General features: G+C 38.8%; 3 protein-coding genes, 1 long non-coding RNA gene and 1 pseudogene across 4 annotated transcripts in view; 2 read left to right on the top strand and 3 right to left on the bottom strand.

The window, feature by feature from the left end:
• The first annotated feature begins 18,559 nt into the window (after positions 1–18,559).
• On the top strand, positions 18,560–24,903 carry LOC120113162 (peptide methionine sulfoxide reductase-like). The gene is made up of 2 exons (XM_039133978.3): positions 18,560–18,901; positions 24,539–24,903. Exons 1-2 carry the CDS (start codon positions 18,581–18,583, stop codon positions 24,791–24,793), a joined length of 576 nt encoding a protein of 191 aa, XP_038989906.3. The 5' UTR covers positions 18,560–18,580; the 3' UTR covers positions 24,794–24,903.
• Positions 24,904–25,579: 676 nt separating this feature from the next.
• LOC103718187 (vignain-like) lies at positions 25,580–28,678 on the bottom strand. The gene is made up of 4 exons (XM_008806891.5): positions 27,453–28,678; positions 26,600–26,835; positions 26,156–26,296; positions 25,580–25,976 (listed from the first exon to the last, which is right to left on the bottom strand). Exons 1-4 carry the CDS (start codon positions 27,901–27,903, stop codon positions 25,725–25,727), a joined length of 1,080 nt encoding a protein of 359 aa, XP_008805113.4. The 5' UTR covers positions 27,904–28,678; the 3' UTR covers positions 25,580–25,724.
• A 303-nt stretch (positions 28,679–28,981) lies between these two features.
• On the top strand, positions 28,982–34,511 carry LOC149767800 (uncharacterized). The gene is made up of 3 exons (XR_016400278.1): positions 28,982–29,163; positions 30,534–30,568; positions 34,405–34,511. It is a non-coding gene; the product is annotated as an uncharacterized LOC149767800 (long non-coding RNA).
• A 4,711-nt stretch (positions 34,512–39,222) lies between these two features.
• On the bottom strand, positions 39,223–50,015 carry LOC103718186 (uncharacterized; annotated as a pseudogene).
• Positions 50,016–63,072: 13,057 nt separating this feature from the next.
• LOC120107146 (Transducin/WD40 repeat-like superfamily protein) overlaps positions 63,073–72,089 on the bottom strand; it is a 16,196-nt gene continuing 7,179 nt past the window's right edge. Inside the window, exons 3-5 of the mRNA XM_039120323.3 lie at positions 65,624–65,805; positions 65,328–65,523; positions 63,073–64,206 (exon numbers count right to left, since the gene is read on the bottom strand). Coding sequence (XP_038976251.3) covers positions 63,184–64,206; positions 65,328–65,523; positions 65,624–65,805 — 1,401 coding nt within the window. The 3' untranslated portion in view covers positions 63,073–63,183. The remainder of the gene's footprint in view (positions 64,207–65,327; positions 65,524–65,623; positions 65,806–72,089) is intronic.

Here is a 72,089-nt window from a genome sequence, read left to right as displayed (position 1 = left end):
TAGTCTTAATAACAACAGACCAATCTTTATCCTTCGAGTCTTGCACGAAGAACACTTGTTGAGCTTGAGATGAAAAAATAAATGGGTCATCTTTCAATAACACACCAGTATGTATCAACCTTGAAAAATTTACTAGTATGAAGCCATTTATATCTTGCTTCAAACCTCTAGATGAGTTTATATCCACCCAATCACATCGAAATAATACTACCTTAAAATTTCCGTAATAATCTAACTCATAAACATCTGTTAGGGCACCATAATAAATTTTTCCGTCCGCCTCAACCCTAACTCCACTATTTTGGGTTTTTCTAAATTTTTCACATTTTTTTGTATGAAATTTAAAACCATTTATAATGAACCCATCATATCTATTGACAATATTGTTCGGTCCTCGAGCAAGGACTATTAATTCATTGGAACAATATCTCTCCATCATAGTCGGTACCTAAAAAAATTTAAGTCAGATAATAATTAATTTTTCAAAGTTCTGATCGTAGAATATAATAAAAGACCTAATAGGATTCAACGTCTAACCTGTTTTAATAACCATTCAGGAAATAACTCAACCAACCATCTTTGCTCAATCCTTGGGGTAGGATGAATGTTATTGTTGGCGCTTCGCTGAGCCACTAAAAAATCTCTGCACGAGAAATAATTTATTTGTTTTGAATATTATATCTGATATGACAGTAAATTGTGATTTCTTATAACCATACTGACCTGCGATACTCGGATATTAAGTCACTGTGAAGTAAGACATAACGATGTGCCTGTGCCAATAATTTGTGATGAACTACCGTACTTTCAGGTTTTCCCACAAATCTTCCACCAGATGAGAACTTGTACTCCTCTGCATTATGTATAATATCGTAATTCCTTTGTGGTCGATTAAAAGCAGTTTCAACTCCTTCAAGGTATCTCGAGCAAAATGTCAAATACTCATCAGCAATATATTCCTCCGCAATCGATCCTTCGGGATAGGCTCGATTGCGTACATATTCCTTTAAGCGCACAAGATACCTTCAACAAAAAATTTTAATGCTCAACATCAACATCGACGAAGATAATAGAATATATATTCATATTAATAATAAATATGGACATTCGAGTTTAAGAATATCACCTCTCAATAGGATACATCCAACGATAGTGAACCAGTCCACCAAGTTTAGCTTCCCCAACCAAGTGAATGACTAGATGAACCATAATAGTAAAAAAACCAGGAGGAAAGATCTTCTCCATATGGCACAGTGTTAGTGCAACATTAGACTCCAATTGATCAAGCTCCTTGGGATCAAGAACTTTGGAACATAATGCCTTAAAGAAGGATGATAACTGAGACACAATTGCAAGAACTTGTTTATGTGTTGATGATCTTAAAGCCAATGGAAAGATATCTTGCATCAAAATATGACCATCGTGACTTTTAAGATTCGTAAGTTTTCGCTCTTTAAGATTAACGCATCTTGAAATATTCGATGCATACCCATCTGGAACCTTCAGCTTTTTCAAAACCATTAGAAAAAGATCTTTCTCTGTAGTAGACATTGTGTAACATGCAGGAGGTATAAAATATTTATCATTGGGTTGTTCTTTTGGATGAAGCTCTTGTCTTATGCCCATGTCTTTCAAATCAAGACGCGCTTTCAAGTTGTCTTTAGTCTTTCCTTCAAGATTTAACATTGTTTCAATCAAGTTATCACACACATTCTTTTCTATATGCATGACATCAAGATTATGTCGAAGAAGATTATACTCCCAATAAGGTAATTCAAAAAAAATGCTCCTTTTTTTCCATAACTGCTTCTGTATAGATACCGAGTTTGTGCCATCGTCATTTTCCTGTCCATAAATGCTGTCATCATTCTCGAAGTTGTCAGCGTCCTCAAAAACCTGTGTCATTGAGCTGCCAACATCCCCCCTTGCCCACTTCTTTGAACTGTTGAATGCCTTACCAGGTATATAGTTAGTGCCATGAGTTTGTTTAAGAACTTCAGTTCCAGTTGGTGGAATAGGTGCAGATCGCAACTCTATGGTACCATCAAACTGATTATTCTGATGTCGAAATGGATGATTTGCTTCTAACCATCTTCGATGACCCATATAACAGAATTTTCCTCCATGTTTTAACCAATATGAATGAGTTGAATCTCCACAAGAAGGACATGCAATACGCCCCTTAGTGCTCCAACCGGATACATTAGCATATGCAGAAAAATCATTGATTGTCCAGATAAGAGCTGCACGCAATTTGAATGTTCGGCCAGTGAAAGCATCAAATGCATCAACACCCTGCCATAACTTTTTCAATTCATCTATTAAAGGCTGCAGAAAAATATCTATATCATTACCTGGGCTCTTATCACCGGGAATAACCATTGATAGAATGAGTGAAGACTGTTTCATACACATCCATGGTGGCAAATTATATAGAACCAAAACAACAGGCCAAGTGCTATATGTAGAACTCATCGTTCGAAATGGATTAAATCCATCAGTTGCCAAACCCAGCCTTACACTGCGAACATCAGAAGCAAATTCGTAATGCTTATCATCAAATGCTTTCCATGCTAAATTATCCGCTGGATGTCTTAACATTCCATCCCTTGTACGTCCTTCATTATGCCATCTCATTAAGGAAGCCGTCTTTGATGATGTATACATCCTTTTCAATCTAGGTATGAGAGGAAAATACCTCAAAACTTTAGCCAGAATTTTTTTAGACTGTGCAGCATCCATTTCATTCGACAAATCATGCTCGTCTTCATTTTGTTTTTTCCATCGTGAAGACCCACATGTTCGGCACGAATCTTCATTAATATTATCACCACGATATAAATTACAGTCATTTGGACAACTATGTATCTTCTCATATCTAAGATTCAAGTCTTTTACTAATTTTTTGGCTTCATAAGAAGTTGACGGCAAAATAACACCTTCTGGAAATACATCTTTTAATAATTGAAGAAGCATAGTAAAAGACTTTCCAGACCATCCATTCAAATATTTCAAATGGAATAAATGCACCATAAAAGAAATCTTCGTAAAATTCTTACAACCCGGATATAGTTCTTTATCACAATCTTTCAGCAAGTTATGATACCGAGTTGTGTTATCTTCAGAGTCTATAGGTTCCTCAACATGTATAGATTCAGTAACGGTATGCTCATCACCTATTGGAGCTCCTTCTTGCTCTCCACTAAAATCTGTTAAATTTCTAATATTATGTTCAAGAGCATCTCTGAGTAAGCCCCTCATATCATCTTCTACAACAGGATTTCTGTCTGTGTTACTAGATCCAACACTAGCAGTGTGTTCTATAATTAAGGGTTGGTTAGATGAAGACGACAATTTAGACTCTCCATGAAATATCCATTCTGTATAACCCTTCAGAAAACCATTCCATACCAAATGTTCTTCAACAATTTGTGGAGCGATAGCATAACAATTTACACATTTTTGACATGGACAAAAAATATTCCCATTTATTTCAGATTTCTCAAAAGCAAATTTAACGAAATTCTGAACTCCATTCAAATATTCGGCACTGGATCTCGACTTATATATCCAACTTTTGTCCATTCTATTAAAAAACTGATTGAACTGCAAGTAATATTAAAAAATATTAAACTAAATTAGGGTATGAATCACCAATACGAAATTAGGGTATGAATCACCAATTTAAACAAGGTGTTTGCACAAAAACCTAGTCTATTTGTATATTGCCAAAACAGGTCACTTTTTTTTTTATTTTTGCAGAATTTGTCCATCTAAAACTTTACTAGACATAATGGCCCCATACACAAAGGAACGCACACATTTAGCTCAATGATGCCAAGATACTGCTAATGGGTGCACAGATTAATACAAGCTAATGCACATGTAAAATTGTTATTAGCATAGTCATAACAGTAGGCAGATAATGGTCCGGCAAAGCCAAAAATGAACTTTTCTAGTTTAAGAATACTTGAATAGGATTTTCTGCCAAATTTTATGTAAAAATAAGAATGTAAAAACATACATTTGTGGTACCCCATTTATGAATTTAACATGTGTACAAATACATAGATCTAAACATAATAGATTATTGGCAGCTGAATTTGAGGATCCACAATGTTGATCATGAACTACAACATTGAAAATATCCAAAACCCAAAAAGTATGTGTCTTTAAGAACAATTACCCACGCATCATTGGTCAGAAAACATATGATATCAATAATTCTATCATGTTAAAATGGATAACAGTGCATACAGATTTTGGTTACACAAAAGATTATGAGCATATTAAGACATGCCTGAGCCAAAATTCAATAAAAACAAATGATTTATTATTTCTGGGTATTTTATCCTTTGTTGCATATCAACAAAGGATACTCTGTTCAAAATATTCATCATTGATTTTGCACTGGAAGAGACTAGTGTTCCTCGTTCTCTACACAGGCACATGCATTGGATTCTGTATGCAAGCGCATGCACATATTTCCAAGTTCTTGCCACATATCCTCTAAGCAAGGTTGTATTAATATCTGAAAGCATCCATATCCAAAACTATCCTAATGCATCCAATACACACACTCTCAATTCTCTTAAAGAGAACAAGACATGAATTGTTATGTTTGTTCTATGCTAGATGTAACTAGATTGTTCAATCATCCCATCTTACAGCAAGTATCCTGCGTAAAAAAGTGCAGAAGACTGGAAGTATTAGTCTTATTGTTCATGGACATGACATCTTCAATCTAAAGTAACTATCAAGTTGCACACTTCATAGAAGGGCATTCACCATTTAATTATTTCTTTCACGATAATCTTTCCCAAACCAATGGTCTCACCTCTTAATGATCCTCAATTCAAAGTTTTATTCACTTCTAGTTTTGCCAATTTACTCCTCATCTGCTGACAGTGTTTTTAGAAGAATATAAAAGAAATAAGCAAGCTATGTCAAATCTACACAAAGAAATACTCCAATGGGGTAGATTGAATTACATCAAGAGTTAGCGTAAACAAAATTAGTCAATGGAAATCATATCGTATTGTATATTGTATTACAAGCAAATACCCAATACACCCATATATAACATACCAATTTTCTCAACTTGAAAATACCATACAGACTGACATCTTTAACATTAGCAGTAAAAAGAAATAACTAGGACAAGAAAAATGATGGTCAACCAGGGTAGCACTTCTAATTCCAAAATGTGCAAATTAGGAGATAGTTCTTTATAAATTATTATAAAAGTTACTTTCATTTCTGAATTTAGCAAAATGTTTTTAAAAAAAAAAACAGCATGGAAAATGCCTTTGTTGTATAATTTTCCAACATTAAATGCTACAATATAATTATACCAAGTGACTCCATCTAATCAGTATGAAGGTACATACTCTTTGTTGTTTATTATAGGCATTTGAGATTAATATATTTTAGAAAATGTAATTTGGCTAGATGTCAATTAGTTGAGATTATCACAATGTAACTTTCACCATATAAAATTCAAACGTTAGATTTAGATGGCATCATAAAGATCATTTATTTTTATCAAAGTTTCTTCTCGCAAGTTCATTAGGAGATACAACATCTGAATTATTCCTCATGATAATAGTCCTAAATGCTCTCCTTGAGATGATCGGAGAAGAAACTACTACAAAATCTAACATTAGTTGCTTAAACTGTTGAACCCATGACCTAGAACAAGAGAGTAAATGGTTGCAGGGTTACTTTAAGGTTCTCCCTCTCAAATACACTCTCATCTCTCATCTCATCTTTAACTTTTTTTTTACTCCACTGCCTACTTTTTTACCTTGTAAAAGTGCTACTTCATTTCAGTTCTCACCATCCCTTTAACTTGGGTTTCAGCATGGTATTGCGAACAACCCTAAAACTAAAATAAACATGAAAAGAACTGGAGAAGCATTTGGTGTACCAGGCTCGGACTAAACAATCAATATGCAATTAATAAATGTTAAAAGAGAGTATGAGGATCACTTACCTCAGACGACGGCGAGGCGAGCTCGACGGCGGCCGAGTAGCTAGGGCTCGCGATGGAGGTTTGATGTCGGCGCGCAGCTAGGGCATCGACCGAGAGAGGATGAGGAGAGGGGGCCGGGCGAGTGTTAAAGACAAGAAGAAAACAAACAGGAGGAGGAGGAGGAGGAGGAGGAGGAGGAAGAGAAGGAGGAGGAGGAGGCTTACCTCAGACGACGTCGAGGTCGACGGCGGCGGAGAAGCGGAATCTTCGATCGCCGATCGGGGATAGGGATGGAGGTGAGATCAGTTTGATGTCGGCGCGCAGCTAGGGCATCGACCGAGAGAGTATGAGGAGAGGAGGCCGGGCGAGCGTTAAAAACAAGAACAAAACAAAGAAGAGGAGGAGGACGAGGAGGAGGACGAGGAGGAGGAGGAGGAGGAGGAGGAGGCTTACCTCAGAGGAGGAGGAGGAAGACGGCAGCGGGGTAGCTACGGCTTGCGATGGAGGTGAGAAGTCGGCGCGCGCATAGGTAGGGCATCGACCGATAGAAATGGAGGAGAGGGGGCCGGGCGAACGGTTGGAGGGTTTTATGTTTTCTAACGACGCTTTTAAGCGTCGTCATTTCTAAGTCTTTTACCGACGCTTTAATGCGTCGTCGATTCTTTAGCTTTACCGACGCTTACTTAAAGCGTCGGCAAAGGTTGGCGCTGAGCCAAACTTTTCCGACGCTTTTCCCTAGCGTCGGAAAAACTGAGTCGGCAAAACTCACATTTGTTGTAGTGATAGTTGTTTATCCATATTCATATCTATTTTTCTTTGACGAGTATGGATATAGATATTGATTTTAGTCGGATGCTCAAATATTTATTCATATTTGGATGGTTTTGGATACGAAAATAGATCCGGACGAATATTATCCTATCTACTTTTACCCCTATTAGCATGGCTAGGCCAACAAATTCAGCCTTCCTCTTTGCTGTTACTACCGATTATGTTAGCCGACACCCTGGTAGAGATGAGGCCGCGGTCTTTAATGGCTTGCATAGCATGGAGGCTGTCGATAGCTAAGATTGAAGGAGTTTTTCAACAGCTGTTTTCTAATTCAAATCAATTGGTAAGATCTGCATATTGCTATATGATAGATGTTATTGCTTCCTATGCTAATGATTTCATTCAGACACAATCAAGGTCCTGGGGTGGCTATTCTGCATAATCTCCAGATCAAAATTATAATTGATATGTGTGTTGTTAGCCCTATCCCCTTGGTGTCACTAAAATTAACTTCGATGTGTTAGTTCGAGGCTCTAATGCAGTTGCTGCATTTGTGTTAAAGGGCCATCAAATCTGGTTGTTAAGGGCTGAATGCAATTGCTGCCATTCATTTTATGTGCCATTGGCTGAAATGATGCCAGCTTTTGCTGACTGGCAGTGCTACTCTCCAATTTCAGGTATCACAACTATGGCTTGAGGCAGACTCTTAACATAGTTGTTTCGAGGATGAATGCCAAATCGCTTAGTGAAATAGGTTGCCGATCCTGTTCAAAGACATTGCGTGGAAACGGGCTTGCTTTGCATTTCAAGCAACATATATTTTATCAACAGAGGCTTTGTAATTGACAACCAGGTTGCTATCCTGCACTCGCTAGGATTACATTTTGTAAGCTGATTCTATGGGGGTAAACTTTTCTAGACTTTAGTCCTGGCATTGCCGCCAAACCTTGTACAAAAAATAAAAAAGGATCAGGAGTGCAATTTTCAGGAGACTTTTGGTTCCACTTTGATCCAACCACAAGTTGGAACTTGGAAGATAAATTTTTCAAACAAGCCATGAGTAATTCATGCTCAAATAAAACATGTGATGAGAGCCACCAATTCTTACCACCTCCCACCCATATAACAACATTTTGCTAGATTTTCCTTCCTCTCTCTGTCATAATTTGCTAGGTTTTCTTTATATCCTCTCTCAAAGGCATAGATTGGAATTACACAGTTTGAAGTCAAGTATTGGTATGATGCTCTTGCTAGCAGCGTATACCCAGCATATGAAATTTGTGGCCAAACATGAACATCCCCACAAGTACTTTCTAATAATAATCCCTCTGCCATTCATTTTAGACAACTGAGCTCTTTGTGTCGATTGGCCAATCCGCATGTAACATGTTGTGGACCTGGGGCATGAGATGGGTATGAGAATCTAAATTTCTTCAGGCTTGCTTGTGAGGATGTCATAGTAACATTTCCTTTCTGAAAGCGGCATGGGTGAGATAATCTTTACAAGCTTAAGAGCATTGGACACAGTGGGAGGCGTTGGATTGCTGATAGAACTGTAGGCATATGCGCTTGGCTGTGGCTCAAATCTATTTCTCTTTCCGAAGGAGTCGTGTCACAATTCAGGACTTTATTCAAAAAGACTAACCGGAAGGTATTATTCAAGTTTCTTGATCCGATATAAGTACTCGAGATCTATTTAGCGAATAACCGATGTAGAACTAAATACACTTCCATACGAGTCCTCACATACTCCCCCCGTTTAAGCCCTGACATCTTTGTCAGGCTAAGAGTTCAAATTTATTCAAATCTAATCACAAGCACTACAATCAGCTCATGGTTAGTCTCAATAGATCAATACTACAGTGTTCCCTAGTCCATATAGGTTATAGGCTAGATCTGCTCTGATACCATTTGTAACAATCCATAACCTCATCCAACATGGCTAGCCAGAATGTATTATTTGAGTTTCTTGATCCTATATAAGTATCTAAGATCTATCCAGCGAATAACCGATATAGGGCTAAATACACTCTCACACGGGTCCTCACAAGTTGGCTCCTCATGCTGTATACATGTATGATAGATTTATAAGTAATTATAAAACTATTCAAAAAAAAAAAAAATCTGTACTGTCACATGATGGAAATAGTGGTCAATTGTGCTCTGCACGGTTTAATTTTGTAATCACCAAATCTAACATCCTTAATGCTTAATCTGACAAAATTGAATTTAAAAATTTATTTTTAGAGATATAAAACTAAGATTGCTCCATTAAGTAATCTGCCAAACACTCTATTTGGATTGAGAGAAATAAAAAAGAATAAAAAAAAGAGAGGAGAAAGTTAGAATCCCCTGTTTGGTTGGGAGAGAAGAGAAGGGAAACTCATTTTTTTATTGTTTGATTAGAAATTTAATGAGTTTTTCTTCAATATATTTTCCTTTTATTAGAGGGCATGGGGGTAGAGAAAAGAGGCGCATATGCTTGTGAGACGGAGGGACTCAAATTGGGAATAAGTCGAAAGTTTTTATGTGAATTAGAAATCAAATTGGTCTAAATAAAAGTTATGTACATAACCTGTAATGTATAAAAAATTTCAGATACTTTACCAGTCGTAAACAGTTTATACGATATGAGGTATATCCGGCATTTTTTTAGTTGTTACATTTTAAAAATGCACAGCTAAGGGGAAAAAAAACATACCAAAGCAAAACACATCTAATAGAAGAGAAGACAAAGTTAAAATCCATCATTTGGATAGCAAGTCAGGAGAGGAAAAAAGGGAAATGATTTTTCTCCAAACTTTGTTTCTAATCTCTTCTGTCACTTTTGTTCTCCAGAAACTGCTCAGAGTCTTGTATACTTAGTTACTCTTCCTGGAGAGTGTCTTATTTCACAGGATAGATTCTATAACGTTTTCCTGCAAGACTTTTTATCTCTTCCTGGCTGGATTATATGCTTTGCTTTTGGCAGAATTGGAGCAAGTCTTTGGTGAAGAGAGATCTCATGAAAGATTTGGATATGATTTTACTTGGGATTGATGGTTGATTTGGAGAGAGAGGGATAATATGTTGAAGTAATGCAGGAGACCAAGTAAATGCAAGACCAACGTGTCATGCCCACTACTTATTTTTTGTTCTTGGTTTGTTAAAGTTGGAGTAAGAATAGGTTCATTTGAATTAGTCAAATTTGTTAGATTATTGCTGAGTGGTCCTATGTTTTAGGCTTAACTTTATATATTTAAAGTCTAGTTCTCGTAATGAATTTAAGAGAGAAGTATTTTTAATCGTGTATTCTCTTCTTATTTTTGGTTTCCTTCCCTCTCAACAAACTGACTTTGTTGAGAGAAGACTTCCTCTATTATTTTGTATTTTTTGCCATAGTTGATTTATCCTCGTAAGGAACTTCCTCCTCGACCTCTTGTAGAGAAATTTTTATTGTTACCTTCCTTTGAAACATTCACCTTAGATTGGAAGGCCTTCTCAATTGAACCTTCACTTGATCTTTTCAATCCATCCTCATGAGATTGTAGAGAGCCAAGCAATTCACTAATTGAAAACTAGTTAAGTCTTTCGATTCTTCGATGGTAGCTGCAACATGATCATACTTAGCAGACAAACTATGTAAAACTTTCTCAACAACTCTTTGTTCAGGCATGGTTTAACTATAATTTCTCATCTGATTAATAATTTCTAGTATGCTAGAAAAATACTTATCCATAGAATCACCATCCTTCATGTTCAAGGTTTCAAATTTTCGACAAAGAGATTGAAGTTTAACAGTTAATACCTTTGCATTGCCTTGGTATTCAGATTGTAGGAGATCCCAAGCTTCTTTTGACTTTGTAGCTGCAGAGATTCGAGGAAATACCGTGTCATCAATGGCCTGCTGGATGAAAAAAAGAGCTATGGCATCTTTCATTTTGATCTCCTTGATGTTTTCCCTAGATGCTCCTTCATCTCCATAGCCTTTTTCCACCAACTCCCACGGATCCTTTGAGACGAAAAGAGTCTTCATCTTTTTGCTCCAGAAATCATATCCTTCACCTTTGAAGATGGGGAAGGATGAATTGATGGTGCCATTGATGTAGAGGTGGAGGATATAGTGAAAAAACCCATCAAGCTTGTAACGAAGGTAATGGTCGAGGTGAGAACTCTAAACTTTTTCAGTGCAATTACTGTAAGAAGTATGGTCATATTGAAAGGTTCTGTCGGCTTAAGAAAAGTAATGAGAAGTATCGGCATCCTCCTTAGCGTCATTATTGCGAAAATGGTGGTCACATTGAGCGTGTTTGCAGATTGAAGGAAAAACAAGCAAACTTTGTAGAAGAAGAGCAAAAGGAATCAAATGAAAGTTTATTCTTGCATGTTTTATTGCAAAAGAATGTGTTAATAATGTTTGGTACATGGACAATGGATGCAACAATCATATGACAGGTTGTGTGGAAATCTTTTCTTGCTTGGACAGATCTGTTGCAATAAATGTGAAGATGGGTGATGGCACTATCCGAGAAGCTCGAGGAAAAGGTACTGTGAAACTTGATTCTTGGGGTAGGAAGCTGGTAAAAAATATCTTGTATGTTCCTGATTTGGTATTAAATCTATTAAGTGTGGGACAATTCTTGATAGAAGGTTATTCTCTTATTTTCGAAGATTTGAAATGCAAGGTTTATCAAGTTAAGACTAATAGTAGGCTCATTGTTGAAGTTCCCATGACTGAAAATAAAATGTTTCCTCTAAGAATTAATTAGAGTTTGAAACATGCCTTGACTGTTACATTGTCAAATGACTCCTTATTGTGGCATCATAGATATGGGCATTTAGGTTTTAAAAATTTGGAGCTTTTATCAAAACTGAATATGGTAATAGGGTTGCCTCGAATTATAAAAGATGATCAGATTTGTGAAAGTTATGTGCTTGGGAAACATCGATGAGATGCTTTTCCAAAAGGAAAGGCTTGGTGAGCTTCAAAACCTCTTGAGTTGGTGCATGCTGATTTGTGTGGGCCTATGCAAACTCCATCCTTAGACAATAATCGATATTTTGTTGTTTTTGTTGATGATTTCAACAGATTTGTATGGGTCTATTTTGTTACAGAAAAATTTGAATGTTTTGATATATTTAAGAAAGTCAAAAGTTATATCGAAAAGAAAAGTGGATATGCACTCAAGATACTGCAAACTGATAGAGGAGAAGAGTTTCTCTTAAAATAATTTAATTCTTTTTGTGAGGATCGTGGCATTCACAAGCAAAATGGAGTGGCCGAGCGAAAGAATAGAAGTTTAGTTGAGATGGCTAAGAGCATGCTCAAGGATGAAGGATTTTCTAATAATTTTTGAGCTGAATCTGTTCATACTGCAGCATATATCCTTAACCGAAGTCCTACCTCTTTACTCCATGGTAAGACACCGTTTGAAGGGTGGAATAGATGGAAGCCTAAGGTAAATCACTTTAAAGTCTTTGGGAGCCTCGCTTATTGTAATAAGCCCAAAAATTTTTTTATATAAAAAGGGATAGAATAGTTCTTTAAAATTGATATGAGGGATAAAATGGAAAGGAATCAAAAGTTAATGGCATAACTGTAGATCCGTTGAAGTGGCAGGGGCAAAATGGGAATTTAATAATATTAAAAAAAGGGTGAATAGTGTTTTGATGTGATTTAATTAGGGGGTTTGCTGTGGCTTTTGGAATAAAACCGAGAGACAGAGAGGGGGAGTCTCAGGTGTTTCACAGAGAGGAAAGAAAGAAAGAAAAAGAGAAGAAGAAGAAGAAGAAAGAAGAAGAGGAAGGGGATTCGAGGAGGAAAGGGATCCCGGTTGCACTTCCAGCTGAAGGAAAAAACGTAGATCTCCTTCCCCTCTACGCAAGGACCTCGATTTCCAAAAAGAAAAAGGTAAATATCCGTCCCTATCTAGTCTTTTGATGACATTAGACTATACAAAGGGTGGATATAGTCTAGAGGGGTCGGATAAGGGTTGTAGAGGCGGTTAAAAGAGGAAGAATCATATTTTGACAAATTTTTCCGGCACTACGGAAAAACTGTGTCGAAGTCCTAACTTCGGCAAATTATTTAGGGGGCCAAACGACCTCCGATAGCAATGCATGTTACCTCTTTGGAATCCTCTATGAGTGTAGAATGTTAGGTAAAAATTTCATCAAATTTGGAGTTTAGAAAATGGATCAAACCCAGGATGAAGTAACCGGCTGTCGGTCCGGGTTACTGTTCATCCGAGTGGGAAAATAGGGGATTTCATGCCATAATAGGGTATTAAGCCCAGATTAAGCTAAGGGGACCTTGTACTCATGCAAGGGAGTCCCTAATACACATAAATGGTGAGTTAATTAATAGAAAAAGAAAAAAAAAAGAAAAGAAAAGATTTAGGAAACGGGGGAGTTGAATCAATTAAAGTCCCCTATATTATAATTAGCACGTAGATTATAGCCCTTGATACAAGACTAAATGTATTGTAAATGCATGTCACAGTTGGGCAAGAAGCTAGGAAATAAGAGGAAGAAGTTCCCTACTGCCTGCTGTAGATATTTGGAGGCGTATCAGGGCTGTGCCGGATTGACAGGTGAGTGGGAGTTTGTACTTTGCACCATGAGCACATTCCTTATTCATTTTCATGAATGTTGCCAAGTGTGACTTGATTCCACCTGAGCTTATTTATTAATTGTTATAGTAGATTCCTCTATAATCTTGATTCTCTATGCTTGATTATTCTGTACATGCATTGGAGGGAACATTGAGAGGAATTACGAGGGGTTGATGAGTAATCAAATTGATTCCGAATTGTGAAATGATTTCTTTTGTAAATTAATTTCATTTCCTCTATTTCAAAGACTTGTGAGTGGTAGCTTTGATTATACTCCTTTATGAGTAATTAAATTGGATCTGAATTGTGAAATGACTTCTTTTGTAAATTGATTTCATTTCCTCTATTTCAAAGACTTGTGAGTGGTAGCTTTGATTATACTCCTTTATGAGTAATTAAATTGGATCTGAATTGTGAAATGACTTCTTTTGTAAATTGATTTCATTTTCTCTATTTCAAAGACTTGTAGAGCCCTTTTCATGGTATATTGAGTTGTATTGCACTTCCTTGACCCTCACTTCCAACCCTGATGTTAGTTTATGATTTGGGTCAGAGTCGAGTGAGTGGTAGTCTTGATCATACTCCTTTTTAGTAGAGTATTGGGAGGGTGCGTTATGGCATTTATGCATGGCTTGGCAGTATCTGCAGGACACCTATAGTCGATGGGGTTGAATATCGGCCTTTGTGCACATAGTAGCCTTCTGGGTGGGCGGAGCCCAGTCCCTTCCTAGGGGGGACACAGCCCTAGGCGTAGGATCGGCCGGTCCTACGACTTATATTCTGCTTGCCGCCGGGCATAGTAAGACCCCGCGAGGTGCAGTATGGCTTTCCGCGGATGTAAAATTTCCGCGAGGTGCCGTTTAGTATATAGATGTGAGATGGATTTCTGTTCTGGATACTGGCCAGCATTTACATGATCAGTGTGGTGTCTTATCCTGCATATGCATGTGACAGTAGGGAGTTGTTGCTAGTTCACCTGGGGCGTAAAACCCACCTTCCGACAGCTGTCTAGTGATGATTTACATATTGGTGTGGTGTCATATTCGATATATGCATATGGCAGTAGGAAGTTCTTGCTGGTTCGCCTGGGCGTAAAACCCACCTCCCGATAGCTGTCTTGTTGATGATTCAGCCTATTGACACCTGATTTATATGATTCAGTATTATGATCTGTTGAGCATATTCATGAGTAGCATATATGCTTCAGATGAGTTGATATTGATTGTGGTGATATTGATGATTTACTCCATATTCTCTATGTTGGGATCATGTTCATCTTGTTATTGCTCTTGAGATTTCACCTCGAGCCATGATTATATCTTGTCTCATGTGCATAGTACTCTCTACTCCACTCACTAAGTATTCATATACTCACTCCCCAGTTTGATATTTTTGATTGCAGGGCAGGTATTGTATAGAGAGGAGCAGGATTAGTGGTTGCCTGCTAGCTGTGCCGCTCCATAGTATAGTATAATGTAGATAGAGGTTTATCCCCTTTTGGTGTATTATAAACCTTCTGTTGTATTTAGTGTATAGTTACAGTCATAGATCCTGTTGTGGATATGGGTTTGACCATGGATGGAATGGGAACCAGATTTTTATACAGTTGAGTTATATGCCTGTGATGATATGTTGATATATATTGTCCAGGTTCGTTATGTGACAGGTTATATGATTGCTGCTCTGACAGGTAGCGTTGTTGTATGTAATGAGATAATCCTGACAGGTCACCATAGAAAAAGTGATCATTTTGTGCATGCATCATGCCAAAATTTTCAGAATTTATTGATGATTGATAGGTAGTAGGGTTCTACGTGGTGGCTGGTGGCCTTATGCCTACCCGCACCCTAGGACCGTCGCGGCGGCCCGCCGGAAATGGTGCGGGGGTCGTGACACTTATGTCTATGTTCCATCTCAGAAAAGGCAAAAGCTAGATAATAACAGTATGAAATGCATTTGTCAGGATCAAGCGCTACCATTATACCAAAAACAATTGCTGATAGTGAAGGCGCAACTTTATTTTCTTAAACAAAGACAACGCAAAGCCTTGTACTAAGCGACAAGTGGGCTGGAGAGGTTGCACCACATGGGTGCTACGGGTCGGGCGGTTAGTCCACGGCCAGTTACATTCTCCCGAGTCAAAGGATGGTGATGACCCCCCATAAGGCCGACAATCACCCCCCAGCACCAGCCTGGAAGACTCGAACCCGCAACCTCGCTCTGATACCAATTGTCAGGATCAAGCGCTACCATTACACCAAAAGCAATTGCTAATAGTGAAAATGCAATTTTATTTTCTTAAACAAAGGCAGCGCAAAGCCCCATACTAAGCGACAGGTGGGCAAGAGGGGCTGCACCACATGGGTGCCACGGGTCGGGCGGTTAGTCCACAGTCAGTTACTTTCTCCCAAGGCAATGGGTGGTGCTGACCCCCCATAAGGCCAACAACATTTTTATTGGCTATAGTATTGAAAGCAAAGCTTATAGATTTTATGATCCTCTAACCAAAAGGCTTGTTGTTAGTGGGGATGTGGTATTTGATGAGCAGAATGCATGGAAATGGATCGACTTGCAGAATACTTGTGAAGTTCAAATAGAAGAGGCATCAATGACTCATGACAATGATAGTGGAGAACTTGTGGACTCAAATCCTACTTCACCAACAGCTTCTTTTATGAGTTCCCCTTCTCTTTCAATGAGTTCTCCACCTACGAAGATGAGATCCTTGCAGGAAATATATGAGAGGTGCCACTTGACTCAAGTTGTAGAGCCAACTTGTTTTGTAGAAGCTGTGAAACACAAGGAATGGTGTGCCGCCATGGATGATGAAATCTCAGCCTTGAGAAGAAATAGCAACTGGGAGTTGGTGAATCTACCACCTAATCAAGAGGCTATTGGTTTGAAGTGGATATACAAGCCAAAGTACAGGGCGGATGGTTCAGTTTAGAAATTGAAAGCAAGAATTGTTGCAAAAGGCTATATGCAATGGGAAGGTATCGACTTTGATGAAACCTATGCTCCGGTAGTTAAATGTGATACAATTAGAACTCTATTAGCCATAGCTGCTTATTATCAATGCTTTTCAACTTGATGTGAAATCAGCCTTTTTAAATGGTTTGTTGTGTGAGGAAGTGTATGTACAGCAACCACAGGGATATGAAGTTGCCAATGAAGAACACAAGGTGTATTATCTTCGGAAAGCACTTTATGGCCTTAAGCAAGCTCCTAAAACATGGTAAGAAAGGATCGACAAACACTTTCAAGAGAATGGCTTTCAAAGAAGCATGAGTGAGCCAACTTTGTATATTAAATCAAGAGGTAATGGAGATGTGCTAATAGTCTTTTTATATGTAGATGACTTGATATACACTGGTAGCAATAATGAATTGATTGCTAAATTTAAAAACAATATGATAAAGAAGTTTGAGATGACTGCTTTAGGAATGATGAGTTACTTTTTTGGGTTGGAAGTGGCATAATTTGATGGTAGTATCTTTGTCTCTCAAGAGAAGTATGAAAAAGTTTCTAGAAAAATTTGCAATGGGAAACTGCAAGCCAATGAAGACTTCGATGAACACTAGTGAAAAATTCAGTCAAAATGATGGTGAGGAAAAGATTGATGCTCATATCTATAAGAGTCTTATTGGGAGTTTATTATATCTTACAAACACTCGATCCGATATCATATATGCAACAAGTTTGTTATCAAGATTTATGCAAAATCCAAGCAAGGCTCATCTCGTTGCAGCAAAGAGGGTGTTGAGATACCTTAGAAGAACTGATAACTATGGTATTTCATACACTAACACTGACAAATTCAATTTACATGGTTTCTCTGATAGAGATTGGGCAGCCTTCATTGATGATCGAAGAAGTACTTCAGGCTACATCTTCAATTTTGGTTCGGAAGTAATTTTATGGAGTTCAAAGAAATAACAGTCGACAGCGCTGTCATCTTCGGAAGTCGAGTATGTCGCTGTTACTGCTACAGCTTGTCATGGTGTTTGGCTAACAATAATTCTAGAGGACATGAAGCAAGTTCAAGAGGGGCCAACAGTCATCTCCTGCGACAATCAGTCAACAATAGCCATGACAAAGAATCTAGTGCATCACTAACGCACTAAACACATTGAACTCCGTCACCACTTCATCTGCGAACTTGTGGCAAATGAAAGCATTGGGCTGGAATATTGCAACACCAAGGACCAAGTAGCCGACATCTTCACCAAGGCATTGCCAGTAGAAAGTTTTTTATATTTCAGAGATAAATTAGGAGTTGTGAAAGTCTCTGCATTAAGGGGGAGTGTTGAAATAATGCAAGAGACCAAATCAATGTAAGACCAACGTGTCATGCCCACTACTTGTTTTCTGTTCTTGGTTTGTTAGAGTTGGAGTAAGAATATGGTCATTTGAATTAGTCAAATTTGTTAGGTTGTTGCTAAGTGGTCCTATGTTTTAGGCTTAACTTTGTCTATTTAAAGTCTGGTTCTCGTAATGAATTTAAGAGAGAAGTTTTTTTTTAATCATGTATTCTCTTCTCATTTTTGGTTTCCTTCCCTCTCAACAAACTGACCTTGTTGAGAGAAGACTTCCTTTATTATTTTGTATTTTTTGCCATAGTTGATTTATCATAATAATGTTGTCAAGAACTTTTATTCCTCTATTGCTGACATTATCCTTCAGGTTCCGATTTTTTGGTTTCAATCGGTTTTTGTAGCTTCTAGAAAATTGGCTTCTAGTTTTTCCTTCTGTTCAACCATTAAGTTTTCGTTCACTGCTTCTTTTGCAATCATTTCATATCTCTTGAATTGGTTCTGGTTGTATCTTTCATACAAAGAATGATCGATATTCTTTCATGACATCGATTACACCCCCCTAGAAATTTCGAAGTACTCCGAACTCCTTCATTCATCCGCTTGCACATATCTCTAAGCATCTATTGTACGATCCTCGCATGAAAGAACGATTGTTCTTCTTTCGCAACATCGACCATTGGATCGCACAAATCTCAAAATTCTCCGAACTCCATTCCTCTACTTGCACAGATCTCAAAGCGACCATTGCACATCCAATGATGGCCAAAGCAAACTAACCTAATTAAGATATGCCAGGTATCCTACTTGATTAGTTCTCTCCATTGGCGATGTGGACTGGATAACGAATCCATCTAGAGGCCAATAGATGCGGAGAACGGTGCAAGCAAGGAATGGAGAACGGTAGACCAGAACAGAAGAAGAGCGGAATGGCGGAGAACGGTGCAAGCAACCCGGCGGAGGCTCCGGATCTCGACACGCCGGAAAAGCCCGGCCTCGAGCTGGCGCAGTTCGCGGCGGGGTGCTTCTGGGGGGTGGAGCTGGCGTTCCAGAGGGTGGAGGGGGTGGCGAAGACGGAAGTGGGATACTCCCAGGGGAAGCTCCCGGATCCCAGCTACGAGGACGTGCGCATGGGAGGCACAAACCATGCAGAGGTGGTGAGGATCCACTTCGATCCTGTTGCCTGTCCGTATCCCAAGCTTCTTGCAGCCTTTTGGGGCCGCCATGATCCCACCACTCTCAATCGCCAGGTATGGTTATCTTGTTTCTTTCTGTAATTTTATCTTTTAGCCTTTGGTTATTGGATGTTTAGGCATATACTAGAGGGGATCTTTGATATGGTGGTGGGGATCTGGGCTGAGGTTGATCAACTCCAAAGGGTTAAATGATCTAAAAGAATGTTTAGTCCCGGATCTTGGGGAGCTAAGGAATCCAAAAAAAAAAAAAACCTTCTGGCTAGCCATTTTGGATGAGGTTCTATATTGTTACAAATAATATCAAATTCGACCTATAGCCTATGTGAACTAGGGGACACTGCAACACGAGTTTATGGAGGTTGACTACGGGCCTATCGTAGTGCTTATGATTAGATTTAAATGGATTTGAACCATTAGTTTGACGAGGATATCAGGGCTTGAATGAAGAAAGTATGTGAGGACCCATGCAGGCGTGTATTTAGTCCCACATTGGTTATTCGCCGAAAAAATTTGGGTACGTATATAGGACTAAGAAATTCTAAAAAAATATATTCCAGCTAGCCATTTTGGTTCTGGGTTATTACATCTACGGTGACCTTTAGGAAAAATCTTTTACATAGAGATGTCTTTGAAGATAGTCTGTGAGTGTTTTCTGAGTCAGTAGACGTAGAACCATTCATTTGTTTGGAATACAGTTCAAGGAAAGGAAAAAAATTAAAGGAGTAGAAACCTTTCTATTCACCAAAAAAAAAAATTGTTATTTAAATTTCTAAAAATTTGATATTGTGTTCTTATTGGCCAAAAAGTCTAGTCTCTTTGCCTCTAAAATATTGTTGTATATTTCCTCCAACACCATCCACATCAGGCATTAAAACAGTCAGAAATATAAAACTTGATCCACAGGTTGGTCCATTTGCATCCCTACTTTAAATTCACACCAATTACTAGCTTAATTTACAGAGCTGCTGAATCCTATATGGTGCACCCATGTCCCCATCTGCTGCGTCGTGAGAGCGAACTAGCACAATTTCTTAGTAACAATAGTTTACCTAATAACAACCCCCCTTGGGAAGAAATGGTCCTCACTTACCAAGTTGATATTTGACTAGATATTGTTAACATTAAAAAATAATTTCCGTCCTAATGTCTATGTTAGTAAACTCTGAAACCGAAAATAACAAAAAACAACAATAAAATATTAACACCACCAAGTTATTATGTCATTCATAGAATGAAACATTGCTTTCTTAAGATTTAATCTAAAATATTATTCTTCTCAAAATGAACTATGAGAACTGTTATAATAGTTGTTAAATTGATGCAGTGTCTGCTATTTTAATGAATGTCCATTGGGCTAATAGAGTCCTCCTGTGGCTCCTCAAGCCATTCATTTAAGATGAGCCATATGACATACATGGCCAGCATGACATGGCTTGTGGACTGTGTCTTAGATAACAATAACTATGGTTTGTCTTTACTTTTAGTTATTAGAATAAGTAGATTTACAAATACAAGTTCGCCTACTTGCCATTAGGTAGACTTCATTGGCCAAGCAACTATAGTGGATAAGTTCCAAGCAAACTGGAGCAAGTGAGAGTGACGCTTTTTTGCAGATAGTTATAATAATAACTACAATTTTCTCTTGGGAGCTAATCTCAAGTAGTACAAGAGGACTTGTACTGGTCTGAAAGTATCAAGTAAAACAGAAGATATGAACACTTGTGGGCTTTAGAATTAGTTCTTTCTTGGTCTTCTCTGACCAAATCTACAACAGCTTGGGTGACATTTTATAACTTCTAGGAGCCAAGTAACTACAAGGACATTTCAGATATCTAGGATAGTACAAGTCTTCTTTATATAGTAATTCGATCTATTGTTCTAGATCCCTGCTTACTAGGAAGAGAAGAGTTAAAAAGAATTGAGCTACCTTCTCATTATTCGGAGGTGAATTATAAAACATAATATTGAAAACCTTATGGACCTAGCATAGGTCATAATATTGAAAACCTTATATTGAAAACACCGAAAGCTTGACTAACTTATGGACCTAGCATAGGTCATAATATTGAAAACCTTATATTGAAAACTACTTAGGAGACTACTTGGGGCGCATCAACTCACCCTTTTAATAATGACGGGAAGAATAGTCATGCAACAGCTAGCGATTGACTTCTTATTTATCTCTTATACTTGGATCAACAAATAGATGAGAAATTTGGAATTGATTGCTTGCTGCTTATTACTATTACTATTATTATTATTATTTAAAAGAAATAAAAGTCAGAAAAGAAAATGGATTTTTTCTCTTGTTCAATGCTGTCTATAGAAATCAAAATTTATGGTCTTAATCACACTTCTTTCTTATGAATGCATGGTATGCTTGTTTAATCCCTACTTTCCGAGTATGTGATACCTACCACTCCATCTCTATTTGCTATTGTTCACATAAAAACAGAAGTTGACATCGATGCATGAAGTCTTTGTACATGAAATATTCTAGACTTCTAACCTATGTATAAATGGCATGATATTGAGAAAAATTAAATCACTGATTGAAGCATTACATCAAGCATGTAGTCGAAATTTTACCTCAATATTGTAGATGTCATGAGCTTGTTTTGGGTTGAGAATAGTAAGTCCAAACCTATAACCACTGGTAGCCTGGAACCTGAATCTCTGATCAAGATAAAAGGGAAGAGCCTAGACGAGTGGGTTGGGTAGAATCAACACAACTTTTGAGTCACTTTTTTGGAACCTTTTTTCACCAGAGTTGCACCAAACATTTGACACGTACTAGGTTCAGACGTATCTAGTTTCAACAAACCAAATCTTGGGCCGTGTTCATTTAGTATTCCAACTGCCTCTTCACAGTACTTTTAGTAGCCCATCTGGTCCAATGGGCTAGATACAAATAGAACTTTCCATTTGGCGTCGTTTGGTTGTGTAATTCAATTGAATAATGCAATTCAATTACAGGCTGCAATTTAATTACTTGTAATTGGAATTGCAGTAGTGAAAAGGGGCCTCATTTGGTTATTTGTAATTGAAATATGCAAATATAAGTACATCTATGGTTGTTTAATGTGGAAAGAGATATAGTTACCCAGTAATTGAGTTGGTGGTAAGGTTACTATTGAGAAAACCATATTTCGATTAAATTATCATATGCTATTGAATTAGTATAAGAATAATTACTATATAAGAATAATGTATCATGTATCATTTACTTGTATTATAGGAAAAAACCTAAATTTTGACTAGCTAATTTTCTTGTGAAGCAATATTATAAAATATTAAACTTTAATTGGGTTCAGGCCAGATCTATTTTTGGTCCAAATAGGTAATTGAGGCGGACCAATCAAGTTGAGGCAAGGCTCAAGCTTGAATTATCTAAAAATTTTCGGACCTAAGCTCGGCCCAAAGACCAAAAGAAATATTCGGATTGGGTTCGAGTAGTAGTGTAGCCCAGTGGCCCAGCCAGACCCAGTTTTAGCCCTAGGACGGTGCAATGAAGAAGGAGAAGTTTGATAGTTAGAGGAGCGAGGTGATTCCTTTCAAGGTCTTTCTTGGTTACAAGATTTTGTAGTGGGAATTGCGATAATTTTTAATTATAGTTTCAATTATAAGCATTGGGGCTTTTTTTTTTAGTTAAACAACAGCCTGTGGTTACAACTATAATTATCATTTTATAATCGAGCCAAGCTCTAGTTGTCCATCAATAGAATGTTTAAGAGATATAATAAAAGATTAAAGTCATTTGAGACTTTCATTTCTATAGATTGCCATAATAATCTTCATTATATTTTAATCTTATAATTGAAATGCATTGTATTCCACATGGTTAATATTAACATAATAATAAATAATTACAAAAATAATTATTTATTTAGATAATAATAATATATATTTTATTATATATAATATATTTATATATTAGTATTTCAAGTTAATTAGAGCCATACAGGAGCTAGCTAAACCTAGCTCTAGCTCCACTAGTTTCGACTCAAGATAAATTGCGCCGAACTTGAACTAACTCGCGAACAGGTTGCTCTTTTGCCAGCCCTAACGAAGAAGGGCTATGCCCAATGATATTTTGATCTAGATTTCTACAATAACACCGGTTGGGGGGGAGGGGGAATGAACGGTGTGAAATGTGTTTTCAGGAGGAGGTGTGTTTATAATTTGACAAGGATTGTTTTAAGAACTCATGGATGGAGACTCTTAACTTTTTTACTTGCTAAAGTAGAGCCATGATGTTACGAGATCAAAGCCTACAAACACTAGAAACCTATTGCTAAAAAACAAACACTAGAAGCCTAACCCAAACGTCACCTCACGATAGCTAACCCAACTTTAATTCAGAGATATAGCTCATAAGTTTCTTGACCTATTCTCTTCTCTTGCTCCCTTCATTTGAGCCCACGCATGTACTGCATGCTCATGTTGTGCTACAACACAAGGGTACTTCTAAGAATCACACCAACTAAAAAAAATCACTATACTGTGTTCACTAACATCAGTTATTTGGCTATGTTTTGCAATGTAATTAGTGATGCCGACACATGTAAATGACAAATGAATCAATTCATTCACAAAGTTCTGATGTTGTTTCATGAATGAATACAAAGTCATTCACTGTATCCATGCAAACTGCTGCGTAGATGCTGGTAAGTTGCTTTGTATTTATCCCTGATCAACCACTACAAGAACCTGCCATCAGATAAGGTTTTGAGCAGTGATCAAAACTGTTTGCTACGTCAAAAGTTGAATCCACAGTCATCAAAAGTCACCACCAAAAAGCTTTTTCTAACAGCAATATACCTTGTAGCTATCGAAAATTTACTGCTATACATAGCACATGATAAATGCTATTTCATTATGTAATATATATATATATATATATATATATATATATATATATATATATATATATATATATATATATATATATATATATATATATTCTAAAAAGTTTGGTGTTACAAATGTTGTTTGGTAATCTTAGATCTCGCGCCCTGTTACTAAAAGATTTTGTAAAAAGATAGTTTACTACATAAGAAATATGACTGGGAACTGTTGAGGCAAGCTTGAGTCTAGCCTAGTAAAGAATCAAAACATGTCAAAGTTGTGAATCCACTTGATCTAAAACTCCAACCATGGTGGGATTCATATCCTGGCTTGATCTCACCCATGTCATCTCCACCAACACCACCTAAGTTAGTGCTTTTGCTTTGAAGTCTTATACGACATCATAATATTCATTACAACAATTTATTGTATGTATAATTTGCCGGTGCATGCATTCTGCTCATGATTTAAAATAACGACAATTATAATATTCCAATGACCATTGTTAACCATTCTGGAAAGTCCTTTATGTTATATATATTAATAATGGATGCATAATTAACGATCGTTGCTTTACCATTATATCGTTACAATGGCTGTTTTATATATAGTTGCCACTATATATTTACCATTTCTTCCTTTCTAATACAATATCTTTCTCAAAATTCAAATTTTGTTTCGAGTTCTCCTCCAAGAAAGCTAGTAAGGCCTAGAAAATATTTTTTTATTGAGTGAATAGTGATTTGGAAAGTACCTTTATTTTTCCTGTATTTTCCATATAATACCATTAATATATATATAATTTAGTATTTAACAATGACTTTTGATTTTTCTGTTCCAAAGGGGAATGATGTGGGCACCCAATACCGGTCAGGCATATACTACTACAATGAGGCGCAAGCTAAATATGCTAGGGAATCCCTAGAGGAGAAGGAAAAGGAGATTAAGGACAGGAAAATTGTGACAGAGATTCTTCCAGCGAAGAAGTTCTACAGGGCAGAAGAGTACCATCGGCAATACTTGGAGAAAGGGGGTGGAACAGGAGTAAAACAATCTGCTAGGAAAGCATGCAATGACCCCATCAGGTGCTATGGATGACATGATATGCTTCATTCAACTTTGTGTTTCTTCTTACCAAAGTATCATCATATGCATGTAAGCCCTCTAGGGTAATGGCGTGTCTAAATAAAAATCAGAGCATTTCAATATTGTGTTAGGTTCTATCCATATAGCAACAGATGTTACTTTATTGGCTCTTCACATTAATTAGTATATCATGGTGCCATTGTGAGGCCCAATAGTCCCACATCGAAAAGACTCGTTTCAGAGCCTGGGCATATGAGGCGGGTGTTTCCAAATCCTGACTCTTGTCTGATGGTGGGAAGGATGTGAGGCTCAATAGTTTCACATCAGAAATACTCGTTTCAGAACCTGGGCATATGAGGTGGGTGTCTCCAAATCCTGCAGATACATTTTGGGAGGAAAACAAAACCGGAGGGGGGTGAAGGACGTTTGCATGAAGCTTCGGAACCGGACAATATCTGGCAGGGATGCTCCGTATTTTCCCCCTCATGTGGCCCCCACATGGGCACTAGATGCCTCACATGCTCCGCACAGGCAGGAGCATGACAGCCATGTAAATCATAGTTATTCAGGAAAATGCTGCCATGATACTACAATGCCAATTTGAAAACAGGCATTTTAGATATTGTTTTGCAATCTTGGGAAGAAGTGCTGAGCATTACTAATTTTGTTCAGAAAAATGGCTGGATACTATAATTTTTCAATAAGATTTCAGGTTGTGCTGAAACTATTATCAAAATGAAGACATAGGTCCTTAATTTAGATTTTTTTCCCTTTCTTTCTCTGAAAAATAAACTCTCCTTCTAAACTTGATCAAGAAAAGCATAATGGAGCTAAACGCTCATTTATTCATTAATATAAGTGGAATTGTCTTACAAGAGAAATTAAAAACACAGAAACCTTTAAGTTTTTTTTTTCCAGGGAGAATGTGAAAGGAATTAACTTCCTAAAGCTCATCCTTAAGAGGTGCTTCTTTCTCGGGAGATGCTTTGGTAGGATAGGATGCCTGCATAGCTATACCACATAGCCCTTGTTTTGCTGAGATACCACGCTCCATCCTTACATAGCCATTCTCACCCCACGTAGAACCCCATGAATTCTTTACTATCCAATATTTTGTCCCATCCCTTGTTGTTCCATATCCTACGACAGCAACTCCATGATCCAGATCTGTGCCACAATCTCCAGTGAAAACACCCTGGTATAAAAGTGATAAAGCTCCATCATATAGTCAAAAGATTCATGTTACACATAAAAAATAAAATAAAATTGGTTTAGATGCAAACATCATCTATATCATAAGATGATCTTCCTTGGTGAGTTAGGCCTATTTCAGATATATAACATGAGGCAAACATAACAAATATGTGCACAAACCTCAGAGTAAAATTGGAAAGCTGAACCGCTTGCTTCAATAGCGACAGACACAGGCTGATTGGCCACTGCTTGCATCAAAGCATCCTCGTCGTTCTCGGGAACATCCTCATGCCCATCAATCACAACCACATGAGAATTCTCCTGCAAGACCAGCAACAATTACTCCTTTTTGTTCCAAATGTACATTAGATGAATGCTTCTGGCCCTTTAATAACTATGCAAATGGGCAAGACAGCCATTTTGTTATCAATAGCTTATTGAAGACCCAACTTATTCTTTGCATCATCTAAAATTAAATGATCAACATATTCCTCATGAGAACTGTAACATCTGGTCATTTTTCAGTACATTGATTTTAAGGTTATATTTTGAATTTTCTATTGGAATCATCGATTAAGTATGCGATCTATGTAAGAACTACTACTTCAATTGAACTTGAGCTACCTTGGATAAGTTGCATGTTTGATCTTTCCCTACATAGGGGTAGTTTGCTTCAGTTGTTATTCCCCCGTTTCCTTTAATGAACTCAAATGCATGATCCATTAGACCTCCATCACATCCATTGTCATCCTTGTTATCGCAGTCGACCAGCTCTTGCTCCGAGAGGGAAACAAGGTTTTTGGTTCTGATCTGGTTTATGCCCTCCACTGCAGCAACTGCTGAGAAAGCCCAACAGCTACCTACAATATCAGCAATGGCATGTGAGAATTCTGACTTAAAGTATATATATCATCATGATAAAGCAGCCAATGGTAGTTCAGCAAGGGAGAAATATGAAACTTTTGCAAAGGTGGCCAAGTTCACCAAAAGTTTGGGATCAAAAAAAAAAAAAAAAAAAAGCATAACTAAAATAATCATTAGATATGATGCCATGGGTGCAAGATCATGGAAAATAAGTAAATATGAGAAAGGCAGCTCCAGATGGTAGCTACAACAAAAACCACTAAGACTGGTTAATCAGCAGCATATTTGTGATTATGAGTTAAAAAAGCAGTAGATAGTTAGTCTCCAAACTATTTATGAAATTTGTGGTATATTAATACCTTGAACTTACTTCTGGTATTTGGAAAGATAATTTGGTCAGTGGAGATTTTATTAATAATTAGAGCACTAGTACAAATAGCAGAATCGAGAAAAAGGATTCATGCAGCCGATCCCAATTAGTTTGGTTTTAAGGCTTAGTTAGATGAGATAACACCTTATCATTTTCTCCTATCAAGCCCTGCTGTGTACATATATTTTGTGAAAATTTCTACTAGTTTGGTCACAGGAGGATCCAGCTTATAGAAGGTCTTACCACATTGGCCTTGATCTTTGACGCCTGTAACTGCACCATTTTGCCTCCAGTCCACAGAGGGAGGCAAGTCAGCTATCTTCTCATACATGAACGTCCTGGCGGAGCTACGCAGGCTTCCCCGGCGCATCCGGTGGTGCATCACTTTAGACCCAGCAAACGTGTTCCTGAACTCTTCCTTGGTCATGTCCCCGAACTTGTTTAGCTTCAACTTGTAGGGCTTGTCCTTCTTGTTGAATTCATGGATGAACTTGACATTCTCCTTGAACACATTGAACCTCTTGTGCTTCTCATCGAGGTCGAGGTCCCGCGACACCGTGTGGATGCTCCGCCACCTCTCATACAAGTCCCGGAAGCTCTCCTCCGACGCAAGGTCCTTCTCGGTGAAGGGAATGCTCTCGGTCAGTGCGAAGGCCAGTGCAAAGACTATGGCTAGCAAGATAACCCTCCCCATTTCTAGCTACGAGGATATGAGTATGGGAGATCAGAGGGGATGCGTGAGTGTTTTATAGCGTATGAAAGGACCCCCAATAGTGTGAACCGAAGATGGAGTGGAGAGCTAATGTTTCTTGTGGGGACAAACAATAGAACTTAACTGAGAAGATATGAAGATAAGAGTGGGGGCGAGTGAAGAAGGAATGCTCTCAAATAGCTCTATGGCAATGGGTGCAAGCAAGTGGAGTGATGCCAGCATTCTTTTTAGCATTGTTAAAAAGGCCCTTTAAAGTTGAGATGAGGGAGGGATAACTTTTGCCTGTGATTCCGTTGCTTTAGGAATTGGTGTTGCTAATTAACCTACGTCATGTGAAATGGTGGAGAGAGAGCTAGAAGCTCACTTTTTATATAACGGCTCTCGTCCTCTTTCTAAACCGTATAAAGGTTCCGTAGAATCCGATGTAGTTGTTCGGTTTGTTACATGTATATGGTTAACTGAGAGTGCAAGCTTATGTTGAGTGCTTTCAGAAGTTTGTTCGAGTGACCATCCACCTTCTGAGCTGCTTTCTTTTTGATCTGGATCATGACAAAATCGATCTTGGCATGTGGAATTAATGCATGGTTATTTGCAGGAGATTTAAATAAGTATATTATTTAGTTTAGTTTATGTACTCTAGTAATTGCCATTTGTTAGTGATCAATGTAGAGTAGTATCTATGTATGAGTTTTAGGGATGCAAAATATTATCTATACTATAATATACTACGATATTAGCCATTTTAGTAAGTGGTATTCAGCTCAGAAAAGAAAAATGCTTCATGGCACCCAAAGTATTCGTCGAGCCTATAGCTGACTTGGCAGCTCCATGATTAATTAACCCGATGTATTTGGCAACAAATCTACAAGCGAAAACCAAAATAACCTCTTGACACGTGAAAGTTAATAGATCATGCATGCATAAAGGGAGTTGTTGTGAGGACCAGCCCACAAACGGTGAGCTAATGGGCCAAGCCCAACATGGCCGGCCCATCTGAAGACCCAGAGGTGGTGATCGCCAGCTGAGACGGTTACAACGGCCTGACAGCCACGATCACCACCACTCTCCTCTTCCAGCTGAGGGCTATTAAGGCTCATGGATCCCTCGCAGAGGAACTCCATCACCCTCTCATTTCTTCTCATTCCCCTCTTTTATGCTACAAGGAACTGAAGCAGGAGCAATATCATCGGAGTAGGGATCCGAGCCGCTGGAGGGAACATCACAGAGTTGTCCCGGAGCTAGGTAAGTCTTGATCTCTTCTCTCTTGTATCGTTCATACTTCATTCAAGTAGGATCCAGTCTGGCTATGAAACAAAACCAAGAAGGGAAAAAAAAGAAAATAGAAGAGATCGAAGAGTGAAGGAGAGAAGGAAGAAGATGAAGAGGAGGGAGGAGAAAGGTCTAGATCGGCTGTGAGCTGACATTGGCTGAGGTCCTTTCTCCTTCACCCGATTTCTTTTCCTTCCACTAAAATCTTAGATCTAGAAATCCAAAAATGCAAACCTATCTTCCGATTCATGGGAATGGTCCTCGGCTCGTGCAAATCCAGTTCCCAAGGGTGGAACCAGTTTGATCTCAGCCGGAGGTGATTGGAGAAGACGAGCCGAAGGGGGATCTCCCTGTTTTGGCCGTAGACGCCGCCGGATCGGGGCACTGTGGACGCCATCAGGCCGACTGTGGCGATCGGCCGCGCGCTACGCAAGCTCCACTAGCTTCGGCCGGTTCCTCTGCTCCTTCAGAGGTGCACGCGCCCCAACTTCTCCACCGTAGGTGGAGGATGAGAGCGGCCAGCCGGACCACGGCTGCTGCAGGTCGGACCGCGGGCGCCGCGGGTGCCGCTGGTTGGCTGCAGCGCCGCCGGCTTCCTCCGAAGCACTTCCAGGCTCGCCCCTTTGCCCTATGGGAGGAGAGGAGAAGAGGAGGGGGAGGAGATCGAGACGGGAAGAAGAAAGGAAGAGAAGAAGGTTCGGGAAGGGAGGAGAAGAGAAGGAGAAGAAAGAAAAGAAAAAGAAGAAAAAAGAAAAGAAAAGAAAAAGAGGAAAAGAAGGAAAAGAAAAGAAGAAAGGAAAATAAAATAAAAATTTCTGTGGGCCGAATTGGGCCTGATTCTGGGGTGGTCTTCAAATGAACCGGGCTTTAAAGGCCCGAGGCCGGGCTAGGCCTTGGTCCGAGCCCAACATTCTTAAACCCAGAATTAACTGAACCAATATACAATTGACCCAGGCCTGAACCAGTAATTGGGTCAAATCTGAACCAGTATGCAATTGACTCAGACTTGAACCAGTAATTGGGTCAGATCTGAGCCAGTATGCAATTGACCCAGACCTGAACCTGAAATTGGGTCAGATTTGAACTAGTATGCAATTGACCCAGGCCTGAACCAGTAAATGGGTCAGACCTGAACCAGTATGCAATAGACCCAGACCTGAACCAGAAATGAAATCAAATCCGAACCAGAAATTGAATTGGGCCATAGGCTTGAACCAGAAATTGATTAGACTATGGATCCAAAAATGAAATTGAGTCCTATGGATGGGCTGTAAATGACTTTAAGATTATAAATAAATAGAAATTAAATGTGCAAGTGACATGTAATTTAATGATTTTGCTAGGTATTGGAGAATTAGCATTTGGTGAGCAAATTAAGGTAAGTAACCTGTCTTAATCTTATTATGGATCATGTATCATATTTTATAAGATGAAAAAGTATTATTTATGCAATTAGAATTGGGTATATGAATTGTGGAAAAAGTAAGTAACCCTGATATAATCTTATATTTTATCAAATACTTGTGACTACTCGATTATGAAATTATATATGATTATTTATGTTTTTATAAAATTAGGATCAAGCATGTGTTATCAATAGTTGCATAATTTTAATTAGATGACATTCATCATGAATATCATAATATGTATATAAATTTATGATGTATAGAAGTTGCACGAAAAATCAAGGTTTTCAGTATGATCATGAGTTTTATCTATCATTATGCCATTATTCACTTTCCAAAGTTTCTATGAGAAAAGATTTATGAAAAGCATGATATGTTTTAAGAACTCTCAGATCGCTATATATGACCCTCGCCAGTGGCTAACAGTAACTAGGCATACGACCCCCGCTAGTGGGTAAAAGTAACGGGGCTTTACGAACCCTACCAGTGGATAATAGTAACTGGAAGATGACCCTGCAGTGGCAAAGACCTTGCCGTGGGAATAAGAGCGGCCATAGCTACACTATCATTTGAGAGTATGAATTTCAAAGTATGAAATAATAGCAAAAGTTTTATGATGCATAATCATATTTGTGAAGTTGCATGAATGGACTTGCATAGTTTTATGACTGTTGGTTTATATGAAATGTTTACTTTGTTACAAGCACAGATTTCAAAGCAAGAATAATGACAGCACAGATTTCAAGGCATGAATAATGCTAAGTACGGATTTCAAAGCAAGAATAATGACGAGTACGGATTTCAAAGCATGAAATAAAGACAAAAGTTTTACGTTTGATTTGATTATATGAGCAACAAAAATTTAATCATGGGAATGGGTAGCTAAGTTGGCTTTCACATAATTGGAATAATAATAATAATATAATAAATAAATAAATTAAAAAATAAAATAAAATAATAATATTGGTTTATATTGTCTTAGGTGACAATAAGCAACAAAAAGAAGGAATGTAGGGCTAATACAAGCCATTCTAGGGACGTGATTGTGACAGAAAAATTATCAAAGCTTAGGTTAAGATCATTATGAATTGTGATTAGAAAATTGCCAGAGTTTAAGTTATGATCACATGAGATTATGACCAAAATTAGAACCAAAGAATAAGTTTAAGATCACTAGGGTTTACAATAGAAATGTATCATAGCTTAAGATTATGATCACCTCGGACATGACAAAAGTAGTAAAATTAAATTCAGTGCTTAAGTGAAAAATCACTAAGCATTGTGATAAAAATATAAGTACTGAGATTGGTATTCGATGAGTATGAAGGACTGGATAAGATGGTTTTGATCAGGATGGGGGATGTTTGACCTAAGGTAAGTGTAGGAAGGTTTACCCCGGCATAGCAGTTATACCATGTTCAGATATTGTTTAAATGACTCGAAAGTTTAAAATTTGTAAGGATTTGGATGTGATTATTAGATTGTGATTTGTACATGGATTGGTCATAGAATTGGAATGAGCCAAGAAAGATTTTTTTTTAATATAATATCATAAAGGATTGTTCTTCAAGGTTAAATCCGTATGTGGATTATAATTGGTATTGGCATACTTGGATATTGCAAATAATTGTATTTCCATTGGGGAATTTAATTCTTAAGGCCATAGAGTATGCATATTAATGGAGGAATTCTAGTTATTTGAATTTTCATTTTTGGATTGGACTATTAGATCTTTCTCATAATTATTGGACACTATTGGATGTGTTAGCTTAACCTCAAGTTTAAGTTTATGATTTGACAAGGGATATTTGTTATTGAGTGGAGACTTTGATTTTGGACATAGATATTGAAATTGGAATGCTTGCTTACTAGGCTCGTAGCCAAAGTGTGGATCAGCTATGTTGGGAGTCCTCTCAGTGGATATTTCACGTTATGATTAATTGGATTTTGACCAAAATTTAATGAAAGAGGATTGGTCATGGAATATTATCATACAATGTAATTATTTGTTTATTAATCAATTTGGAAGTTCATTTTGATATGGGGATATATTGTAATATTACTTCTAGCTTTTTTATTGAAGAATTGATTTTATTGTATTCATCTTGGTGAAATTATTAATTGACTTAATCATCATCTTTGGATCCAAATAATAAATTTTATTCTTATCTATCGTAGACTATGTGATGTATATGAAATTTCAATTGAAAGTTTGGGTTTATAAGTTGATCTAGGGTCATTTGTCAATAGTGTTGAGGTTGAAACTTAAATTGCATGAAGAATTTGAATTTTTTCTAGACATAGATGGTTGTGATGGAAGATCTTTGAGGTTTGACTCATTGGTGTTGAATTAAAGTCTTGTAATTTGTTGGAGCATATACATACATACATACATACATATATATATATATATATATATATATATATATATATATATATATATATATATATATATATATAGTTATAGTTATAAGAGTTTGACTTGGAATCGTCTAGTTGAATTGATAAAAGAATTAAGATTCAATACATTTTGGAATTATAGTAACGAGCCCATATGATGATTTTGAATGGATCAATTGACTTGAGAGTTAATCTAGATTAGATGTATTCGAGGTAAATTAAGGGACAAGAATCAACAATTCCTTTTTTTAGGCTGTACTTGGAAAATTGTAAATATGGATCTCTTTAGTTCATAATACAAGTAGTATTTCGATCAAAAGTTATTAGTGAATCCAAGGATTTTAGTGTTTTGAATCAGAGTGCGCAGCGGAAACATGGTAGAATGTTAGATAAAAGACTAAGTAACTTCATTTGTTTAAGAATTAAGGTATATAAATTTCGAGAACGAAATTATTTTTAAGGAGGGAAGAATTTGAGGAACAGCCCACACACAGTGAGCTAATGGGCCAAGCCCAACGTGGCCGGCCCATCTTGAGACCCAGAGGCGGTGATCGCCAGCTGAGACGGTTACAACCGCCTGACAGCCACGATCACCACCACTCTCCTCTTCTAGCTAAGGGCTATTAAGGCCCATGGATCCCTCGCAGAGGAACTCCATCACCCTCTCATTTCTTCTCATTCCCCTCTTTTATGCTCCAAGGAACTAAAGCAGTGCAACACGAAAAATCAAAATTTTCAGCATGATCATGAGTTTTATCTATCATGATGCCATTATTCACTTTCTAAAGTTTCTATGAGAAAAGATTTATGAAAAGCATGATATGTTTTAAGAACTCTCAGATCGCTATGTACGACTCCCATCAGTGGGTAAAAGTAACGTGGCTTTACGACCCCCGCCAGTGGGTAATAGTAATTGGAAGATGACCCTGCAATGGTAAAGGCCTTGCCGTGGGAATAAGAGCGGCCATAGCTATATTACCATCTGAGAGTATGAATTTCAAAGTATGGAATAATGGCAAAAGTTTTATAATGCATAATCATATTTGTGAAATTGCATGAATGGACTTGCATAGTTTTATGACTGTTGGTTTATATAAAATGTTTACTTTGTTACAAGCACAGATTTCAAAGCAAGAATAATGACAGCACATATTTCAAGGCATGAATAATGCTAAGTATGGATTTCAAAGCAAGAATAATGGCGAGTACGGATTTCAAAGCATGAAATAAAGACAAAAGTTTTACGTCTGATTTGATTATATGTTGTATGAACTGCTTACTTTGTTACAACTGTTAGTTTCTTAAAATAATGCACTAGTATGAAAAATATTATGCTTGATCTGATAAGATTATGCATGATTACTTACTAAGCTTTATAGCTCACACCAATTTACTTATATTCTTACAGATGAATAGAAGATGCTAGAAACAAGGAGCGCGACGTGCTTAGGGTTATCGAAAAAGAAAATGAAATATTAAATGTTGCTATTTTTAGATGATTTGTAATCAATCTTTTACTGATGAAACATTTGATGACATTCAAGAATGACATTGTTCATAATTAATCTGAAGTTTTAAAGTGGTTGCGTGTTATCGTATGTTTAATTTTGCAATAGCACGATCGTGTCATGATCCGAATTTGGGGCGTGACATTTGTGTAGCATTAATTACAATGAAAAATCACTCAAAGAAGTTATTCAGATATCTTGCACCAATCGTTTTGGTTCATTAGACTGTATGCTTTACGGTATTCATTCAAATGGGCAATGAGAATTCACCACACTAGTTGAGTGACTTTTGAGTGATAATTTTGAGTTATTTAAAACATTTTTGATTCAGAAGAAATGGAATCTTAGTTTATCTTGATCAAGATGAAAGTTAGGCAAGTTTGGAAAGTATAATCCCAACATCTAGGCTAATATATAAGATACAAGTTATCGATACCTTGGGGCTAATTTAGTAATTAAAACCTAGATTAGTTATTGTTTGGTCTTTGATTCAATATCCATCTACAACAGCTGCTGCAACTAGTACTACTATTCTACTACTATTTCTACTACTATTCTTTTTAAGAAATAGGATAACAGGAAACCCACCTAAATTGAAGTGAGAACAGGACACAACATGAATGAGATATTTGCAAGCCACCTCATATCTAAATTAAAATTTGCCTCAAGTTCGATTTGCATAGTGAGAAAGCAAGCTAAAGCTAGGATTAGCTCACTTGAGCTTGACTTGATTTAGCTAGAAATATGAATATATATATATATATATATATATATATATATATATGCATTATTTTTCACCATTATCAATTTAATTAAATACATATAATTTATCAAGTATAGTATATATTTCAATTATAAGAACAAAATATAATTGGAAAAACTAATGCAAAATATATAGGAAAGTCTTGAAAGACCTCCAATCTCACCAGATCTCTTAGAACAACTCAATTTCATTTTGGAATTAAATGAGCTAGTTCGAGCTTTGCTTGATTATCAAAACAAGTTGAAGTCAAGATAGGTCCCATTGGCTCATTTACACCTTTAAGCAAGATTGAACCTAGACCATTGTATCAAATATAATTATTTTACCAACTCAACCAATTGACCTATAAAATAGAAAATATTCAAAATGTCTTATCCCATACATTCATGTCATGTTGGTCAATGTATCAAGACATTAGTTTATATTGGCTAAGACACTGGGGCCCAACACCAACAAAACCTAATATCTCGGCCATGATGGAAGCTTAGATAAAAATCGTAACATAGCTTTATAGGATATAAATTAAGGGGACAATATGTGAGATCAATTATATAGTTTTGGGTCTAGCCACAAAGCTGGACCCATTCAAGATTTTCTACATGCTTTGCAAGATAATCCATTGGTATTCAAACTTAAGTCACAGGTTTGACAAGTGAAGTCCAACAAGAGTTTGTTTTCTAATAATGGAGGTGGATTGTTAGTAGTTCTATTGATGACATTTGAATGGTAAAGGTGGAAACATGAGCATCAATGAAATTATTAGAACCAAGAACCAATGATAAAAAGGCTAAAAAGGTGGAAAACTAGAATTTGAACCAATTTTGAGCCTTGAATCTTATCTAAAATGATATTGGATCTTCTGAGCAAGAGAGTGCATGAAGAAGATGCCCAAACCTATCTATAAGGCTTAAGCACAATTATTGAGAATATCTCCTCCCTCAATTTGTAGATGGCACTCTCCTATTTTGAGAAGCCTCTCAAATATAGTCACTGCTATCAAATTTTTCCTAAATATTTTTGAGCTAAATTTTGGTCTGAACATCAACTACTCAAAAACAAGTCTTGTTATATGGGACCTGTTAGCAAAGGTCTGCTATTGATAGAGATTGCCCATTACAAGTTTAAGCAGCTTCTTGTTAGATATATTGGAGTTTCTCTATATCACAAGAAGGTACTGGAAACACTCTAGTAGCCACTCCTTGATAAAATTGACTAAGGATGCTCAACTTGAAAAGGAAGCATGGAGAAAATGCCTAGAGTTTTCTTAAAGCCTAAGCACAATTATTGAGAATATCTCCATTATTCAATTTGTAGATGTTATTCCTATATTCTGAAAAGCCTCTCAATAATAGGCCAGTGCTATCAAAGTTTTCCAACATCAACTATATAAAATCAGTTCTTCTTTATATAGGACTTGCACAACAGAGAGGTCGCGGAGATTCTCCATTACAATCTTGAGCAGCTCTCTAGGAGATAAGTAGGAGTTTATCTGCATGACAATAAACTATTTAAAAGACTCTAGTAGCTACTCGACAAAATTGACCTATGACTCTCAACTTGAAAGGGAAGCATCCATTTCAATTAAAGGAGATTGGTTTTTGTTAACTTTATCCCATTTACTATGTTAAAATATCTTATGTTTGTCTTTCTCTACCTAATTTGTTAGTTAAACATATTGATTAAAGACATGGGCCTTTTTTTTTTGAGAAAGGAAAAAACTCAATTTTGGGGGTTTTTGTTTGATAAATTTGACAGCAATGCTGCCTGAGAAATAATATGAAGGAGGACTAGGTATAAAAGACCTCCACTAAATGAACTTAGATTTGCTTGGTAGTAGAATTTGATGCTAGTGAATGGTAGACCTACAACACTCCAAAAAACAACACTGATCCATAAATATTACAAACAAAGACCACTCTTCTTGAATAATTTCAAGCCAACTCTGTCTTTCTACAAATCTGTCCTCCATTGTCATAATAGCTCCCTATGAAGCTCTCTTTTCTTGCCTGAAGATGGATGAAGGATTCTTTCTTGGCCCGGAAACTACTCTTTGTAGCACTCCTATCCAAGGCTACTTTCATTATCATCTAGCCAGCATTTATGTGTTTGCTCACTTATTGGAAGATTGAACTACAACTAATGGATGAATACCAACACTTGTGCCCTCTTCTTTCAAACATACACTTACAAGATGATGCTGACAAGCTTATATGGCTGTGGACATCCCGAGTTTTCGTATGAAGTCATATAACACCTTCTTCAATATTGCATGCCAGAAATTAGATTAGGCAAATTGGTTTGTAGGAATCTCCAACACCAACAAAAGTTTAGATCTTCCATTGCTAGCAATTCAAGGAAAAATACTAACTGCTAATAACCTAACAAAACAAGGACGATCAACGCCATAAGAATGCACTCTTTGCAATGGATTTCAGGGAATTACCAACACCTACTCATCTCCTGCCATTTCTCAACTCTAATGTGGCAAGATCTATTGTGTTTACTCAATAGTCCTAGCTACAATGTTAAAAGATCGGTGGCTTATTTGGATGAGCTGGAAGTCTGCAACCATTCCACCGAATCTTGGAAAGGGATGGGACTCTTTGGCTCAGTTAACTATTTGGTGTCGATGGCTAACCAGACTATTTTCAACAATACTCATGCTATAAAATTGCAGCATCATCACTCTACTCCTCGAATGGGTGACTTAGATGCCAGTTTGATACCTCTGTTATATATTTTCCTTCCGACATGACAAGAGCAAACATAGGCTATTAGATGCCAGTTTGATACCTCTGTTACTTTTCTCTTATTGTTTCATTTCAATCTTTACTCAAACTACTTTCTTTTCTACTTTTAATACTTAGCCCCCCCTTGAATCTTTTTAAACTTTTTCTTTTCTTTTTCTTATTTCTAGGCTCCATTTGTTTTTGAAGGACCAACAAGTGTTTTTTAGAGGGCTAAATGCTTTTTTTGATGTTTGGCAAAAATTTTGAAATGTCTTTTGGACTCCTCCAAAAATAAAAAAAAAAATAAAAAAAGCTTTAATTTGAAGTTTTTGGACAAAAATTCTACTTGAGACCTGCTGAATCATTTAAGGTTCGAGTTCCAGTAACAATTTTTTTTTTCAAAAAAAAGTTGAAGTACCTTTTACTGCCATAATCATTTAAGTTATATTATAAACTCACAGTGTGTAAAAGGTAATGGCAGAGCCGGGGAGGTGGAAGTAAACAAGAAACCTACAAACTTATAGCTTATAAATTAGAAAGAGAGAGCCGGGGAGGTGGAAGGGAAGGTGTTTTAATTTTTAGGAATTCTCTAGCAGGACAAAATAGCTAAACAACATCATTTAAACTTCCTGACGATGCCATCAGCTGAACCAGCTCCACATAGCCAATCCATAAATGCCTCGTTTGACATCTCTTGAATTAGGATCTCAAGCTAGACCATGAAGAGAATTAGAAAAATAATCATATATAATGGACAGCAAGCATTTTCTAAAGATATAACAAATATTATCTATAAGAATTAATATAAAATTGAGAACACATGCACATAGTCAAAAGTTATGGTGCTTATCATGAATACATTATACTCATCAACTAGTTGTTTAAAATACCTTGAAGTATAATAGTTGTTTACCAATTTTCAAAGCCAGTTTATGCCGTCGAAACTCATATAGATCTGTAGATATCTGCATCTTGTGAATATCAAAGTTCTTCGCATGAATCCCAACAGTAGATAACTCTAAATATGTGGAACATAAATAGTACGTTATATAACAATTCTTTCATAATAATAGAAATAGATAAACTGAGTAATGAATGGATATAGCTAAGCATGTCAGGTAGGTGAAGCATGTAGCCAATGCAAATTTCACCACCTGCCCTGACAGACTATAGTTCCTATCAGCAAATTCACCACATGATAATTTCCCAGATCAAACATTTTATCATGCATGATATGTATCAGTTACACCCTTGTCTTGTCTTATACAAAACAAGCAGAAGGTGGACAGGCATAAAGGAAACAGAAGTTATGTTCTTCAGACTGTCTGATAGCATTGAAAAGCTGATATATCATGCAAATCCAAGCATGAAGTTAGGAAACAGAACAACCTATGTGAGCTAATTACCAGCATTTAGTGGCAATCAGGGATCACTCTTCCAGGAAACTCTTATTTAAGCATACAAAAATTTTAAAGGAAAAGAACCAAAATAGGATGTCTCAGCAAGGGTAATGTTTTGCTTGAGCCAACAGGTCCTCTGTAACCCGCTTTATCTCCATTTCTCTTTCCAATCTTTCTTTCTGAAAGAACATGAAAAGCAATTCAGAACCACAAAATAGAATAGCAATTGTCTTACTTAAAGTGAGAAAATCTTTTAGAAAAGAAGAGATGCAAACCATGGCACGCTTTTAGGACATAATTACTCCTTTACTAGTTTTTGTAATTACACCGTTGCAGGATGCATCTACTATATGATTGACAATCTTCAGTGGTTAATTGGTCGGGGCTATGAATAAATTAACTCGAAAATGTTGGCAACTATCAGTTTCAATGCAGCCCAAAGTCCCAAAAAATAATGAGCATGCCATCAGAGAACATTCAACTCCAGCTGCCTATTGTGTTTTAGAAAGCATATTCAGTAAGTAGTGTCTCCAATTAATCCAACCTATCAAAACCTTCATGCAACAAAACCAGTATTTCCAGTTGCCTCATTGTGCTTTGTTTTTTAGCATATTTCTCTTTCCTAAGCTATAATTTTTTAAAATCTGCTATTAGCCTGAACACCTGAGACATCGTTGGTTCAATATATATCTTTGCAAGTGACACCAAGCCCAAGTTGGTGGTGTCAACTCATCTATGCAAAACCTATCTCATTTAACACATCAGATTTTGAAGAAAAGGATATAAAGGCTTACACCATTACATATATGAGTAAAAAAAACACTTCAGCAAAGCTAGGCACCCCCCTATTACTTTTCAGGAGGCACCTGCTCCAAATGAATTACCCACCCATCCTTGGAAAAAGTGGAAACATCAACAACTCTTCATGTGTTTTCTTACATTTATGAAATACAACTTTTTACTTGCACTGCCATAAACATTCAAAAATTCCATTTAATATCTAATAACCAAGAAGCAGCTATAACGTGAGTAGCCCCACCTTTTCAATCCATAGATGTCTCCAATAAATTTGATACTTTCAGCATCAAAGTTGGGGAAGAGGAAGTTCTCTAATTACAAGAACCTGTAGAAGGTTAAACTTACAATGTTATAAATGAATATTATAATGCAGACTACGTGGTGGATAGAAGTTTCACAGAACCAAGTTACCTGCAGTGCAACTAAGAGTCCCTTCACCCAAGAACAGGGATTAGGATGAAAGCAAGAGTAAATGATGTAGACATTGGACAGACATTAAAGAAACCATACTGTTTTAATTGCTAGCCCAAGCAGCTCTATGGGGACCTGTTTCCTTGCCTAGGAACTTAGGAGACCTATACCTACTCTAGATGCTTAAGCAGGCGAATAGGCTCAACAGGGCAACCAAACAGCCCAAAATGCCGAGAACCCATCCTGATGCATGAAGAGCCGAATAGGCTCAAAAGGGCAACTAGGCAGTCCAAAATGCTCAGAAAGGTTTAACAGGTAAGGCAGGTTAAGTACTGAATAGCTCAGCAACAAACCAATTTACTCTGCACCAAAATCTCTTGCATTTGCCATCCCTTCCATCTCTTCACTCACTAGACAAGTTGTATGTGCAAAGATAAGAGAACAGAGAAAGAGGAAGGTTTCCTAAATTGCATGCTGTGGAAGCATCTGATATGTGTTTTTATATATTTGAAGTTGGGGAACTCTCATTTGACAAACCATTTTTTGAGACCATGATGTGCACAACTGAAAGCAATTATAATGATGATGAGAGCATCGAAGATGAGCAAACTGAAGAGCATGTGTGTGTATGTGTGTTTTCGTTCTATGCAGTGTTGTATGTTGTTTCTTGAAGAGCAATGTTATACATCCTACCTTTTTGTGTTGCATGTCATGATGGATAAATAATTCTATGTATCTCAGCTATTGCCTAGGCACCTATGTCACGCCTCCGCCTGCGCGAGGCACGTGAGGCACCTAGTGCCCACATGGGGGCCACATGAGGGGGGACCGCGGGGCTCCCCTGCCAGATATTGTCCGGTTCTAGGGCTTCACCCAAGCGTCCTTCACCCCTCCCCGGTTTTGTTTTCCACCAAAACGCGTCTGCAGGATTAGGAGACACCCGTCTCATATGCCCAGGCTCTAAAACGAGTTTTTCCGATGTGGGACTATTGGGCGTCACACCCTTCCCATCATCGGACAAGAGCCGTCCTCGGCTCTGATACCAAATGTCACGCCCCCGCCTGCGCGAGGCACGTGAGGCACCTAGTGCCCACATGGGGGCCACATGAGGGGGGACCGCGGGGCTCTCCTGCCAGATATTGTCCGGTTCTAGGGCTTCACGCAAGCGTCCTTCACCTCTCCTCGGTTTTGTTTTCCACCCAAAACGCGTCTGCAGGATTAGGAGACACCCGCCTCATATGCCCAGGCTCTAGAACGAGTCTTTCCGATGTGGGACTATTGGGCGTTACAACCTAGGCAGTGTCCGACTAGGCATTCTTACGCTAAAGGTTACATAGGCTCCACTTTTATTATTCTCACTTGATCTTATTTTCACTATTGTGACTAAAATAAACTTATTTTAGTTAAACTAGAAGTGCAGTCAGCAAAATTTTATATTTGTTTTGGTTTTGTCATTCCTTCCCCCATCTCTCCCCACTCAACACCTCCCTCATCTTCAATGCTAGGGCAAGTAACTAGCCTTCAATCAGCTATCGTCAACCCATTCACCTATGCACCTTGAATCAGAGGCTCTTGTGGAGCCCAACACTCTCCGGGAGGCACTCAGCAATTTTTGTTAGTCCAAAGACCCCTAAAAGTTTTTCATTTTATTTTTTTCATACTTACTCTTTTCCTTTCCTTTTCCTCTTCCCTTCTCACATTACTTTCTCTTTCTCTTCTCATGTTACTCTCTTTTTCTTTTCTCATATGGAATATCTTTTGCTCTCCTCTTCTTCCTCTTTTCCTACCTTTTCATCCATACTTTTGTCTATTTTCTATTTTCTTTCTCCTAGTTGCAATTTTTAATGCAAATAGAGGATTTCAACTATAACTTATAAACTTTAGTTTCTTTCAAAGAATTGTCATATTTTTATTTTTCATATTTAAATTTTAATAATGTGATATCATTGTCACTCTGAACACCTATATTTGACTTGGCTAATTAAGATGTGACAAAATGACATGCTATTGTTTTGATTAATCTTAACCTCTATTACGCTATAATGGTGAATTTGATTTTCTGTTTGCATGATTAAAAAAGAAGGAGGGGAGGGGGTTGCACCCATAGCCTGGGTCCTACTCGACCCTAAAGAGTCCTCTTCGACCTAGGTATCCCCTAGAGAGGGGCTAAAATGACTCACAAGGATTGTGGTGCACATTGAGCTTGGCTTTGATACCACTTCTCATGGGCTTGTTATTTCCACAAGCATCAGTGCAGCACTTAGACGCTTTGCTTGCCCTCAATCACTTCTAAGTTAACCTCCAAGTCTAGCATCTCAAGCTAGAAGATGAATGCACAAGAGAAAGAGAGAAAATGATTAACATCTAATAATTTTCCCTTTCAAATTCATTGTTTGGTTATTTTATTCTGTTATGTGTGATTCAGATGCATGGAGATCTTAAATATAATCTGCCAACATTCATAGATGTTAACTGGAATGGCACCTGAAATCTTACATTGAATCCATGACTCTCTCATTGTTATTCCTTTCGTTGTTCTTTCCTTTTGTTTTGATTGAAAGGGGAGAACATGTGATTGCATTCTTTATTTGGTTTAGTATATCTGCTGCTGGTAGAGCATGATTTTAATAGCCTTCGTTCAGGTTTAGGCAGTCCCTCACCAAAATTTTCGTGGACGGGCTTCCCAGAATCTCTTCCCAAAGGACATTATTCCTTCATAACTGGTCATATATTTGAATTCAAAAGTAAATAGTAGTAAATGAGAGGGTAAGGGGCCATGAATTTGGGGTAAATTTTCTTTGTTTTTTTTTAAAGACTTGTCAATTTACAGTCATAAGCCATAAGAATTCATGTCTTCTTGTATTGACAATTTGGTATGCATTTCATTGTCCTTATCTTACTTTATCACAATAACAATTTCATTAATGCAGAAATATTTAACGTTGCTGATTGGTCTTGATTCTGTCAAGTTAAATTGATTCATGCCTTTAGCAGCGTTGGATGGTGATACTGAAAAGGTTTCAAGTTGGAATGATAGACAAAGATAGCAATCACTTCAAGTGCAATTACTATGGACCATGGTATGCCATCTTAGTACCGGAGCCCGTACCGGTGCCACCCTATCACTGTGTCGATTCACCTAATATGGAAGCCGGTTCGGCGTACCGTGTCTTGGTATGCCCCCCACACGTGTACCGGTACGGATTCGGTACATTCCGTACCGCCTAATTCAGTAACCATGCTAAGGATGTTTTTCAAATAAGTCACTTGACAAGTATAGGAGATGATGTCACCTCTTGCAAGGACATCCTACTTGAGGTGATAAATGAGACTTTGGACTACATAAATGGGGTGAAGTGAACAAGGCAAAGAAGATAAAGGGGATACAAGAGCGGGTAAAGGCAACTGATGTACTAGAAGGGAGTTAGCATTTAGATTTGAAAATTTTTATGCAAGAGAAAAAATGAAACAAACCATCATGAATGACTCCAAAAAAAGAAATGCGAATTGCATTGCACGTTGGATGTATCACGTAAGCATCTTATTGAACAAGCTCATTTTATAGAGGAATTATTCCAATATATTGTTCTCCTTTTAGTAGATACCTGATGTTGTGGGTGGGGTTTGGCAGACTAAGTTTTAATTGAAGTAAACAATTATAACCTGATCATACAGAACATCTTCTTGTGCTAAATAAGACAATTACCTACTAAAACAACTAAACAATGAAATCAAAAAGAAATAAAAAATAATTTGTGAGATTGTTCTAATCTCGCACAAAATACATTAAGAAGAATAAATGCATTTGTTTATCCATAGTTGTCCATTACAGCATGTATACACAGTATAAAAAAAGGCATAGGTAAGAGGAATGGAAGCAGCATCAAAGGATTTGATAAAAGTTTCCCCTTCATCAGCAGTTAACACCACTAATGCCAGCCCCCAGACTGGATGAAAAAGGTTTGGAGTCATGGATCATGGCTTATTGCAGTAGTTGCAAGAAACATGATCTCAACTAATGCAGCAGCAACAGTTACAATCCCCAATGGCTTTGATAGCCAGTGGATTGGTTGTCCAATTGCCATTGCAGCCTATGTTCTCCATTCTCTTTGCTAAGTTTGCTCTCTGCCAAGAGAACAACAAAATAACCCAAAAGAGCTGCTGGTAGCCAACAGAACCCATCAAAGTCCACCAATCCATTTAGGCTTTTTGAGTTCTCCAAGTCCCCATATTACGCCTAGCAGAGCGCTAAGGCAGCCCAATGTCTATGGTTCCTATATAAGTTTCCTAGGCCTTAGGCAGGGCACTTGAAGACCCACACACCTAAAGCAACCTCTTAGGCCGCGTATGGGAATGGGTTTGATTAAATCAGGTACGAACTGGATCAATCTCTATCACCTGATCTGTTTAACTGCAAAACCAACCTAACCCACCAATGGTCAAACACAATCTCTAATGAGTCTTGACCTACTTAGACCTGACCACGGGGCAGGAGAGGAAAGGAGACAGTGAGGAGTAGAGAGGAGGGAAAACAAAAACTGGGGAGGTGGCCTTGCTTGACCCTACTCAACTGGTGGAACTACCAAGTAAAGTTTGATAGGTCATATTGAAGTGGACATTGCTAGTCATAGCTCAGGTGGCCACCTGAAAAGATGAACAATAATTGTATCCTTCACTTACCAACATTTCAACTAAAGCACACTTTTTTTTCAGCATAATAGACTAGAGAAAATATCTTATCCACCATATGATGAATCTTTGAAACCTTAGGGAATACCAATTTAAGTCTAAATAAGGATTCTTAGATAAGCACCCCATTATCTTGGTATGCTGAACCGGCCTGTACCGGCCGGTTCCGTCTCTACCGGACCGGTCCAGTCTGGTAGTGGAAAATGGTTTCGGCCCCTTTGGGTCCGGAACCGAGCGGTACAGAGGCGTACCAGTGCAAACCAAACTGGTTCGCACCAGTACGTGTGCTGGAAACCGCGAATGCACGTGCTAGGCAACAGACCGATTCGGCACCGGTACGAACTAGTCCAAACCAGCCCAGTAGGCCACCGATACGCCTACCGGTACCGGTTCGGCGGACCTTCCCATTATAAAGCTATAGTAATTTATTCTTGACATGATCGTTCAATATTCTCTTCTACCAATTGGGTAGCAGTATGGTAGTAGAACTAGTACTCTGAACCTTGATCTTTTGTAGGTTTTTAACCGCACAAATTCCAGTGTGGAGAGTTAACATTGCCATGAAGATGGACAACGTAAGAACGTCATTTTTAGATAATATGATATCAACCTGAATACGTAAAAGCTGTATATAAAAAAGTTACCACTTTTCACAAAGTACGAAGATGATGCACCATTCTTCTAAGTCATCAAAAAAAATGGCAACACAGTAAAACAAAAAGGTATTCCTGAACCTACCAAAATTAAAGACTTTTAAAAAGGTAAATAAAAAATGATAAAATCCAACAAAATAGCTTCAAAACTAAGGAATAAAGGTATATATTTAACGCAAAAGAATATATACTCAGGAATAGGGTCGCAAGATAGGAGGGAAAAAACAGAAAATTTTTTTCAAAAATTGCGAAGTTAAAGAAAAATATTTACAATTAAATGGAACTCAAGATGGCTTTCACAATACTAAGACACCTCTATTTATGGATTTAGAAGTTAGAATTACCTTGAACCTACATATGAATATCTCCACATGCATTCTTAGCCAAAAACTAAGAAATCTTATACATATGGGAAGTAATTGCAAAAAATAATCTTTATAATGTGCTAGGATTTGATGTCTTCAATTGATATGAACTAGAAAGTGATCATGGAAAGAATCTGCTCATTATTTATTTTCGGATCTAGGCTTTCCACAAGAGGTCCAATCAAGAATTAAGGCTTCTTCAAAAAATTACAAAATTGTGGCTAATCTGGAGTGTAACAAGTCATTGTCTTGTATGAACATGGACACAAGAATTGGATTTGGACGTATGTCCAAGTATTTGAGTTGATGAAAAGAAGAAAAAAGAAGGTATATGTAGAAAATAAATTTAACTAAGATAATAAATATGCATGTATCAAAGAAGCATCAAAAATATTATTTACTGAGGTCTTCCTATACACATGTTTCTCATTCAACCTTCTCAATTAGCTTATGGATATTACAAGAAAAACATTTGCAAAATTAATTTAGCTATTGCATTCCTGACCAATCTCTAAAAAGAACAAAAGCTTGCTTTTGACATTATAATAGTGGGTCAAACTTATTGCGTGAATCTAATGCTTTACTATTTCCTAGAAGCTGCAATTAAAATAGAAAGTGATAAGAAACCAAGTGTTTGGCCCATCCCATTTGGAAAGATGAGGAACAAGATGATGTTTCTAAAGAACATGAAGAGATACCAAGTAAATTTAAAGAGTTTGAGAGGAGGAACACATTAGCCTTCTTCTCAAGGAAACCAAGACCCCAACAACATCAGTCACACCAAAGTGAAGAAGAGCTCCAAGCCAAGGCATTTTTCTTGCCATGGAAAATTCCTTTGCTGTGGAAAATTGACACAATCAAGATAAAAAAACCAAGCATTAATGGCAAACTATATGTGATCTAGGTGAAAGAAAATCCAAATAACGTATTTATTTGCTGATTTTCAGTTAATATAGGATTTTTCTTTAATTCTTTCATGAGAAGTGTAGACATGTTTAACTTCCTAGTAGGGTTATTTTGCTGAGACTTTTTGAGCCTTATTTCGAGCAGGAACATAACTTAAGGATCCTACATTGAATCTAGTTTGATAAAAATTTTGGACCCATTGAGATTGTAAGTTGGAACAACTTTAATGGTTTTTTATGTAGAGCCAGTTACAAATATTACTATTTCAGGAAAGACTTTGATTGTTCTTTTTGACAGGAAAGTTTAAGCAAAGTCGTTGTTCTCGTACAACTCTTAATTCAGGAATACTGCTGCAGTCTACAGTTAAAGAGAGGAATCTTGTAGTAGATTTCAGTTCTTCTCCCAACCTCTATCTTCTTTTTCAATTAATCTTTATCAATCTGGGGCTCATACATAGCCTCCTGCAGCACCAGAGCTCATTTCACTTTTAGGAAAATAAGAGAATTGCTGAGAAATGTTATTTTATACCTGAATCGAAGGGTGGTGAAGGGAAATATAAAAAATAAAAAATGAAACAAAAAAAACTAGGACGAAAAGAATCTAGACTGATGAATGATTGGTTAAGAACATAAGGAAAAGGGACATCAAGTGGATAAGCTACAGGAAAACATAAAGAAAACATAATAAAATGCTTCATGAAACACCATGGGATGGGAACTTGAAGGCTGGGAATAAATTATTATTGTCTTTTTTCACATAACAAGATTGGATATGTTCAGCTCGAGTGTTCTTCCAAAAATCCAGAATGAGACTTTCACAAACTATAGGAGGATACTATCACTAATTGCAAGAAGATCTCGCAGACAACTTCACCCTCCATAGATCAACCACATAAATCAAATGCATTCTTAAATCCAAAAATCTCTGGTGGACAAACTTAGCCAGAAAAGACAAACACAAAAAGACAAAAAAAGTTACCCTCTACAATCCAGTCATCTTTTTTTTTTTTTTTTTTTTTTTGCTGAAAACGGGTTCTCATACAGTACGTGTACGAATACACCCAATAAAGTCAAAAAACACTAGCTCACGGAGAGCCAGTGGCAGCTCGCCCTCCCCCATCCAAAAGGTGTACCCTGAATGATGAGCCGCGAAGGCAGCCACCCAGTCGGCTGCCCCATTAGCTTCTCTGAATACATGTTTGGCCTGGATGGCCACCCCAACCCCACACATCATCCCAATAACAGAAGACATCACCATTTCATAGCTTCAAGGTGCAAAACGGATATAATGAGAGAGAGAGAGAGAGAGAGAGAGAGAGAGAGAGAGAGAGACCTTCTCGTCTTGGTGAAGGGCGACCAGACGTGGATATTGTCCATGGATTGCCAAAAGAGGAAGGCCCTAAAGCTCATGGCGAAGTAGGTGGCCACCCTCACCATTCTCTCCTTTTATTTGATTTTTTTTTTGTTTTTTCAACGGCTGCCTGCACAACTACTAGATACAGCCAGCAGAATCAAAAGCCTGACAAAACAACGAGTGGACGGCCTCCTGGTCTGTCGTACTGGGTAGTATAGTAGCGACCTAATCAACAGCTTTATTCGTCTCTTGATACACATGCGCGGCCGAAAGATGCTATAGTCCTCCACCATACGACGAAGGTTGCGGAGAACGGAGAACAAGATCACCATCCTTTCCTTTGCGACATGACATGATAGAAAAAATTTAAGGGCCAACCAAGTCAAGTGGCTGCAACTTATGGGTTCGGGTTTAGTCGGCATAAATTCGAAAACCAAACCCGATTTTTATCAGATCCGGACCGAATAAAATTGTTGTTATCCGGTTTCCATTCAACTGCACTAATTGACTCTCTTTCCTGGTTTCAGTGTCAAACTTTTCCATAATTTTATAAATTTCTAACTGTTCATCCATAATATTTGTTGAATTAACTAAATAAATTTCTCTTCCTCAAAGAAAACTAAAGTTTTGGCCTCATTTTAATTCCTTCTAAACCAGGCAAGAAATGCCAACATTTTGTGAACAATAATGCACAAAGGACTTCTTTTTAATAAAATTTGAACTTAATGAAATGTGATTATTTTTTTTCCTACATATATATCTACTTGTGCGGCATAATTCTTGCTAAGAGAGCATATTTATCCACTTCACTTAGTCACTTGAAAAAAATACTACATGCTACGGGTGCTCTCCTCTCTGTTTAATTTCTCAATGGCCATCACCAGATTAATGTTCAGACTAGGATTTAGAGTCCTGTCTTCTTAGGCTCTTAGGTAATGAAATCTTCACATTTCCAGCCAACTTGGTGCAGTACTACAATTTCAGTGTCATGGGGGTGCGCCAAACCAAAAAAAAATATCAGAGAGGCCGGTTGTCTTAATCATTGCTTTGCAACCTATAATCATTGGTTCCTTCTATGCTAGAAGGATTATTTTGAAAAATGTGTCATGAGAAGTGTCAAAAGCATTGGGAAAAAATTAGCTAATTAGCCTCTGAGATCACCCTAAAGATTCTTCAGAAAAAACGCAGAAAAACTTCATGGCCTGCAGGTTTGTATCTACTCATTTTACGCTAATTCTGCCCTTCTCTGGTATGGAAGACTTGTATCATGGAAGGATCACTTACAAACACCTTCTAGAGACATTTTTCATTTTGGTGACCAATAGAAGAGTCGATGCATAGGTAGGAACCATGACCTCTGATCTATCGAAGGGCACCGATGCTGTGAAATAGGTGTATGTGATTCTGGAGAGGAAAGGCTGTGAGATGAATAACTTAATCTCAATGTGGAAAATACCTCCAGCCATGAAGGGGATGTCGATCCACAAGCAGGATTTGGCCTCAATCTTTCGACGGAGAAGAGTGAAATCTTCTAGCCTCTCTCAAGCGCCAATGATGGAACAAGGCTTCTTGCTTGCAAGGCCAGGGACCTTTCTCTGATTTTCTTTCGTACTATTGATCTCAATACTTCCATCAAGAGTGGGTTTTTAAAGAGGAAGAAGGATGGAAGTTACGGAACTTCCATCCGCGGTTTCTGTCTCGCACAAAGAAAAAAAAAAAATAGTTGACTCAGTCATAGTATAGTAATCCAATGGTGTGGTCCACGTCCACTATTTGCTTGATTGTCCGACAAGACTTCTGGTTTGCGCGTATGAAAATTATGGTCCATACAGTTAATCTCATCCGTATGAGAAACTGTAGTACAGGATTCTAGATAAAGGGCAAGGCTTAACGGGCTTAGTTTAAAGGCCCAATTTGTGACAATTGTGGGGACATAATTTCACATTCTCCCACTTGGCCCATGTTGTCACATATTGTATTTAAAATCTCTTGTATTCTGAATGTATGGCCATACAACTATAGATAAGAGATTTATACTCACTCTTAAACTTCATACTTATATCAAAGAGTTCAAATACATGAATCATGGTGGCTCATATCCTCCAAATGAATACTACCTTCCATGTATCACAATGTGTTTGTTCCCTTCAATGAAGTACCAAATGATCACTCGAGGTCCAAACTTAATGTCCAAATGAACTATTTATTGTCATAATAGACAATCATGTCATTCTCTAAAACTTTATGTACGCACCATATGAGAAGACAACATAATTTCAGAATCATCAACTTTATATTGCAATAGAAAGATTTTTCATTAATAAATGATGTCTCAAGTACATACAATCATCTTAAATACAAGGAGAACTAACAAGTCCTATATGCTCCACAAGATCCTTATACAATTTAGGAGACATTCCTTTAGTCAAAGGATCGACGATCATCAAGCTTGTGTTAATATGTGTAACTTTCACCTGTTGATTTTGAATATTTTCTCTAACAACCAAAAACTTAATGTCGATGTGTTTGTTTCGACTACCACTTTTATTGTTTTTTGAGAAAAGTACCGTTGCAGAATTATCATAAAAGATTCTTAATGGTCTGGATATAGAATCCACAACTCTAAGATCCGTGATAAAATTTCTTAACCATGTCGCCTGTGAATTAGCTTCATAGGATGCCACGAATTCTGCCTCCATAGTAGAAGAAGCGGTCACGGTCAGTGTCTGCTTCGTACTCCTCCAGGATATAGAATCTTCCGCGAGAAGGAAAATGTACCCAGAAGTAGATTTTCTGGAATCAAATCAACCAACAAAGTACGAATCCAAGTATCCAATCACTTCAAGTTGATCGGATTCTTTGAATGTAAGCATGTAATCCAATCACTTTCTTTGTAGCTTTCCAGTGCTCCATGCCTGGATTGCTTATCTGCCCAACATTCCTACTGCAACTCCGATATCAGGTCTTGTACAGACTTGAGCATATATCAGACTTTCTACTACAGACGCATATGGAATGTTCTTCATCTGTTCCCTTTCTAAATCATTCTTGGACACTGATCTAGGCTGAATTTGTCACCTTTAACAATCGGTGCAACACTAGGCGAGCAGTCTTTGATTCTGAATCTCTCTAAAACTTTATATGTAGGCTTTCTAAGATAGTCCTAATGTCCGTTGAGACCTATCTCTGTGAAACTCTATGCCTATGACATAAGAGGCTTCACCCATATCCTTCATGTCAAAGTTCTGAGAAAGAAACTATTTTGCTTCGTGCAACATAGACAAGTCACTACTTACAAGTAGGATATCATCTACATAAAGGACAAAAAAGATGAATTTACTCCCACTAACCTTAAGGTATATACATTGATCCATAAAATTTTCTTCAAAACTAAATGAAGTTATTACGTTATGAAATTTTCTATACCACTGACGGGAGGACTTTCCTTATCCAAAGAAAATCCTTCTGGTTGAGACATATAAACCTCTCCTCTAATTCTCCATTGAGGAATGATGTTTTCACATCCATTTGGTAAAGCTCTAAATTAAAATGAGCCACTAATGCCATGATTATTCTAAATGAATCTTTCTTTGAAACTGAAGAGAAAGTTTCATGCTAATCAATGCCTTCCCTCTAAGTGAATCATTTGGCTACAAGTCTGGCCTTATATCGTTCAATATTGCTTTTTGAGTCTCTTTTGGTTTTATAAACCCACTTACAACCAACAACTTTGACTCCTTTAGGCAATTCAACAAGATCTCAGACTTGGTTTTTCGCCATTGAGTTTAACTCTTCCAACATGGCATCATACCAAAATGTGGATTTATTTCCACTCATGGCTTGCGAAAAGGAACTTGGATCATTCTCAATTCCAATATCATAGTCAGACTCTTGAAGGTACACTGCATAATCAGAGGATATTGCAGATTTTCTTACTCTTGTTGATCTCCTTAATGTCATATCTACATCCTCAGAAGGTTGTATGACATTCTTAATAGCAACTTGTTTCTGGATGGGTGGCAATTCTATAGTTGGTTGTGTCTCCCCGATAATATCCATAGGAATACACAAAGGTACAACCACTTCATTCATAATTATAGGGTTCTTTTGAACTTGTAATTCCTCAAAGCCCACTCCCACTATTGTCACCATCCTCAAGAATCTTGCATTTCTAGCCTCTATTATATTTGGTATATGAGTGGGACAAAAGAACTTAAACCACTTGGATTTTTCTACATAACCAATAAAAAATCAACTAGTTGTCCTTAAATCCAATTTCGTTTTATGTGGATTATAAATACGGACCTCAACCGGACAACCCCATATGTGTATATGTTCTGAACTAGGCTTCCAACCATTCCACATCTCGAAAGATGTTTTTGGAACTGCTTTAGTGGGAACCCGGTTTAAGATGTACATCGCAATTTTTAAGGCCTCGCCCCACATAGATAAAGAAAAGATGGAGTTGCTAAGCATATTCCTTACCATGTCCATAAGTGTACGGTTTCGTTTTTCGGCCATACCATTTTGATCTGGTGAACTCGGATTCGTATACTGTGCTATAATACCAGGTTCATTGAGAAACTTAGCGAATGGACTTGGTCGTTGTCCCTCATTTGTGTATCGACCATAGTATTTCCCACCTCTATCCGATCTCATAATTTTAATAACTTTTTCTAATTGTTTCTCTACTTCTGCCTTATAGGTTTTGAAAGCATCAAGTGCTTCACCTTTCTGAAATAGAAGATAGAGATACATATATCTTGTGTGATCATCGATAAATGTAATAAAATACTTCTGACCATTTAAATAAGGAGTAGGAAAAGGACCACAAATGTTAGTGTGTATAATCTCTAATGCTTGAGAGCTTCTCCTGGCACCCTTCTTGGTTTTGTTGGTTTGGTTTCTTTTAATGCGTTCCACACAAGTACCAAAGTCAGAGAAATCAAGAGCACTAAGTACTCCTTCATTCACTAATCTTTTAATTCTTTCTATGGAGATATGTCCTAATGTTCTATGCTATAACATAGAAGAATTCTCACCCATAACACAACGCTTTTTGCCAATAATACCATGTGTAGTAACAAGAGTAAGATCAGAAGTTAAATCCAAATGGAGTTTGAACAAACCATCAACTAAATTTGCATTTCCAATAACGATGGAATCTTTTACAAGGTTACAAATAGAACACACAAATGAAAAACTAATACCATAAGGTACTAGTCTTGAAATGGAAACAAGATTTCTGAAAAAAATGGGCATGTAGAAAGTTCTTTCAAGGTCCAAAACGAAACCAGAGTGAAAGACAAGCCTAAAGATTCACACCGCTTTGATATGTGAACGCATCCGGTTCCCTAAATAGATGCATCGTTCACTTTCCGTCGGATTCCTTCGGCAATATGGATTGTAGATCCAGAATCAATACACCATGTGTTATGAGGTATATTAACTAAATTAGATTCAAAACACACTAAGGAGAATGGTTTACCTTTCTTCTCGAGCCATCCTTTAAACTTGGGGCACTCCTTTTTGTAGTGACCCTTGTTTTTATAGAAAAAGCACTTAGAAGTATCTTTATTGCCCTTCACCTTTTTACCTTTCTTCTTGTTGGAGTCACTTTTCTCCATTTTTCCTTGTCCGGTCTTACAAGTCACTAGATGGGCACTTTCCAGTTTCTCTTGGTTTAACCTCTCTTCTTCTTGCACACACATGGTCAATAATTCATGAATAGACTATTTTTCCTTATGTGTGATGCAAAATATCTTAAATTGCCCAAATTCTTTAGGAAGGGAGTTAAGTATGAAGTGGACAAGGAATGACTCAGAAAACTCAATCTCCAAAGACTTTAGTTGTACAGCGATGTCTCGCATTTCCATGATATGCTCACGAATCCCTTTGGTACCATTATACTTCATGGATGACATCTTATTCATTAGAGTGCTGGCTAAGGCCTTATCAGAAGTCTCGTACTATTCCTCTACAGCCTTGAAAAATTCTTTTGCCTTAGTGCATTTAGGGATAGAACCCCGAATGCTCTTTTCCACATCGTTCTGCATATACATAAGACATAAGCGGTTTGACCGCTCCCACCGATCATATGCACTCTTTTCGATTGTCGCACTTAATTCCATTGGGATTGGTGGTTCATCCTCACGGATCGCCAAATCAATATCCATGCATCCTAAAGATAGGAGAATTTTCTCCTTCCATTCCGAGAAATTATCACCACTTAGTATAGGGAGACGTGATGACTCATTTAGTGTAATGACTGCAAACAAATAAACTTGCTTACTAAGTACTATGAAACACAAAATTCCATCTTAACTTTAGTTTGAAAAATCAACCCACGTTGAGATTTCTATAAACAAAAATTCAGTGTCATTATAACCCTCCTTTGGGTAAAAGTTATAGCACACAAGTTATTTGTAAAGATCGAATGTTAATAAGACCCAAATTATTAATATTGAAAGGAATAAGGCCCTTTACCTTTGGGTATTTAGGTATCTCTTCCAATTTAATGTCAATATATTATCTTATTAACACCTAATAGAGTTATCTTGCTAGATATTTGATCTCTAAAAATTTGGTTAGTACTCAAGTACTAGACGGCCAGGCCGATCCCAGATAGGAGATGGAGCACTAGGTTCGCTTAAGTACTAAGCTACCTAGACAGATCTTTCTAGACACCATTTTGTAAGAGAGCATGTTATGGATTCTAGATCACAAATTTCTAAACGAAAACTCAATAATAAACCTAAATACATCTATAAAAAATTTGACAATCTCCCTTTGGGGCCAAATTATCAAACTTCTAGACAATCCCATTTTTGATTCCACTAAAGCACCGAATATGTATATTATCATGGTTTAAGATGCTTTGGCTACTCTTAGACCAATCAAATATACAACTTAATTTCTAGTGATAAAAATTGATTAATATATATTTGCATTTTACCCTAGCATGTTGATTTTGTGCATAGTTGCATGTATAACATAAGTTGACAATATACACTAGCATTACTGTTCATCACGAACATTGAAACATGAACAGTGAAATCATGAATGAACAGTAATCGCGAATGAACAGTAAAATCTAATTTTAGTGAAATCGACTTTTCACATCGCGATTTCATGATTACTGTCTCATATTTCCATCGTGATTTCACTGTTCTCGAATGCATAGTGAAATCTGATTTACTGTTCATTCGGGAATAGTGAAATTCATTCGGTATTGCTGTTCATCTCGGAAATAGTGAAATTTAGTATGATTTTCACTGTTCATATTAACGATGAACAAGAATAGTGAAATCTGATTTTCACTGTTCATATTCACGATGAACAGTGAAATCAGATTTTACTGTTCATCGTGAATATGAACCTCCGACCTTTCTCTTGTCCCCATGGTCCTCGACGTGACCTACCCCTTTCCCATCATGCCATGCCACAATTTCAGCGCTAGCGTCCGCCAGGGGCTTTGGCTCACTTGTGGACATCAGCAGGGAAACCGAGGCAACAGTGAGGGAAGGCAAGGCCGGGGAGGAAGAATAGCTCTGATACCAAATGTGAGGAAAGAATAGAGGTGGGGAAACTGAGGCAACATTGAGGGAAGGCAAAGTCGGGGAGGACGAATGGCTCTGATACCAAATGTGAGGAAAGGATAGAGGTGGGGAAACTGAGGCAACATTGAGAGAAGGCAAGGCCGGGGAGGAAGAATGTCTCTGATACCAAATGTGAGATGAATAACTTAATCTCAATGTCGAAAATACCTCCAGCCATGAAGGAGATGTCGATCCACAAGTGGGATGCGGCCTCAATCCTTCGACAGAGAAGAGTGAAATCTTCTAGCCTCTCTCAAGCACCAACGATGGAACAGGGCTTCTTGCTTGCAAGGCCAGGGACCTCTCTCTAATTTTCTCTCGTACTACTAATCCCAATCCTCCCATCAAGGATGGGTTTTTAAAGAGGAAGAAGGATGGAAGTTACAGAACTTCCATCCGCAGTTTTTGTCCCATCCAAAGAAACTGCCCGTATAGTTAATCTCATTCGTATGAGAAACTGTAGTACAGGTTTCTAGATAATGGGCTAGGCTTAACAGGCTTAGTTTAAAGGCCCAATTTGTGACAATTGTGGGGCCATAATCTAACAAAGGCAAGATAGATTCCAATAACACAGATGAATTAGACCAAAAAAGATCACTGGAGTTACAAGGTTCAAGGAGATGGATTTTGCTTATCTAACATGATGAGGGAAGTGTTGGACACCTTGACCTCAGACTGGATCGACCTTCTTGACTTCGGTATAAACCGAGGTGAACAACTTCAGCCTCGATCGAGAAGCCAGTTAGCCGAGAAATCAATCGGCACGTGCCGACGAGGACTAACACCGACAACCAGCAGTTGTGGCAACTCTGTATTCGGCGCACGACCAATGTTGCACACCTCCCACGTGGAATGATGCCCACGCTATAAACGTATGACTGAGCACTAGCGTGCATCATATCAACCCAGGTAATAACAAAACAGACCACCCTGTATAAAAGGGGTGGTCCAGAAGCCCTCAGGTAAGCTCATATTATGCTATATAGTTCTCATCTAGAGAACTCAACTTTGCTAAAATTTCTCCTTTCCACTGTTGCCCTCTATCCTAACTTAGGTATCAGAGGGTCTCTAGCCGGAAGCTCTCTGATAAGTGGACTTCTTGCAGGCTATCCGCCAAGAAAATCGACTTCTCATACCTCATCCATTTTGATTCCTGCCAACCTTAAGGTCATCCAAGATGCACTTTGACCTCAGTCTGAAATTCAGTGGCAACAGATTAGCATTAGAGGAAGGTTTCCAGCTATACCAAAGATCAAGTGAAGAGAGAAATCACCAGCATGAGGTCGTGAGGAGCTTATGGTGCATCTCATACCATGCAACGCCGTGCTCCAGCCTCATGAGGGTCATTGCAAATTCCAGAACATGTTCCGCCAAAACAACCCGCCACGCTGGTGAACAATAAGCAGTTCAACCTGCTCATTCAACACGTGCATGCACTGACCACAGCAGTTAGGGCTTAAGCCAAGCAGCAGCACGACTGGAACCAATCTGGCTGGAATTTGGACGATCCAGCGACCACTCTCAGCAACCAACGTGCCACATTGCCTAGTTAGCCTCCACTCTCGAGGCTAGGACTCAAAGCAGTCTCGCGAGAGCTAGCACACCCAACAAAGAAGTCCTAGTCAAGATAGAAAACATCGTACTCCAAGCCCCCATTCCAACAAGGATTCTTCTCCAAGCCTCTCACCTCCTCTCCATGCAGAGCCCCCACCTCAGCAAGATGCTAACCTAGATAGAAGAGTCGAGGAGATGGACCGATAGATTCAGACCCTCAGGGAATAGGCTCGAAGGGCAAACAACGATCTCAGTTTCTCCTCGAAACCCTCCTTCACCCGGCAAATCATGAGGGAATCGATCCTATCTCGGTTTAAGATACCCTAAGTAGAGTCGTACGATAGTACCTTGGATCCTCTCTATCATTTAGAGAGCTTTAAAACTCTCATGATGCTACATCGAGCCACCGACGCTGTGCTTTGCAAGAACTTTCCTACAACCCTTCGAAAGGTGGCTCGATTTTGGTTCTCAGGGCTTCAGCCCAAATCTATCCACTCCTTCGAGTAGCTCGGCCTCATTTTTGTGACACACTTTGTCCCTAGCTGAAGACGGCATTATGGTTCAGATGCATTGTTCGACATCAAGCAAAGAGAGAAAGATTTCCTCCAAGACTATATTAGCTGCTTCAATGCGGCGATATTGGAGGTTCAAGACTTGGATCAGTTGGTCGCAATGTCCACAATGAAGGGCGGCTTATGGCCGTCACATTTTCTCTTCTCCTAAGAAAATGCTTTCCTGTCGACTTCACTGAAATGTTGGTATGAGCTAAAAAGTACGCCAACACGGAGGAAGCCATGGCCTCCCATCATGAGTCTGCTAGTGGAAGACCTCCCCGAGGGGACAAAAAAGGATGCGAGGAGCGAGAGGTGTCGAGGAGTGCCTCACCTCATGATGGCCCAAGAGTTCTCCTTGAAAGTTTGAAAGGTACATTTCTCTCACTGCTCCGAGGACTCAAATCTTTATGGAGATCAAAGGTCGAGGCTACCTACACCCCTCGCATTAGATGAAGGCCCCAGCGACCAAAAGAGACAAGAAGAAGTACTGCCGCTTCTACTGAGACCACGGCCACAACACTGAGGAGTGCATCTAGCTCAAGGACGAGATTAAAGCACTCATCCAATGTGGGCTGCTGGACCGGTATCTGCATGTCTTGGCATGACCGAGGAACACCCACTTCGGCCTCTGATCTACCACCTCCGGAGCCGACCAACAATCATCCGATAATAGGCGTCATCAACACCATTGTTGGCAGACCTGCCGAGGTTCTAAGTACCTTGAGTAGCTGAGCTTCTTAGGAGGCTGAGGTTTTCCCGAAGAAATGGCAAACAGGAGACATGACTTCCTTCTCTGACGCCGACCTGAAAAGAAGTACAGACTCCTCATGATGATATTATAGTCATTTCCTTTACAATTGCGAAATATGATGTAAAGAAAACACTTGTTGATAATGGAAGTTCGGTCGATGTGTTGTTCTATGATGCTTTCAAACGAATGAAGCTACCAATTGAATAACTCCAAAAAGTCAATGCACCGCTGGTCGGTTTCTTGGGAGATTTTGTCCTACGGAAGGCCTGATCAATCTGCCAGTCAATGCAAAATAAGAGCCTCAAAGCAACACATTGAGGCTGGACTTCTTGGTGGTTCAAGTCTTCTCGGCCTACAATGTAATCTTGGGTTGAACCAGTCTCAATACCTTCTGAACTGTGGTGTCTAGTTACCATGTACTCATCCAGTTTTCCACAATAAGCAAAGTTGGAGAAATTCAAGGTGACCAAATCAGAGCTTGCCAATGCTACATGGCGACCCTCAAAGAAAAGAGGCCAATAGAAACTCTACCAATTGAAGGGCTGGACACAAGGGACAAACTTAAGAGGCAGTGAGGAAAACCGGCCAAATAGTTAGTGCAGACCCCCCTAAGGAAAGATGAACCTGACCGAGTTGTGCAGATAGGCTCGAGACTAGATGAAGAGAATTGGGCCAAGGTGATCAGTTTTCTCCACAACAATGCTGACTTCTTCACCTGGTCGGCCACTGATATGCTGAGTATAAGCCCCAAGGTGATGGTTCACGAGCTTAACATGGACCCGACTCACCGACTTGTGCGATAGAAGAAGAGAAACTTCGCCGCAGAAAGACAATAAATTAAGGAGCTTGGGGTTCAACAGTTGAATGTCTTCAGTGACTCACAATTAGTCATCGGCCAAGTACGAGGAGAATTTAAGGCTCGGGGCCATTGATAATCCAATATCTACAAAAGGTAAAGGACATCACCTCAGCCTTTCATAACTTTGACATACAACAGATCCCTAGGACGGAGAATGCAAGAGCCGACCTGCTGTCAAAACAAGCCACCTCAGAGATTGCCAACTTGACTAAAGCCACTATGCTCTCTTCAACGACAAGTTATATTGAAGATCATTTTCATTGCCGCTCTTCAAATGCCTTCGTTCGATTGAGGCACATTATGCACTTCGAAAAGTGCATGAGGGCATATGTGGCAATCATCTGGGGGGCAGCTCCTTAGCCTACAAGACCTTGCGGGAAGGATACTACTGATCGACCCTGCAAAAGGATGTGGCCAACCTTGTCATGAGATGGGACCGATGTCAATGCCATGCAAGCATCCAACGACGACCAGCTGTGCCATTAACACTGATCAGTGCCTCTTGGCCATTTGCATAGTGGGGAATCAACATCCTCGGACCTTTCTCAGTGGCAATTAGGCAGCATAAGTTCCTCTTTGTGGCAGTGGACTAGTTCACCAAATAGGCAGAAGTCGAGCCAATGGCCTAGATTATCGAGGCAAAAGCTCGAGACTTTTTCTAGAAGGCTAGACCAAGCAAAAAATTGTGGGCCAAAGAGTTGTGCAGTGTTTTGTGGGCATACTGGACAACACATCGGATTTCCACCGGAAAGACGCCTTTCAACCTTACTTTTGGAATGAAGATAGTGATTTCACTAGAGATTGGGCTTCTGTTACTTCAGGTGGAAAGCTTCAACGACCAAATAAATTTAGACTGGCTCCGAGCTAATGTTGATCTGCTAGAAGAAACTAGGGAATAAGCTCAAATCTGCATGGCACCATACCAACGAAAAGCAACTCGATACTATAACTCGAGGGTTAAGGGTAAGCTCACTCGACCTGATGACTTAGTCTCGAGAAAGACCGAAGTGTCATAGCCAGAGAATTTTGGAAAGCTAAGCCCAAATTGCGAAGGCCCATATCGGGTAGCCAAAGAAGTATGACTAGGAACATATAGGCTAGAGTACCTTGACATCACTCTGATCCTATGGACTTGGAATTCTGACAATCTTTGTATCTATTTCTAGTAAGGTTCATTGTATTCCAAGTTTATTCCTAATGAAGATCTTCCCATTGTGTTTCTATCTTTCAGAGTAGACAATTATGACAAGCATATTCGACTTGGGATATCATGGGAATGCTTGGGCCCCAAGCTAAGGGACATCTTGGGAATTCCTGGGCCTCGACCTAAGGGACACCTTGAGAATGCTTGGGCCCCGACTTAAGATCTCCGAGGTCAACGATAGTCTAGTAATGAAACCAACTACATGGAGACACCTCGGACTCTTTTGAGACCTCCTTATGCCGAGCTCACTCGAAATTCGAAGCAAATCCAAAGGCGAACATTAGAAAATCAATCGAGGAGCCCTAGATGGGCCAAAACCACTCGATGATCCCCCAATCAAAATCATCAGAAAATCAACTGAGGTGCCCCAGATGGGCCAAAAATCCCTGTTGATCCTCTAGTTCGAACTATCTAAAGACCTATCGGGAGCTTAAAATAGACCCTCGCCGATTCTCTGGTCAGAATCGAATATAAGAAGAGGAATCAAAGTTTGGCACGATGAGCCGAACTCAAAAGAAAAGTAAACAACGCAAGCAAAAGTCGAGGTTAGGTACTTTTAAAAACTTTTACTTTTATTTCTTTTGAGTATATATATTGACCTCGGCAAAGGCCAAGCAAAAAGAGATGTGTATCAACCTCAGTAAAAACTGAGCAAAAAATGAAGTACATCGAGCTCGATTTATTCGAGCAAAAAGCGAAAGAAAAAGAAAAAAAGACTTCATTCTTCCCCGTCGCCGCCATTGCCATCTTCGCTGCCACCGCCATCTTCATCGCCTCACCCTTCATCGACATCGTCGTCGTTGCCTCACCCTTCATTGACATCGTCGTCGTCGCCCTTGCTGAGGTCAAGTTGGAGGCCGTAGAAGTCTATCCCCGAGAAGAGCCACTGAGCCTAAGCTCGGCATTCCTCGAGGCCCATCTTGAAGGCGTCGGTAGCATTCTCGATGGTCTCCTCTTGTAACTGCTCCGAGGCAAGTTACTCCTCAACTGCCTTGGCGGCCTTTTCCTTGGTGCGGGCAACCTGTTCCATAGCCTCAGAAGCCTTCTCCTTGGCCTCGGCGGCCCACTACTTGGCCTGACCAAGCTACACGGTATGCTCTTGGACCTTCTCCTCAGCGGCCAAGAAGGCCTCGCTAGATGTGGATAGGCGGGTGTTCGGGATCATCTTCTGAGTCTACACGGCCGAGGCCTTGGCTTTGCCGACTCGATCTTGTCTTCGGCAGGCTTTGCCCTCTCGTCGGCCTACCAGCAGGGCAGTCACGTCGTCGGGGCCGTTTCGGTGCAGAACTCAATGCGCAGGGCTTACTATGCTGCATGGCACCGCTAGCCTCCAGACTCGGTTTATTTTCGAAGCGAAAAAATGATCCGGACACGAGGACTTCCCAAGGGGTCACCTATCCTAGTACTACTTTCGCCCAAGCGCACTTAACTATGGAGTTTTGATGGGATCTTGTGCATTAGTGTAAGTATGATCGCACCCATCACATACTTTTTGAAACTCCATTTTATAATAAAACAGCAGACCTTGGTGGTGGGAGGGATTATAGATGCCATAGAGAAGGGATCCCATAGATAAGGGTAAGATTGCAGATGAGGGACCTCACCATGACCTGCTTGCCCAAGGGGAAAAGGGGTATATTACCCTCTTGTAAGACCAACAAAATCACAATTGGGAAAGGAGGTAGAACTGTTATTATCATCTTGCGCTTAAACAGTTGGGGTGGGGTGGGGGGGAATCAAAATTCTAAGATATAGAACTAATTACTTTAGCACATATATCATAATTTAGCAACAAGATGACTGTTTTAGATCTCATCTATTACAAAAACCTAAATGCTGCACTATACCATATATAAACTACACTGCAAAATGTGATCCTGGCGCTCTTCTTACCCCAGGAGTTCTCGCAACAGCCGACTTTGTTTGCTGCAATGCTTGCTATTTAATAGGGAAAGAAGAATAGCAAAAAACAAGAAAAATCTTGAAAGAATCACCCTAAGCATTCCATTATGTAATAAAATAAACAGGAGTACGTGACAATTGACATTTCCATTTTTATGCACTACTACCACATTTTTACACATATGATACATCATGCCCATATACACACGTTTCCATTCCTATCAGCAGAGGCTAGAGTTTTCCCCAACCCACTCCATGAGCATGAAAGAACAGGTGAAGAGTGCCCCTCCAGAATGCTTGGCATATCAGCCTTTAATCTTGACCACACATAGATGGACCCATCTGCTGACCCAGCTACAACACAGTTCTCATCGGCACTAATGCATGATCGGCTCCAGTTGGATGCCACCCTGTTCCCGTTGGCTCTGAATGTCCCGCACACTTCCAATGTTCTAACGTCGAACAGATTGTGCAAGTTATCCCTTCCACTTGTTAGCACCAGATTACCACTTCGAGAAACACAGATCGATGTGACTGCCTGTGAATGAGCAGCTACCTCACTAATTAGCTTCCCTGTCCGGCTATCCCACAGTCGAAGATTACCATCTACGTGACCCGAGCAAATGGTCAGTCCATCCATGTTGTAGGAAAGGGCATTGCAGTTGCTCATTGAGATGATGGTGTTGATGCAATATCCTTTCTGGAGGTCCCAGATTTTAATGGTATGATCATAAGCAGCGCTCACAACATTGCGGCTGGAGACTTTACTCGCATCCACAGTGCATACTTTATCAGTGTGACCTGTAAGGGTATGGCGTATACGACCCAAACTTACTTCCCATACATACATGTTATTGGAGCTACTGGCAGCGATTACGGACCTGTTGTCATGAGTCACAGCAAGATCAAGTACAGACCCAAGGCAACCATGAAGAGTGGAACTCAGGTTGCCAGTTTGTGTGTCCCATATTTTGACTGTTCGGTCCTGCCCGCCGCTGATCAGCTTATCTGAGTTGTTCTCAAACAATATGGACCCACATCCACCCCCATGAGCATGGATAGTATGCTTGCATACAGAAGGAATAGCTGATTCTACAAATTCCACATATCCTGCTTCACTTTGGCGAATTACTCCATCAACTTGTTGTCTTGCAAGTTGCTCTATGCTAGCCACCTTAAAACGCTGCATCATGTCCTCATACAGGGCATTAGCCTGTCAACATGAAAGAAAATCAGGTAAGAAACTAAGAGGCTTTCCTTTTTATGGGAAAAATATTGTTCCACTATTAACAGGGCTAGTGGATTCTAGAAAACAACTGACTGATACACATGTATGGTGAAAGTTGAGCAAACACAGCAGAAGAGATGAAAAAGAAAGATTAGACATGCAAATTGTCGTAATTAACTAGTACTAGGAAAAATTTAGCATACGAGGCATTACAATAATAAAATATATCCTCTGTTTCTTTCAGTGGAGGTACAAATCATGACTCATTAACTTCCAAGTGTTTTCTAAACCTTCTTACAGTGGCCATGTTAGTGCATTCAGGAATTCCCGACCATCACACAGGAAATTACTTGTATGATAATGTCTTGGGAAGTTCTTACTAAAGCTTGCAATAGGTTGCAGACAACATACTAGTCTATACCATTGTTTATTGCACCACATTCACTATACCTGCTCCTGAATCATCCTCGTTTCTAGCTCTTGCTTTTCCTCTTGAATATTGAAGCTAAATTACCCATAAAAAGTGCAGGACAAAGCAACTAGCTAATCAGACACAAGCCTCTCCTCGGGCAGATTCCTCTTTTTGCTCGTCAGCCTACGGAGGGTATTAGCAACCGTTTCCACCAGTCGTTCCCCTCCCAAGGGCAGGTTCTTACGCATTACTAAACCGTCCGCCACTGGAAACACCATTTTCCATCCGACTTGTATGTGTTAAGCATGCTGCCAGCGTTCATCCTAAGCTAGGATCAAACTCTCCATGAGATTCATAGTTGCATTACTTATAGTTTCCCTATTCGTGGACATCTGAATCGGAATTATCTTTCATTCCAAGGCATAACTTGTATCCGTACGCTTCATATTAGCCTAGAGTTCCACGCAATTTCTTCAACTCTAATTACTGGTACATCATATTCTTCTTATACCCAAATAGGTGATCTTTTATTAATATAAATCTAGTAGTCTCGGGCCCATAAATATTGCTCATTTATAATGGCAACATGCAAGATAACCAGAATATAGTCTAAAACCAGTTACTAGTTACCAGAACATTGATCAAAAAAGAAATGACATGCAATGTGAATCACAGTTAGAAGAAAACAATATACCTCATTAAGCTTTTCTGCATCCTTCATCTTCTCCAACATCCAACGATCAATCAATTTCTTGTTTTCAGCCTCTGCATCTTTTAATTTCAGCATCACCTCTTCAAGTTGTGCTTTAACTGACTTGTTCTCGCTTATTAATAGATCCAAAGCTTTTGTCTTTTCTTCTAAATCCTTCTTAAGCTGTGAGTTTTCATCCCTGTAATATTTGGCTACATTAGGTCAAACTCACTCGTGCTATTCTCAAAAATCAGATATGTTTTACATAAATGCATAAGAATTATCAATAACAACTAAACCTTAATGGTTCAATTTCATTTTGCAGGTTAGATACTAATTCTTCCTTCTCTTGAACAAGAGCTTTTGAGTTCCTGCACTCTGCTACTTCCACCACAAGTTGTTCAGACAACCGAGCTTGAGCTTTGTAACATTGTTGCAGTTCTAGTTCAAGGCTTTCAGCTTTTTCCTTCCACTCTAAGCCCTACAGAAGTAACAAGAGGATCAACTAATAAAAAGAAAAATTTAATATGCAGAATGATGAATTATAATGTTAGTCAAGTTACCAGCCACAGTTTTTTTTTAAAAAAAAAAAGATTAAATGAAACATGTACCAGAACAAGTTGATTTATGGTTTCAGTACTGTTGATCTATGAAATAAAAGTTTGCTAAAGAAACATGTCCTTAGCAGGGGAGCTAACAGAACAGTTAGAGCAAAAAAAGTGGGATAATAAACTGGGATTTGTTGCCAGCTTGTTACTTCCATCTAGCCCAAAATTGACAAAAGAAGAAACTAAACAAACAAATAGATGAGAGGTGTCTCAAACAAGTAAAACATTATCACCTTAACATGCCTCCTTGAATGGCCTATAAGTGGTATGGGGTAACATAATCTCCAAAGAATTTACTAATCCCCTGTTACAGGAGGAATAAAGATTCATAATTCATAAATTTAATTGCAAGTCACATGATTACTGTCTTGAGTCCCTCTATTAACAAACCAGATCTTCCCATGGTCAGCTGATACAATGAACATGCATCATCGCCTATTACTTAATTCATGTCCTGTCAAGCTATGTACATCAAACTAAGACAGTATCTTAAATTCTGAATTTATTTTCCGGTACATATCTTAAAATGTTTTACAACTGCTTAAAAAGATCTAACAAATGCAACTTAAGGCATAATACTATGTAGTGAATGGGTTGATAATAATGCTAGCCAATTAAAAATTTGGGCATAATTACCCTTTGAACATTTACCTGGTTTTCTTGAATACAATAACAGTGTAATGTAACATATGCTTTTATTTTTTCTGTTAGCAACAACATTTACATGTAATATAAGCAGCTAGATTTGGCTACAATTTCTACTTGTCAAAGTTTTAAGTATGATTTAAACTTTAAACTATGGTTTGCAGTACCAAATTGTACGGGTCCATACCAGGTGTACCATCTTGTATCAACAGCAAACCGATATACTCGGCATGCCCTCCATGCCGAGTGTCCGCACCAAGAACCGAATCGTACTGACATCGGACAAGTTGGTTACATGATACAAATACTGAAACTGGTATTGCAAACCTGGGTTTAAATAATTGTCATATGGCCAACTATCATCACAACTCATATTTATATAATTCTAGTAGTACACTTAAGTGTCTCCACATCAGCATGTCAGAAGTGTAGACCACCAAGAAATTGTGAACTTGCACCAACTCTCTAGGTAACAGCAACACTAATCATATTATTAGTATAAACAAGCCAAAACCCTTCTCCAAGACTAGACTCCCTTTAATTATTATTTTCTAATTTTCAAGGGCTTTTACTGATCTTACAATCATAAGGAACATTATACAAGCTCTAAACCTAGGGCACCGTCCTTTAGTCTTGGTATCATTAAGAAAGAGAGTTGAATAAAGAAAGTTTTGGAGAGCAGGGAGGGGAAGGAGGTGACCGTTCACTACTTCACTAGGCCTAACTTAAAATATTGAAAAAGAATCAAGGCATGTGCTACATGAGTCTTTTAATATGTCCCAACTTATTCCAAGAAGGAATGCGGTACGGCAGGCTCAGTATGCTAAACCAGCCCCCGTACCGGGCATACTGACACAGTGATGGTGGCACTGGTATAGGGCCCGGTACCAAGATGGCGTACTATGCTTTGAACCGTATAGTAGTCCTATACTGCCATTAAAGCAGCCAACCTAATCTCAATTAACTCCATTAGTCCAATTTTTTAAATGCTTAAAAGAGCAAGATACCATAAATAAAATAATTTATCAGCGTACAAAGTTGTAAATGACCGAACAGGAACAAAGAATAAAACCTAACTTCTCTTGAAGTTCAGCATTTTTGAAGAGAAGAGTTCTCCAAATTGTTTGTAATTTTTGAAGAGAGCGAAGAGTTATTCAAATTGATTGTAATTTTTGAAGAGAATAAAGAGTGAACAAAGTTCTGAGATAAAGGAATAGAAAAGGAATTAGAAGTGGCAACTGCAATGATAGAGTTGGTCACTTATTTCTTAGATAAGTCAATGGCAAGAAGAAAAACTTGGTAACACAATTGCAAACACCTCATTTATCACAATATCATTCAAATATATGCACAAAAACATATGTAACTTATCATGTCCGCTCCACTCCTCTCAAGGTTCATCCAATTATGTAGGAACATAACTTTATTCTCAACATAACAATTTCCAATCACTAAAGGGTCTTTTTACTTCATATGTCAATTAGTTGAAAATCCATCTTGATATAGTACCTAAGCACTTAGTTTACTCTCCTTCAAAAATAAAATGATAGCCAATATTGATAAATTCAGGTTTTTAAATCAGAGTGGCTACAACATTTTTGTTGTCAAAATGACAGCTAGATACTCCCTATAATGGGCAAGATGAAGAGAATAATATTCCAGCTTCAAGATATCTCAAACATAATATTTTTCCAAGGCTCTATATTCAGCTATAATACTTGATTTACCCACGATTTTTGCCTTTTTGTAATAAGAAAATTATAAAAGCTTGATTTGCAAAATCCAGGATTATTTGGAATTGCCATTAAAAAATCCTATGATCAAGGCCAACTATGTGTTCAACAGTTAACCAAATAGACAATAACAAAGGGATAGAGCATAAAAAACCATGTGAGTGGCAAAGCATATACAGACAATCTGACCATCCAATATTATGGCAAGTTTTGCTTAGACATTATACGAATAACTTTGCGGAGCTTGCAATATTGCAATATGTCTCCTCTAGTAGATCATTAACATATTTCCATAGACGAAGAATAACTCGGTCATGTGTTCAGTCAACTTCTACACCTAACAGATTTCCAAGTCTTCCATTTCAAGTTTATTTGAAAGAAATTCTTGGGTTCAGCAATTACATGAAGCAAGCTCCTTAAGATAATGTAATAAGTGTTCAATATTATGATGCTTACAGATTTTTATTGCAAAGGTAAAGATGATCAAGGTTATCTTGCATGTGCCTATATCTTTTAAAGCCTTATCGATGTTATGAAAGCAAATTCAAGCAGATTGATTAAGCTCATTCATTGATTACTTATGGTTGAAAAGGAGCTCAGGTTCCGAAAACAGTGCTGATGAGGATCGAGCAGCTACTTCGGAGCTTCCTGTGGGGGTCGTATGGAGGGGGTCACGGGATGCACTTAGTGGCATAGGAGAGCGTCTGCCTACCAGTGAGGAAGGGTGGCCTCGGTGTGTTGTCTCTTGTGGAGAGGCGCGAGGCGCTGATTGCCCGATACGCAGCTCGATTCATGCTAAAGTCGCAGGGGTTCTAAAGTTAGACCATGGCTGCCAGATATGGCCGGACAGGCACTATAGGGGTGATTTATAGTGGGCATCGTTGCTTATTTATGTGGCGAGAGATCACAAGACTAGATGGTTAAGAGGCGATGGGAGGAGTATCGATGTGGTTGGCGACCCATGGGTGGGTGCCCTACCTTTGAGACTCTGGCCAACTATGGTTGACATTGAGGCAGTGGAGGGACTGTGGATTTGCGACATCTTTGTCCCTGGCAGGGCTGCTTGGGATGAGGATAGGTTGGGGGAGCTCTCCGAGTGCTCCGACCCTTTCGATTCCAAGGTATGCGGGTTCGGATACCCGAGTGTGGAGCACGTCGTCTAGGACCGACGTTAGGGTGGGGGAGCTCTTCTGAGTGCTCCGGCCGAAGCAAGAGCCAGGTCCGAAGTGTGCCTGCGTCTAGCGCCTGAGCCTCCATCCGAGGGTGGCACTGTTCTTATGGAAGGTCGTTTGGGATCGGCTTTCAACGAGAGCAGTACTTAGCGAACGGGGATTGAGGCTGCCCCCTAAGTGCGGGGCATGCGGAGCCGATGAGTCAGTGGACCATGCATTGCTTCAGTGCACATGGACAAGGGCGGTGTGGCCTGCGGCGGGGCTGCTGTGGGAGGGTTGGTCTCAGGAGGACCAGTTCTTACGAACCTTCCGTTGGTGGTCGGACAACCCATTGATACGCCAGGAGGCGGTTCGAGCGACCTGCATAGCATACCAGATATGGCTGGCAAGGAATGCTCAAACCTTCGACGAGCATAGCATGTCGCCAAGGCTCATGGTGGAGAGCGCCCGGGCGCAGGCGGCAGAGATTAGTCATGTTTCCTCCTTAGAAGAACTTTTGACAGCTCGAGATATCTGGAGTTCCCATTCTGCCTCGGCAGCTTCTCGTACAGTCTTTTTCACCTGGAAGCCCCCACCTCCAAGCTTCCTTAAGGTCAATTTTGATGGGTTGGTGCTAAATGGAGGCACAAAAGATGGAGTAGGTTTCGTCATTAGGGATCCAAACTCCAGGGCCGTGGCAGCGAGAGGCTGTCAGTTATTTGACTGCACGATTCCTAGTGCGGAGCTGAGAGCTACCTGAGCGGATCTTCGACATGCTCAGCATGTGGTTTTAGCTAGTTCAGTCATCTTGAAGGGTGACTCGGCTATGGTTATCAACTGGATTCAGGGAGGTTCGAGGGTCGTTGCTGCTAACCATCCCTTGATTCGCGATATCTGGATGATGATGAGGGACGGAGGGGTTGTCCAGACGAAGCATGTGTTTAGAGAAGTCAACGGGGCTGCGGATTGGGTGGCCACTTACGTGGCTAACCATGCCAGTAGCACCCTGTGGGCGGGGGATAGGGAGCTTCCTTGAGAGCTCCGTGATATTTTGTTTTTCGATTTTATTGGGTGCATCCGTACACGTGTTGTATGAATCACCTGGTCTAGAAAAAAAAAAAAAGGAGCTCAGGTTGTTCAGGTTATCAAAAAATTATGGTTGTTCCATGTATATCACTTCTTTTAATTCACTTCAAGAACAAATTTTTGACATCTAATTTGCCCATAGGTGAAAGCAAAATAGACAAGGCAATCTTCATCACAACTACAAGACAGATTGTTCCCTCATTATCTAACCAATGTCTCTATTTGCATCATTGTGCAACTATGTGGGCCATAAATCTTTTGATAGATCCTTTGTATTCAGAGTTTATATTTAAACATCCGTTTCCAACTACATAATGTAGACATCTAACAATTTCCAATTGTCATATAAATGATTGGCCTGGATCTCCTGAGTCATGGATGCAGCTTCCTCAATCAAGGTAGTGACCTACTAAGGATCAATTTTAGCTTTTAGCCATTTGGAAACTACTAGGTTCCCTTTCCTTGGAAGACTGCAGCAAGCATTTTTACATCTTTTGTTTTCTATTCCTATAACTAACTTTTTAGAGATCAAGACAGCTATGAGATAGATCTCTCACAAGGATGCCACCAGTATCCTAATGTTCAGAGCAACTACTACCATGTAGATATGGGAACAACAGATTATACTGGTACATCTTGCAGTGCTCCTACTGAGTACTGATCATCCCTTTCCCTTGCTACTGATTAACAATGTGTGGTTTGTTAAAAGAAAAAAAAAAAGAAAATCAGAAGCCCGAAAATTCTTGCTGGCATTTTTTTGATCACTCTAATGTAACCATTTAAAATCCCCAACATTGTTATAGACTTGCCTAGTTGAATACTCAATCAAATGCCTCAAACAAGAAAGCTGGAGTATTTATAATCTTTGATCACGCAGCAAACTTTGGTGGGATGCTCAATGGTGCAGACACCAGTGCCAGGTCAGCCGGTCGCCACAGGATCCAGTTAGCTCAGCGGCCCCAGCCAGTTTATTTTGGATTGATTTATTTTAGTTGGATTTATTTTATGTTGATTGGGTTTATTTGCATATTGTCATTTTAGGGCCTTTTTAGAATTGTTTTATTTGTAAGAGTCTTTTTGTTATTTTGTGACCCTATATATATGGGTCCATGCACTTGTTTAGGGTTTAATGAATGAATGATTGATTGAATGGTTAGCCTCCCTTCTCTTCTTCTTCCTCCTCCTCCCTTCTATTCTTCTTCCTCCTCCTTCCTCCTCTTCTCTTCTTCCTCCCCTCTCCTTCTTCTCTTTCTCCCTCTTTTTCCTATTGTCCTGCATCAACTTTGGTATCAGAGCGACGGCTTTGCCCCTGTTGCCAAAGCCTCGATCCCTCTTTTCTCTTCCCTCTCTCTCGGTTCTCACACAAAGAACAAAAGGGGAGAAACCCCTGACCCTCTCCACCCATCATCGCACCTGAGCCCGCCGCCGCCATTAGTCGCCGCCGCTGCCTCACCCACCTCGCAGCACCGTTGGTTCGTCACCGCAGACCGCCGCATCCCCACGGAAGCCGTCGCCCCTGAGTTTCCATGTCTGACCGGCCTC

This window comes from Phoenix dactylifera, chromosome 4 (assembly GCF_051530095.1).
Source record: "Phoenix dactylifera cultivar Ajwa chromosome 4, Ajwa_hap1_PhDact_Kaust_v1.1, whole genome shotgun sequence".
Taxonomy (NCBI): Eukaryota; Viridiplantae; Streptophyta; class Magnoliopsida; order Arecales; family Arecaceae; genus Phoenix; species Phoenix dactylifera.
The sequence above is the reverse complement of the archived record's forward strand: the minus strand, read 5'-3'. Positions and strand labels throughout refer to the sequence as shown.

Coding starts and splice junctions, on each gene's coding strand:
- LOC120113162 (XM_039133978.3), top strand. CDS start 18,581: ATGGCGGAGAACGGTGCAAGCAACCCGGCGGAGGCTCCGGATCTCGAC. Junction 18,902..24,538: donor CCACCACTCTCAATCGCCAG/GTATGGTTATCT, acceptor TCTGTTCCAAAG/GGGAATGATGTGGGCACCCA.
- LOC103718187 (XM_008806891.5), bottom strand. CDS start 27,903: ATGGGGAGGGTTATCTTGCTAGCCATAGTCTTTGCACTGGCCTTCGCA. Junction 26,836..27,452: donor CAAAGATCAAGGCCAATGTG/GTAAGACCTTCT, acceptor CTGATATTGTAG/GTAGCTGTTGGGCTTTCTCA. Junction 26,297..26,599: donor AAACATGCAACTTATCCAAG/GTAGCTCAAGTT, acceptor CTGGTCTTGCAG/GAGAATTCTCATGTGGTTGT.